The sequence below is a fragment of the Silurus meridionalis genome, chromosome 6 (assembly GCF_014805685.1).
Source record: "Silurus meridionalis isolate SWU-2019-XX chromosome 6, ASM1480568v1, whole genome shotgun sequence".
Classification (NCBI taxonomy): Eukaryota; Metazoa; Chordata; class Actinopteri; order Siluriformes; family Siluridae; genus Silurus; species Silurus meridionalis.
Genome location: NC_060889.1, coordinates 9,784,778 through 9,856,286, shown reverse-complemented (window position 1 = coordinate 9,856,286; position 71,509 = coordinate 9,784,778). Strand labels below are relative to the sequence as shown.

The 71,509-nt window shown below is 39.2% G+C and overlaps 3 protein-coding genes and 1 long non-coding RNA gene across 15 annotated transcripts in view; 3 read left to right on the top strand and 1 right to left on the bottom strand.

Moving 5' to 3' along the window:
* Nucleotides 1-9,017, top strand: part of myom1a (myomesin 1a (skelemin)) — a 29,046-nt gene extending 20,029 nt beyond the window's left edge. For all 3 annotated transcript variants that reach the window (XM_046852009.1, XM_046852010.1, XM_046852008.1), the window contains 17 exons: nt 1-8; nt 113-269; nt 775-881; nt 1,172-1,216; nt 1,345-1,481; nt 1,586-1,730; nt 2,577-2,636; nt 2,719-2,786; nt 2,903-3,028; nt 4,946-5,033; nt 5,162-5,200; nt 5,670-5,775; nt 6,673-6,836; nt 6,986-7,022; nt 7,295-7,317; nt 7,618-7,673; nt 8,072-9,017. The exon at nt 1-8 is cut by the window's left edge and continues 107 nt beyond it. In XM_046852009.1, coding sequence (XP_046707965.1) covers nt 1-8; nt 113-269; nt 775-881; nt 1,172-1,216; nt 1,345-1,481; nt 1,586-1,730; nt 2,577-2,636; nt 2,719-2,786; nt 2,903-3,028; nt 4,946-5,033; nt 5,162-5,200; nt 5,670-5,775; nt 6,673-6,836; nt 6,986-7,022; nt 7,295-7,317; nt 7,618-7,673; nt 8,072-8,332 — 1,627 coding nt within the window. In that variant the 3' untranslated portion in view covers nt 8,333-9,017. The remainder of the gene's footprint in view (nt 9-112; nt 270-774; nt 882-1,171; nt 1,217-1,344; nt 1,482-1,585; nt 1,731-2,576; nt 2,637-2,718; nt 2,787-2,902; nt 3,029-4,945; nt 5,034-5,161; nt 5,201-5,669; nt 5,776-6,672; nt 6,837-6,985; nt 7,023-7,294; nt 7,318-7,617; nt 7,674-8,071) is intronic.
* Nucleotides 9,018-11,038: 2,021 nt separating this feature from the next.
* On the top strand, nt 11,039-38,145 carry lpin2 (lipin 2). 5 transcript variants are annotated; one of them, XM_046852839.1, is made up of 20 exons: nt 11,039-11,332; nt 19,662-19,862; nt 23,745-23,840; nt 23,954-24,252; nt 24,375-24,482; nt 25,074-25,200; nt 26,342-26,377; nt 27,021-27,336; nt 27,679-27,778; nt 28,013-28,194; nt 28,290-28,383; nt 28,478-28,640; nt 30,005-30,084; nt 30,496-30,661; nt 32,350-32,498; nt 33,342-33,428; nt 33,521-33,673; nt 34,234-34,348; nt 35,076-35,179; nt 35,850-38,145. In XM_046852839.1, the coding sequence occupies exons 2-20, from the start codon at nt 19,671-19,673 to the stop codon at nt 35,995-35,997; spliced, it is 2,715 nt and encodes a 904-aa protein (XP_046708795.1). In that variant the 5' UTR covers nt 11,039-11,332; nt 19,662-19,670; the 3' UTR covers nt 35,998-38,145. The 5 variants fall into 5 exon arrangements, with proteins under 5 accessions (XP_046708795.1, XP_046708796.1, XP_046708793.1 ...); XM_046852840.1 differs by lacking the exon at nt 11,039-11,332 and adding an exon at nt 11,594-11,740; XM_046852837.1 differs by lacking the exon at nt 11,039-11,332 and adding an exon at nt 13,506-13,767.
* Nucleotides 38,146-38,979: 834 nt separating this feature from the next.
* emilin2a (elastin microfibril interfacer 2a) lies at nt 38,980-51,134 on the bottom strand. 5 transcript variants are annotated; one of them, XM_046852832.1, is made up of 9 exons: nt 50,751-51,134; nt 50,204-50,329; nt 47,392-47,585; nt 45,335-47,218; nt 40,694-41,035; nt 40,543-40,590; nt 40,411-40,458; nt 40,179-40,319; nt 38,980-40,031 (listed from the first exon to the last, which is right to left on the bottom strand). In XM_046852832.1, exons 1-9 carry the CDS (start codon nt 50,849-50,851, stop codon nt 39,703-39,705), a joined length of 3,213 nt encoding a protein of 1,070 aa, XP_046708788.1. In that variant the 5' UTR covers nt 50,852-51,134; the 3' UTR covers nt 38,980-39,702. The 5 variants fall into 5 exon arrangements, with proteins under 5 accessions (XP_046708788.1, XP_046708791.1, XP_046708790.1 ...); XM_046852835.1 differs by having other exon boundaries at nt 40,703-41,035; XM_046852834.1 differs by having other exon boundaries at nt 40,543-40,593; nt 40,703-41,035; nt 50,751-51,133.
* On the top strand, nt 41,050-45,324 carry LOC124388144. Of its 2 annotated transcripts, none has more exons than XR_006926342.1 (3): nt 41,050-43,974; nt 44,194-44,319; nt 44,433-45,324. It is a non-coding gene; the product is annotated as an uncharacterized LOC124388144 (long non-coding RNA). The 2 variants fall into 2 exon arrangements; XR_006926341.1 differs by having other exon boundaries at nt 41,050-44,098.
* Nucleotides 51,135-71,509: the final 20,375 nt, after the last annotated feature.

Here is a 71,509-nt window from a genome sequence, read left to right as displayed (position 1 = left end):
ACGCTCAGGTAAACGAAGCAGATACAGACTCAGTCGAATAAACCAATCGATCTTTTCCATCACTTTTCCCAGAACCGATTAGTTAAATTCTGTTTTCGCGGTCATTCTTCAGGCACTAATGAGATTGTGGTCGATGTGGATGACGATGGCGTGATCTCGCTGATCTTCGAGTGCTCCGAGATGACCGAAAGTTCTCAGTTTGTGTGGTCGAAGAACTACGAGGCTTTCACCGATACCTCCCGTCTCACTATTCAAACAGTCAAGGGAAAGTGAGTCAACGTCTTGCTTATCGATACGCATTTCTTTGTGCAACATGTGTGGTTTATCCTGCTGCTTTTTTTCTTTTTCCAGTAAGATCTATATTCACTTTGTTCTGTGGAGAAAGGTTTGGTCACATGGCAGCGGTAGACATTTAGCAGTTAGTTTCAGGCGTCGGACAATGCCGCGTGGGCGCTAGTGTGAGGATGAATAGTGGCAGGCTGTCTGGAAGCCAGAGGAGATGTGTGTCACCTTTGTTTTGCCAGATGTGCTGCGAAAGCCGAGACAGCATGAAAGTGGGAGGCAAAGTGGTCAAAGAAAAAAGGAAAAGAATGGGGGGGAAACTAAAAAACGAATTGGTGCAACTTAACCTTTAAAGAAAAGAGAAAGACTAATTAGTGTTACTCGAATTGAAAACGATTTCATGCTCTTTGGAAAGAATTGCGCGCAGTTAGAACATTACACGCGCAGTATCGATGTCTTTCCCCGTCCTCATACCAGTTGATGTGTTCTCAGATCCAGAGCCATCTTTAATGATCCTTCACTGGAAGACCTGGGCATCTACTCCTGTGTTGTCACCAACACTGATGGAGTTTCAGCCAGCTACACACTGACAGAGGAGGGTGAGTCACTTTCCCCAACTCTCTGGCTAATGACGGTGATATTCTATCTTCTGTCTTTTGGACAGAAAGACTCGTAATCTTTTCCAGAAGCTGGTGCGTCATGTCTTCTTTTTAAACCTTAACAAGTCAAGGACATGCATGCACATATAGCAGAAGCTTGTATGTAACTGCTCGATGAAGTGTTCCAGTGTCACATAAAAGAAGATTCGTTCCGAGAATTCTTGATCCAACTCAGAGCTACAGTGTGGCGGTTCTACATTAATTGAATGCATTTAAAAAATATTTCATAGGTCTGAGGCGCTTGTTGGATATCAGCCATGACCACAAGTTCCCCAGTAAGTACAGAACAACAACAGTAACATTAAAGTCTACCTCAGTGCATTTCCAGCACGATTTATTTACGACTTTTATAGAAATACATTACTGTTTTACACCGATACTTATCACAGTGTTTCTTTTATAGTTATTCCTTTCAAGTCCGAAATGGCTGTTGAGCTGCAGGAGAAAGGACGTGTGCGTTTCTGGGCACAGGTTGCTAAGTTTACTTCCAAATGTGAAGTGGAATATGTTTTCAACGATAACATCATTACTCAGGGAAAGGTATACCAACTAGTTTATTTATTCCTGCACTAGACCTTTATTCCACACATACTTTCTACTTTTTTTTTCCTCTATCACACTGATAAATCTTCCTAATTCCGCAGAAATACACCATGAATTTTGACAAGAAAACAGGCATCATCGAGCTGTTCATGGACTCTTTGGAAATCACAGATGAAGGAAGTTTCACGTTTGATCTTGTTGATGGCAAAGCTACCGGCCGTACCAGTTTGGTGCTTATTGGAAATGGTAAAATAAAACCCTGTCCCTGTCATTATATAAGTAATATAACCCTTTGTCCATCGCTATGCATTCGGACTGCTGTATTCAGGTCTGTCCTGTAGAGGGCAGGAAAGGGTCATAAAATCGATTCGCTCATACAGGAGCATTATTAGGGCTTTGTACAGGACGTCCATTAGCATACACATCATTCCCTTAACTGCTGATTGGACTTTATCAGGCTTTACTGATTGATCATGTTACTCCATTATTAAACACAATTATTGGGTGCTACTGGATCAGATTTAGCTCCGACTCCATTATTGGCTAAAGAGGCGAACGGTAATGACCGTTCTTACAGCAGCTAACAGGTTCCTTAGTGGTATTTAATGGTTTTATAGTTCAGAAGGAATGCATTTGATCACAAATTGAACTCCAGGACTTTCCTGCAATAAAGTTTAAATTATAACTCTGTGACAGCCTGCGACTGTCAAACTGACATTTTTATATTTTTCAAAAATATAATGTTTCTGAGATATGAAGGGTAGATGCTTTCCTGAGGAGAAATATGCTTTTGGGAGATATTTCAACTACTAGAAATGATATGTCAAATTCTGGTTCCTCCCAAAGAAGAACAAGGGAAAATTTCAAATTCCAAGAGTCCAAGAAAGGAAAACTGGCCATGCTGTTAGGAAGGGAAGAATGGGATGCTCCATGTATGTAGAAGAGGGCAGATAGTGATCTTCCTAAAAGAGAGTAAATCTGCCCTGTGATGCAGCTCACGCCAATTCATGGGTCGAGTTTGACATGACTTTGTAAAATGACCGTGTCAAATCAATAAATTCACATCATTTCTTTTTTTTTTTTACACAACAGAGTTTGCTGAGCTTCAGAAGAAGTCTGAATTTGAGAGAGCAGAGTGGGTCAGGAGACAAGGTATGCCACACAGCGTTTCAATGCTAAATATGTTTCTGTACATTTTGAAACATTTTTTAACACGTCACATTCTCACATCCAGGTCCTCACTTTGTGGAATACCTCAGTTTCGAGGTTACAAAAGAATGTAACGTGTACCTGAAATGCAAGGTAAGGTCATGCAAGACATAACGAATTTTCCTCACTTCCCCCCACCCAAGACGGTCGGATTAATATTTTATCCGTTCCCCTTCCACACGGCCTCCCTCTTACTCTTCTCTCTTCAGGTAGGAAATATCAAAGCTGACACCGAGATAACCTGGTTTAAGGACGGAATTGAGATCGCGGAGGATGACGAAGATGGCAAGAAAATTGGCATTGCAGTCGACGTGCTGTCCTTCAATATTGGCAAGGTCAGGCAGCTACAGGGCATTATGGGGGGAAACTATGGGGTGAGCTTTGCTAGCAGCTATGCTACAGGCTTCAGATTGCAAAAGCATATTCTCTTGACCACATAAACAGTGGAAATTCTTTTACATATACTGTATATTCAACACTTTGCAACGTATTTTTGTTTAAATTTAGGACTGTATCGTAGAAATATACAGTACTGTACAAATGGTTTAGGCATTTGTAAAATAAAATGCTGTAAAATAATGTTTTCAAAAATTGAAGTGTTAATAGTCTTATTGTATCATATAATAAAATGGAAATTTCAAATCAAATCAATATTTTGTGTAACTACCCTTCCCATACAAAACACCAATTGGACAATTGGACTCCTAGGTACAGTTTTGAAGGAACTCAACAGGTAGTTCCAGACATTTTGAGTGACTAATCACAGATTTTCTGTGGATGAAGGCTGCTTCAAATCCTCCTGACGTTTCATCTAATCCCAGACAGAATCGATGATGCTGAGATCAGGGCTCTGTGGGGGCCAAAACTATTATTTCCAGGACTCCTTCTTCTTCTCTACCCTGAAGAAAAACCCTGTTTTTAATAACATTGGGTGTATATTTGGGCTCGTTGTCTTGCTGCAGAATAAATTTGAGGCCAATCAGACGCCTCCCTGATGATCTGCCTGTATTTCTCAGCATTGATGACAGAATTAATCTCCAACGTCATTTGTAGAAATGCAGCCCCATCTTGCAGGAAACCTCCACTATGCTTCACTCTCAATATTATGTCCCTCTCCAACCCTTCAGCAAACCAACTGCATCCTGCTACAGCCAAATATTTCAGATTTTGACAGTCCAGAGCACCTGCTGCTTTTATTCCATGAAGACCACCTCTGGGAGTTCTTTACTGATGGCACTGCTGGACATTTTCTTTCAAAGGGATGTAAGCATGATATGTCTTTCATCTGCTGCATTAAGTGTACTTGACCGACCACCGCATCTACAGTTCACAACATTGCCTGTTTCTTTGTGCTTTTTTAAAATAGCTTGAACAGCACCTCTGGAAACTCCAGTCTGCTTTAAAGTCTTTCCCTGGAAGAGACATTGCTGATGCAGTATAACTTTCTTGTGTCTCCTTACTGTGCTCAATCTTGCCATGGTGTATGTCCTAGGAAATTTCTTCCATAACCTCAGCTCAGTAGCAGAGTTTGGCTGTTCCTCACCCAGGTTTTTGACTCCTACACAGCTGTTTCTGTTTCAGTTAATGACTGTGTTTCAAGTGTATTGATTTGATTTATTTGGACTTCTCCTCTGCTCATTTATTTTTCATTCTGTTAATCAATAAAAAAAATTAATACTTTTAGTTTTTTGAAAGCATTCTCACTTTACAGCATTTTCTTACACCTACAGTACCGTGTGACAAATTGATAAAATGTCCCCCATGTCACATCACAATACTGTAGTCTATAAAGACCGATTTCTCAGTTTTTATCTTGTAAACAGTAAACAATGCTTGCATGCAGATCCGTGGGGGTGCGCCCCCTGACGCCACTCTCGCAGGCTGCTATTGGCATTAACTACAATATCTGTCTAATTTTCAGCTGGTTAAAAAGAATGAACGAGAAGTGAAAAAGAAACCTGCCGCTGAAGAAACTCCAAAGAAACCCAAAGTCTGCACCTTTTCCCTTTATAAGTTATTGCCGAGTCTCATGTGCTGTTCTGTGGTTTATATCTCTGTTGCTGTCGTCTCCTATTTTTATGGTGTCCCTGTTTGCCTGCAGCATCCATCGCAGGAGAAAAGCTTGGCTTTTCGGATTTTTGTGCCTGTTTATTTTTGTTGTTATTAGTCAAAATGATTTCAAATCCGCTCTGTGAAAGCGGCTCAAGCAAGGCACTTTCTTCCTCTCACTTCTTTTGTAACTCTCCAAACAGCTTTCCAAGAAAGATGCAGGTGTTTATGAGGTGAAACTGTGGGACGAGAGAGGAAAGGATAAGACTATGCTGGATCTGACAGAAGCTGGTAGGAGTCTTTTATATATTTGTACTGTATATATATATATATATATATATATATATATATATATATGTATGTATGTATGTGTATATACAAGTATTAATCTAAAATATGCTGCTTTGACTGTTCCTTAGGTTATAAAGCCTTGTTGAATGAAATGTTCCGAGTTATAGGTGAGTTATTTTCTTTATTGCACTCCTTCCACACCATTCTTGAAATGGTTCACTAATGATACAAGAAAAGCAGTTAATGTCTCATCATGCTTTGCAGCATTGTATTAAAATGCTGAGCATGTCCAGATGATGTCGATTTTGGATCATGGTGGCAAAAAGAAAGGATCGAATTGACTTTGAAGCATTCTTGTGGCTCAATAATTGGACTCAAAGTCTGCTCAATTGGCTTGCATTTCAATAAGAGCAGAGGCTAATTTGATCTCTACATTGAAGTCTGTGGGAAAGGCATCAGTAAACAGGGTTGGAAATTGTGTTCGAAAGTGCACATTAAAATGACTGCGATGTTCATGACATTTAAGGACAAACACAAGCAACTATTCTTCACATGGCTGAACACTTCATATTGTTTGCTTGTTTTTTCTCCTTCAATTTGTCACTCATTTGTGTGATCTTTTCTTTTTCGTCACAGCCCACTCTTCTAGTGAATTGAAGGTTCAGAGCACCGAGCATGGAATCATCCTCTACACAAATGTTGTGTATCACACAGAGGAGCTCCCTGTCGGATGGTTTCACAAGTAGGTTATTTTATTTTTACTCTCACACCCCTCCCACCTCCCCCGTGTCTTGTATATATGCTAAACACTGAAATGCTGCTGCAGGGGGGGATGACATTTAAATAATCCCAGAATCATGTGCTTACAGATGCACTGTGCATTTTTCCTGATGTTCCATACAAAACGTAGCTTGAGATGGGGCCAGTAAATGAGATACCGGTCTATCACAGAGCACTACACACACAAACACACTCACACCTAAGAGGTGCATTAGCATCCTCTCCTAACATGCTTTTGGGAGATGGGAGGAAACCAGAGAACCCCAAGGAAACCCAGGTGAATGTACACAAAAGAATGAACAGAAAGTCCATGCAGCTCAGGGACTCTGCTCTGCCCTACCACACTTCCATGCCACCCATAAAATGAAAATATAAAAAAAAACAACCTAGAATATGAAATACCTTTGTCTTTTGGGTCATACAAAATATTTTATAAGATGTAATGGAGTCATGAACCAACCAACAAAAGAAATGTTTTAAAATGTTTGCCTTTAGACAGCTTTTTCTTTACCACATCACATCCACCAATGTGCAGTCAAGAGTGTCTTATGAGAGCACAGCACTCTGAAAGAACAAAAGGCCAGGGAGCGTCTGGCTCTCTGAGAGGAGATTTGCTAATGCGTTTTGTGCCGTGCATTACAATCCACTACATAAAACGTGAAGCACGTGGTCGTTTTCGCAATGCAGTTTACATGCCTAACAGCACCACTAATGCTGGCATCGGCAAAATGTTTTTTATTTGTTTTTATTTTTTTGTGAGTTTGTAGCGTGAAGCTGTAGCATTTCTTTTTTCATTGTACACGTTTTATTGAGAGCTCTGACGGTGCCCTTTGACTGGTACTCATTTGTGTCCATTTAGAGAAGGCAAGATTTCATACTCGGACAGAGTTCAGTGTGGAGTCACAGGGGAGCAGCTGTGGCTGAAAATCAAGGAGCCTGCAGACAAGGACAAGGGCAAGTATGCCATCGACATCTTCGCCGGCGAAGGCAGCGTCAGGCGAGTTCTTGACCTCACCGGCCAAGGTAAAAGCCCTCATGTGTTTCAAGCATTCTGTAACTACATTGCCTTTCTATCAGTGTGACTAAACTGTCATATGAGTTTATTTTTGTCACACTTTTTTGACCACAAAATATTCCCTTGAATGATTTTCTTTTTTTCTATTTTATATAAGTATGGGAAGAGGCCTATTCTGAATTCCAGAGGTTAAAGTGAGTACTTATGCTTACTATTATATAGAAAATAATATGAATCCTGCTTTAACATTGGATTAAAGATATCATTCACAAAATTTGTATGCTTGTGCAAACTGCTGTATGCAAACAAACTTTTCCTAGAATAGAAAATCACATCCGAGTACATCCTTATGACGATATTGGCTTGTTCTGACACCATTGTGTGGAAGTAGACCATATCACCTTAACAGGATCTGATGCTATTTAAAGCCTTCACTAACAGTGTGCTTATCCATTTCCTTCCTCAGGGCTGCAGCTATTGCAGAGAGAAGTAAGTGATTGTCTCTGCTGTCATTGTTATGGTTCTTTCTTGAAGACAGCTTGCTCTCAGAGCATGTGGATGCTATTTCTAGCCATCTTCCTTACTTACCTGCGTAGGATGCGTATATAGTAGTGATGCAGGAAAGGCTCATCTCCTGTCTAAATGTCTTGGGAATGTTTAGACCCCATACTATGAGCTGTAACCTTAGTCCTTGTTCTTGGAAATAAAATGATGTGTAGGGTCAGGAGACAAAAATTCATTCACACTGATTTACCAAGAGGCTCACTGACTTCTTCTCTATTCTCGTAGACCGAGCACGTGTGATCGGAGGCCTGCCAGATGTGGTCACTATCCAGGAGGGCAAGGTAATGCATCTCTAATTACACGAGACACCAGAAAACCCCCTGTGATCAAATTAGATCTCATTATCACATTGTAGCTCATCTATAATTGGTGTACCAGTATCTTTTTTTTCAGACTATTACAGAAGCAAAGTAGATTTCTGAAAGATAATGTGATTTATACCACAGCGGTGGCGAAATCTGATTGGTTAAAGAGTGTTGATTAGTTTTCTAGGAAAGCCGTTCTGGCGATAATGCCAGCTCAAATTTAAATCACGGGTTTATATTAAAACTCTTGCACTAATACATTACAGTTTCTATGGTAACAGGTATTTGCGGGGAGTTCTGTAGTAAGAAAGATAATTATCTGGGCATTGGCATTTTGGAGCCTCAAATTCTTTTCCTCCGTTATTCCTGTTCAGTCTTTGAACCTCACCGGAAACGTATGGGGCGACCCTGTGCCTGAGGTCAGCTGGCTGAAGAACGACAAAGAGCTGGTACGCGACGATCACATCACGCTCAAGTTTGAGCACGGCAAGTTCGCCAGCATCACCATAGCGGCAGTCAATTCATGTGACTCCGGCAAGTACGCACTGGTGGTGAAGAACAAGTACGGCACAGAGGCTGGGGAGTTCACCGTCAGCGTCTACATACCAGAGGACGAGGCCGAGAAGAAAGAGTAGAGTAATACAGAAGCTGCAGAAAAGACAAGGGCCGTGATATGTCCAGTTTGCATCCTATAGCATTTTATTTCAAAACATGCGCAACCTCAATACATTGCAAGTGCATAGACAGAATAGTAATAATTAACACTTTTGGGAAAGACACATCAGTGACACATTTGGGAACATGTAGACCTAATCTACACAAACAAAACAGCCAATCATTTATGTGATTACATTCAATACTCAGCTTTAATTACCCATTTATCCTAGTCTTCTGACAATCATTAGTCAAAGGCGAACATGTTTTAAAATAAAATGCTGTTCAATACATAGAACTAGTATGTGCCTCGAGTGTTTTAATATTTTATTTCTGTTTGTATTATCTGTGTTCATATTTCCTGTTTTAACAAGAAATGTTACCTGCAGGTCCTCCTTCTATGATTGACAGAACAGTAAGTCGAGAAACAGCTAAGCTCAAAGGGAAACTTTTAAATTTATAAAGTCAACAGACTGTAGGAGGGAAATGTCATGTAACTGTAGCTGTATTTTAGGTTATGGATGTGCTTGAATTCAAAGAAGGCTTTCAGGGTAATAGGCTGTCTGTTTTGCAATATCGATGGTCCGATATCACCCTGCATATGTCTTCACGACAGAAACTAAAAGTGACGACCGTAAAATAAAGCCTCGCATTGCAAAAGGAAAATGTCTTTTGTTGTTTAGAAAACCCGTTTGGCCGGATGTCAACGGCTCACTAACGCTTTAAGCATTTTATGCAGAATGTACACGTCACTCACTCTTCCATGTCATCCTTTATGTTAGTAGACAATTTGAGAAAGCGATGTGCAGGTAAATGTATTGGTGTTGTGATGAACATAACTACATTTAACATGTAAATCATTCTTACTCCTGTGAGTTCATTTTAGTATTTAGTGTTTAGATGCAATAACGGTTCTCAAGTTTAAATTGCGCAAAACTGATATTCAGGCTACAGTCAACATGTATAAATGAACTAAAAGCTTCACTGTTAATAAATAATATAAAACAAAACGATGTCGAAAATAATTTAGAAATTATGTAATGAAATGAAACTCTGATGTAACACAAATACACAATTGTGTTTTAACACTATAGAACACTCTCTTGTAATACTGCTGAAACATAATAACACACTCTGTTGTAACAGAGTAACACTAAAAGAGTGGTTCAGAATAATATACTCCTGTAACACAATAACATTGCTGAGATGGAATAACACACTCTCGTGACACAATCACACTGTCGGAACAGAATAAAACACTAACAAATTAACACTAGTGGAACAGAATAACACACTCTCGTAACACAATAACACTGTTTGGACCGAATAACACTATTGTATCACAGTAATATGGGACAGAATAACACATTTGTACCACAATAACACGGCAGAACAACACAATCTCATAACAGAATAGCACACTGTGATAAGAGAAACACTCGCATAATATAATAAGACACTTTACAAGAGTAGCATAATAGAATAACAGAATAATTTTCTCATAATTTAATAACACATTCGTGTGACAAAATAACAAACTGTAACCAAATGACACACAGCTGAGTAAAAGTAAACGTAGTCATGAAAAGCATTACACTCACGTCAGAGTAAATATGTTGTCCACTTAATCATTACCTGAGTAAGCACTTTTTTTTGCAAACAAACATTTATTTGATTTTGGTTTTAAGCCAAGTAAAATGTATAATCACAACAGAACAATGTACTGTAAAGAAAATATACTTAGTGTCAGTTCCTGTCTTTTGCAAATGATATACAGTTCTCACATCATTCTTTTTTTTCTGGATGATTAGATGATTATGCATGCACTTCTTACAGCATTCTGTTTTCTGGGTTCCTCATTATGATCAGATGATCATGCATGCACTTCTTACAGCATTCTGTTTTCTGGGTTCTTCATTAGTCAAGTCAAGTCAAGTTTATTTCTATAGCGCTTTTCACAACAGACATTGTCTCAAAGCAGCTTTACAGAAATCAACAGTCAAGGTGAATGGTGTGCATTTATCCCTGATGAGCAGCCGTGACTGTGGCAAGGAAAAACTCCCTTAGATGTTATGAGGAAGAAACCTTGAGAGGAACCAGACTCAAAAGGGGAACCCATTCTCATTTGGGTGACATCAAGAGTTGGATCATAAATCTTGAAACAATACAGAACACTGGAGAGTGAGAACTAACATGAGCACTGGAGTGTGTGATTAGAAGTAATGTTCCTATAATGTTCTTATAATGTTCATTATTGCACTTCTCACAGCATTCTGTCTTTTGGGTTTTGCATTATGATTAGATGATCATGCATGCACTGCTCACCGCATTCTGTCTTCAGGGGTCTTTATTATGATCAGATGATCATGCATGCACTTCTCACAGCATTGTTTTCTGGGTTCTTTATTATAATTAGATGATCATGCATGCACTTCTCACAGCATTCTTTTTCTCTGGGTTCTGCATTACGCTTTGGGTTGTGATATTGTCGCAAAAAAAAAAAAAAACAACACTTTCAGCCCCTTGATTTTTTTTTTCTGTTTTATTTATTTGTTATAGAGGTACAATTCGCCTTTTTTCCCCGCATTCACGACAAATTTCTGAACGCGGCCATGCAGCAGAAGCGGCAGCATCCCGGTACACAAGTTAGCATGCGGGAATGGGATGCCGCGAGGAATCATGGGAAGGGTCTTTTCCGGCGGCCACGGTCGCGCGCCGCACACCACCACCACCACCGCTCCTCCTCCTCCTCAATCCGAGCTCAGGCTCACAGCGCACACAGCGTTCAAATTAAGGCACAAAAATAAATAACCATATCAATAATAATAATAAAAAACCACAACGCGTTTTTTGACGAACGGCAGCTTGACGTCTGAGCTCCAGAAAATGAACTGGTAACAATAACCGTCGGCGAGGAAAAAGCTAATCCGAAAGCGGAACATCACCGTGAACTGCAGCTCATCTCACCGTCTACAGACCAGGTGATGTGGACGTTATATTCGGATTTACGCCTTGTGCTCTTTGACATTGTATATAATGTATATTTGTAATATTCACTCATTTCGACCGTTAAGCTTGAGGCGGGAGGGGGGAGGGTGGGGGGGTGATGTAGCTAGTCGGCTAACAGAGTCATATGATGAGCGACTGTCGCCTGCTAACGTCAGTGGTTTCGGATTCAAAATGGCCAGCTAGCAGCTAACGTCTAATAAGAACAGGGGGGGAAATGGGTTATATGGTTTATTTACGAACATTATTCTGCAACACAGTGGTAGACACAACACCGAGGTTCAGTTTGGAGGTTTGTTTAGGAGCATACAAGTCAAAGAATCAGACTATAAACCCCGGTGTGTAAACCTGAGGTGAACGGATGCCGGTGGTTTGTTTGCCAGGTAACAACACACGACGCTTTGACAAGCCGAGGAAGTTTTCGAAGGGGAAAGAAAAAAAAGTAATAACAGTTAAAGTTCTCATCCTGTTTCTGGGGTGATCATATGAAGCTTTTACGTAAAAAAAAAAGGTTAAGCTCCAGAAGTTTTTTTCTTTCCCCCAGTTCCTCTGCCAACTCATCATTCAGTACGTTACACTGAGCCACTGAGAATGGCGGCGGCTGTAGAAGTTTCTCTTTCCACTCTTTCTTCTTTCTCTCTGTCTCTCTATCATCTATCTGTCTTCTCCTCATTCAGGACTGTTTTTTTTTTTTTTACCTCCAAGCTGTCATTTTCTTCAAATCTAGCTCCAAATGACCGTGTCAACTTGAACTTGATGGTTTTTCCAGAATCCAGAATAAGCCAAGAGCAGTGTTTTGTAGTTTGTATTCTGTAGTTTGTTATAGTAATTTTCTATTTCATATCATTTACACTTTTCCCCTCATCAAAAGAACATGTCATATGATCTAAAATGACCCTTCAAAGTTCATGTTTGTGATCTGGGTTATATACATGGACGTTATATAAACCTCCAATCTTCCCTCTAATTGGAAAGCGTTTTTTTTTTTTTGCCGTAGTTTGACATTTTTACAAAAGGAAATCCTCTCGAGAAATCAGATTTCCTCTTTTTTTTTGTACAGCTGTAAAAACAAACGTTTTGGTTCGAGGTACTAGAAGTAAAACCGTACCGTTCGTAGAGAAATATTGTTTTCCATGAGCCATCACTATAATCTTGGCCTGGTTTGGACGAGAATCGAGTAATACCCATACATGAGCCAGTGCCTGTCCTGTGTTTCCTGTGGTGTTATGTTTGTTTTTGTATGCGTTTCTAATCAAATCTGAATGCCATATAAACAATAGCTTTAAACAATAAGATTCAAATATACTGATTTGAATGTTTACTATAGTACATCCAGACATGCATCTAAACACATCTAAAAGTTTTGCCTCTGCTTCATTACACACATTAATTCCTGGTTTCACAATGCGTTCACATTCTGCTGCATCGGAAAACGTTCAGGGCCGTGCGTAAGTCGACTATACGTTCAGCTTGGACTATACGAGACAAAACAAGGCAAAAACAGACTATACGAGACAATGTGTGATATATTTTATTCATAACGCCATAACGGATCGTGTTAAACGGTTATTGTAGCTGGAATGGCTAAATCTGATGGCTCTTCACTATAATACAGTGATTTTAATGTGGTTATAGTTATAACATTTCAATGGTGACAGAGTGCCGTACAATTTCCATCAGCCTAATCTAAAACTTATTCAGTGCTGGACGGGAAAAAAAAGGATGTCGGACGTTGACCCGGAGAATTGATTATGAGAACTGAGAGATGGTTTGTGTAGCCCTGTTTTCCTTCGGTGACGTTCTGAACTGTCGTGCCATACATTGGGTTGAGTTAGGATAAGGGTAAAACTCCACTCTGTCCTCTCTGCTTTCACAGAAGCCCGGGTTCCTTGTGGTAAAATCATTAACTGGACTGTGCTGTTTTTGAGTCGGGTTGATACGGCCCCCATCGGCGGTGGTTAAGTTCATTCCTCCGCCTCACCCTCATGCACACAAACCCTTATCAGCAGCCGCCATACCAAGAATCATGTCTTCTTATCTGTCTATAAAAGTGCTGACTTTGTGTCCATGTCCTAATGGGTCACACAGTGGGCGTGCTTTTACCTCATTGGATGAGTCGACTCTGAATTAGAAAAACATTTTAGGAAAATAGCATTACGCAAAATGTATCGAATAATGCCAGTCAGCGTATGTTCGTACCTGCAAGCCCCAGTGCACACCGTCTATGAGGTAGTGGAATGACAGGAAAACATGAGCACTTGGAGTTTGAAAGGTCCATTATGCTCTTGAGGTGTTCGGTGAGATGAAGCGATTGCATTCTCGAGCAGAATTAGACACCCCCTGCAGCGGGACTGAGGAGGATGACCGAGAGCAAGATGACCCTTCAACTCTTAAACCATCCTGGTCTTTTGTAAGTAAACCTATGTAGGGGTCTGTCATGGGGCCTGGACCTGGCATATGACTACTTATCAATCACCTAATACGCACATGTTACTGTTCTGCAAATCGTCACGTACTGATAAAACAGCATAGTATATTAGGCTCATTTTTAGGTTTTAGTTCGGATAGATGGTCATTTTGGTCAGCTTAGAGGATTTCTCATGCAAACGAAAGTCTATAAAACATTTACTTTTACTTTCATTACCTGTTTACTGCTCTTGGAGGTTTATCAAATCACCATGATAAGAACTTTTATCCTTATCACAGGTTTAAGGTATTGTTAATCAGCACTACATAAAATATTGGCATGGACACTGATTAGACTAATAAGTGGAGCAGTGTAATGAATAATTATTAGTAATTATCCCGTTGTGGATAAAACTGCCCGTTTTGATGTTTAAAGTACAAAGGAGCAAAACGTTTTTGTGATTTTTATTACGGCATATTGTAATTGTGGCATGGCTTTAAACAAACCCAAAAAAAAAAAAAAAATTGGCTTTTCTCAAAGTAACCAGATATTATTTGGATTGGCATCAACAAAATCAACTAAAAACCTGTAACAAGATCAGAAAGTTTAGACGAGTGCTCATTTGCATATTGCAGGCTTTCAGAAAATCAGTATTGCAATATATATTGTACAGCGAAGCCCTATTTGCATATAGTTACGCGTACATCTGTTATTACGGGTGTAACAATGCGCTCCAGTCACGCTCAGGTTCAGTTCATAACACTAGCGTCACGATATCAAATCAATTCAAGACTCATTTTGAATAAAATCAAAAGAAACCCAAAACAATGACTGGGGTTGTTGGAAAGCTGCTTACAATGCAGTCATGTGACTATGTAATGTAAAAGCAAACAGCACATTCCCGCGGTGCACGTATTCAAATCTCTGCCTCACAGTGTGTTAGTATGTATTACCCAGGTGTGTAAAGTTTTCGACCTCCTACAAGAATTTTAAGTTGCTGAAAAAAAGTGCCTGCAGTCACCAGCAGCATGCTTTATATTAAATGCAAACTTTGCTTTCGCGTTATTTTGACCTTCGCAGAAGGTGTTTGCTTCACCTCTATCCTGCAAGTGATATTGTGCTTAGAATCTCGGTCTCCATGGCAGCACGATAGAGAAAGTTTTTTTTTTTTTTACGTTTTGAAATCAGTTGCCGTCGAGGGATTTCTCCTTGTGTGAAATGTGATGCCTGTGTGGACTGTCAGACTGCAGGTTGACCTTTTTTTAGTACTATAATTGTTTTATAAAAAAGTTGTACTGGATTTGAGGCAATGAAGCACAGTTCAACTGATTATAATTTGCATGTATGTACATTTCTAGTATTAAACTATTAAAATTGCCTTAATTATTGATGTTAGGTAGGTGCCACAGCATGCACATTTTTAATGGATTTATTTATTTTGGTTGATTAAAAAAAAAAAGTTTCCCTTTAAATCTTGATCAAAACTATTTACAGCCACATCGAACTATGATATGTGCATAGACATGGATGCGCAAGCTCTCAGAAGACCATGATTGGATGAAGTCGGTGTGATTGATAGCGAGGAGTGAGAGTAATATCAGTCCACCCAGAGAGCACCGGGAATGTTTTCTCTCTTGGACATGTGGACATGATTCAAACCTGTGCATCGAACGCCTTTCTTTTGGGAACTTGTATAAGATGTAAAAAGGGAATACACTGTTGCTCTCTAAGCTTTATCTATATTGCCATTAATGCAGTGCACAGAAGAAGGAGTTTAACTTGGGTTGGTCCAAATTTTATTTTTAATGAGTGCACAATTATGAGATAGAATACAGATATTACAGGGTATTTATGTATAAAAGTGTACTTAAAAAAACATTCTGAAGCAAGACATTTAGTTTAACTATCTATATTTTTGATATTTTAAGGGTTGTAGTGGCTGCTTGTTGAGGAGCGCATGGGGCATTTCTCCCTGAACAAATTCACTCATGATGGGTTGTTTCTTAAAAAAAAAAGAATTTGAGGAAAGTGTAAATTGTGTAAATCATCGTTTGGTTTTTAATGATAATTGCAGATGCCAATTTGACAAGCATGCAAAAAAGTACACAGACATTTTGTTCAGTTGTGAAGATATTACATTTCGAAAATAATTAAATGATATACGCAGAAATTAAATATACAAACATTGAGAACAAGCATTTGAATGTTTTAAGGCAGAAGTAGAAAATGTTTGAAAACATAAGTGTAGACAAATGCTATAAAAAAAAAAAAGGGAATGGAACAGAGAAACGCAGCGAGCTGACAGGCTTAAAAAAAGGAAAAGCATTGGTGTACAAATCGCAAAACAGTGACTAAAAATGTTGTTTGTTTGCACCGTTTTAATTGAATCCATCATCACATCGTGAGCCAGCTGATTGCGCAACCTGATGCTCGCGAGTCCCGACAGAACAGACCCAGTGCGCAGAACAGTTTACACAGTAACACTTCATTAAACTACACCATTTGCACACGATGAGGATTATACAGGTTCTGCTCAACATCTAACCCGTAACTTTTCGTTGACAACGAATTTTAATTATCGATTATCTTAGCTTATTATTATTATTTGAGTATTCTAACAATTATGTCATCGATTAATCGGATAAGAAGTACTTTTCTTTTAATAATGAGCAATATTAAATAAAATAAAAAATAAGACTGTTTCTTCAACTGAGCAGCCAATTAGTTTTTCTTTTTGGAATAATCTTGATTTTTATTGCTGAAATTGCGTACAATAATATCGATGAAACTAAACCCGTCTGGTGCATTGAATTGGCATATTAGATCAAAATACAAATACTGTGCTTTCAAAAGTCCCCTCAGTGGTCACGTAGAGTAGGTTTTTTTTAGGAAATGTCCGTTTAGTGAAACTTGTAATTGTTCTCACTCGTTTGTTTGTTTATTTATTTATTTATTAAATCTCGCACATTATCGCGATGGGGTTTTCTTGTCTCCGGAAAATCTGTTAGAAATTTCCTAGCACCGAATCCGTGTATTTTACCGCCAGATATTAAAAAACGTGCTCCACTACCTGCTCTACACGACCACTGTGGAGGGACCTTTTGAACTCACTTATAAATGAAAATATAAAAATTCAATTTCAAATTATTAAAAAAAATGGTTTTCTTTGTTAGAGTTTTTAGCGGACGGTGTGTCAGTAATAATGGTCCATGGGAAACACAATGCTCCCTGTTTAGTCACATGGACTGAACGAAGCATTGAGGCAAATAATTTGTAATCGAATTGCTCGAGGAATCGTTACAGCCTTAATCCAAACTGTACCAAGCACACTGAACATATGACACCACTGGTACTATGCCATTTAATACACTAGTGTTCAGTTTGGCTGCTCCACCTTCATAGCTGAATATTATAGAAGCGATATGAGAATAAATATCTGTGGTGAATGAGGTTACTGAGTATTAAGTGAAAGAGCAAAAGCTCTCAATGGGAGCGTGTGTTGTACTGCACCTACCAGAGCAATAAGCTCAGAACGGTGTTCATTCTGTGGAATCCAAGACCTTACATATTCTGGAGAACATATTAGTCACCGCTTCAATAAAACATAAAGAAGATTACGTGTAGCTGTAATGGCTGCAAACCCTGTGCATTGCTCTCGGCCCGAACACAAGGGCTTTGAAATATAGTGTGGCGAACAAAAACATAACACCCGGTAGCTTCCAAGTGTTTACTCTGTGTAGTTTCCGATCAGTGTTCTGGGTGTGTTATCTACTCTGTACACAGTAAAAACAGGGAACGAAGCACTTTCACCAGTTTGACATTTGACATGGGCTCAGGCAGATCATGAAACATATTCAATAATGCTGTTCTTCAACGCAAAATTCGATGAATTGTACCTGAAATGAAAGACCCATTCAATTACATTCTGATCGATAATGATCAGAAGTCTCTCTACAAATAGATTTGGGGGCATTACCTTCTCATAGATCTTCTATAAAAGAAGTAGCTCTTTAACCTCTTGGAATCCTGACAGTCTGCTGGAGTTTTAATTCATGGGTTAAACATTTATCTATGTAGGTGAGAATACACATGACACATTTGCCCTTAAAGTCTAAAGTGAAGGTATTGTGTTTCATACAATCATATTCATGTTTATTCAGAAACACAGCGATAGACTATCCTTAGGTACAAAGTCTTCACTGAGTGAAGTTGTCTAAATAAAGAATGACCTAGATCTACTTATTTAGACTGGTGGCTTGCCTTTTAAAAAAGGAACCAGGACCAGATAATTCTAATTGCGCTGTCATTATATATTCGTTCTAGTATTCGGTATTAAATCCTATTATTCTGAAGTCAATTTATGCTTAAAAAGTGTTATATAATGCATTATATTAGTTTACTGTCAGGCTGTTACACGACGCATAAAGAACCAAAATCGGGCTTTTTCATGTGCTGTGAAGAATAAGTAACTACACTATCTGTATCTGTTTATTCAATCTGAATCTTTCGGGTTTAAACCTAAAGCGGTCATGACATGAACCACTTTTTGAAAATTCTGGGTCAGGCTGTGAATTCTTGCTCTGACAGTTTCGAGGACTGTTTGGGGAGGTGGTAAGGCTCTGGGTTACTGATCTAAAGGTTGGGGGTTCAAGCCCCAGGATAGTCACTCTGTCGCTCTTGGGGCCCCTGAGCAAGGCTCTTAACCCTCTGTACTTTAAGGACGCTGTATCATGACTGACCCTGCGCTCTGACCACAGCTTCCTAACATCGCTGGGATATGTGAAGAAAGAATTTCACTGTGCTGTAAAGTACATGTGACAAGTATAAAGCACCTTTCTTTTTTTTTTTTTTACTTTCTTTCCTAACCTCTGATTTGTCATTTTAGTTCATAGAGACGGGAAAGATGTGCTTGGGAGTTTTCGATTTTTATTTTATTTTTTTTATTTTTTTTTGTTTTGTACCTGCCTGCTGTATTTTCTAACAAATATAGTTGGTACTATTTCTTCAAATACAAGGCTGAGTCAAATACATTAATGAGAGAAACAGGCCACCTTAGTCCCTCCCATTGGCAAAAAACTCTCTGACTACAAACTACTATATTTTTACACCACTCTGACCCTGACTAGGGAAGTTCTCAAGGTCCACCAGGATGTTAGCATGTTCTTTATTTGTCTCTCAAGCTTCATATCTGACCACTTCTTTATGCTTGTTTAGAGGGTCCCGATCCGTGTGTACACATCTCTAGTTTTAACCTAATGCTCTGTCAATGTAAAAAAAAAATATATAGATATTATTTCACCTTCTATTCATATCTGTAATTTTTCTCTTCAATACGAATAACATTCATACGATTGCAGATTCAAGTTTATTGTGTCTTTTGATGATGCTCACTGCCGAGCAAAACCCCGTCTTTAATTAACACAGGAGTTGTGGTTCGGGTTCTGCTTAGCCTTGAGGTACAATCATTTTTTTCTTCATCGCTGTTGCTTGTTGTGAATCATGAATTAAACTTGCATTGCCAAAAGAAACAGCCTGAGGGATGAATAATTTGCAACTGCTCTACTGCGAGTCTGTATTGGTCATGTACTAACAGAGAGCGACTAACGGAGCCAAACACCTGCTTAAGTACGATCTACGGAGGCCATAATTCAGCGATGGTGTTCTGCCGATTTTTCTTTTGTGAAATATGTGAGCGCTGCATCTAATTAGCCTTGTAAGGGAATTGCTGATTGTCTCTGAGAGGTTTATGGCAGCGACTCGTGTCATCTGAATCTGATGTACAGTACATTTGTTCATTGTAATAGGACTAATGATGCCATTAATATAGAGGCAGAAAGCGCTGATCTGCACTGACCGAGTCCACTTTTTGTTTTTATTTCCATTGTGTCCCTGAGCAGGCAGACACCATGAACTATGTGGGGCAGCTGGCAGGTCAGGTGCTGGTGACGGTGAAGGAGCTGTATAAGGGAATCAACCAGGCCACGCTGTCGGGCTGCATCGACGTGGTGGTGGTGCGGCAGAAGGACGGGACCTACCAGTGCTCTCCTTTCCACGTGCGCTTCGGGAAACTTGGAGTGCTGCGCTCCAAAGAGAAAGTGGTGAGTGAGACCATGGGGCACGTGTTATAATGGGAGATGTGGAACAATACTGTAAAGGAGGTCTGAAGGGTGATCTCTCTTTCATATTGGGTTCCATATTCAGTTTTTTTTTTTTTCTTCCAAATAGCATTTTACCAGTTTTTTTCCCCAAAATATGTAATCATTTGTCATGGGTTATGTGATATCTTTTTCCTGGCAGTGTTTCTCTAAGGAAATATACAATAGGTTCAAATGGTTGGATCAAGTTTCAGTCAGTTGTACAGAGCCAGTCTGTGGCCTTATTCTCCTCGCTGTCCTGAGCTGCACTCGTTCGTTCTCGACAAAATCGGTTCAGTGTAAAGGTTTTATCATCAGTAGGCCTGCGGTTTGACATTTTTTACTAATATCAAATATGTCGTGAGTTTACTGGAAATGTATAGTCACAGGAGTCTGAAACACTACCCCTTATAGTAAAGAAAAAAAATAACATGAGACTTTCACTGCATCCTGTGTCCTTTTTTTTATTTTATAATAATAGATAGATAGAGCGTAAAATTCTTATATAATTTCCTTGGTGCAGAGACTCGAGGCAGTAACCCGCTTTGCATCATAGTAAAATTAAGCAATAGACTCTGTCTGCTTTAACACTGACTTAGGAACACCTGTAGCTGTTTCTTCATGCATTTATTTTGTGGCATGCTGCTGAAAATGTCAATCTTTATCTTTCCAGTTTGGGTAAAACTGTATCCACTGTAACTTTAGACTGACAGGAGTTGATCCCAGACCTCCACAAGAGGTTTCATTTGATAGATCTATCACTTAATGTTTATATTTGAGTGTTAACTTTAGAAACTGTGTAAAAGTCATAGGAGATCAGCAGTTTTCAATCCACTACTCAATCCAGCCCATCTGGCACCAACAAGCACGCCATGTTCTTTAAAGTTCACGAGTATCAGAGATCAGATCTTCTCATTTTTATGTTTGATGTGAACCGAAGCTCTGGACTATAGTGCGTATTAGTGTCTACTTATCCAACAAAAAAAAAACGTGCTGATTTTCAGATATTCCTAATGAAAGTGGTCAGAGAGTGCATTCATGTTGAAATACTAAAAATGCACAGACAAATAAGTTGGTTGGAATATTTTGATGCCTTTTTATAGAACTTTTTATAGAACTCAACTTGTCCTGTTTTCTTTTTCTCTTATAAGATCAATTACCGTAGTTAAACATTAGGAAATGTAGGCGGTTTTTGCATGTAGCTGACATGCAAAAAAAATAATAAATAAATAAAAACAAAAATAGGAGGAAACACAAAATGGTGGGGGATGAAGAAGCACTGTCAACCCACCCAAAGTGTGGAGATGCTGAGAGGGAGGTTGCTATGGCAACAGGTTTCTCGGAATAAGTAGTGCCTGCCAAAGGAGGAGTGGGAATCGTACCATCAAGGTTGCTTATATAATAGGAAGACAACAAAATGTGACTTTTTTTTTTTTGGTTTATCCTTTCCTGTGCTTATTTCGAGACATAAATGGTCCGACATTCTGGTCTTTTTTCCTTCCTCCATATTTCTGCCTGACCTTTCGTTATCACAGTCTCACAGAGAGAGTTGGGTTTCAAAGTAACAGTCGCTGATATTTCTTTCAGAACAAGTCTAGTTCTGTTTTGGTCTCGCTTTAAATATTTTATATTGGGTTGGCATGAGGGATAGCTCTGGTTCAGATTCACCCCAGAACGCCGTCAGTGGCATCGTTAACATTCTGGCCCTTATTCCTGCGCCGAATGCCCAGATTGCCTAGCAACCTTGTAACCGAAGACAAGAGGCTTTTCCCCTAAGTGGCAGTAGAAAGGCAGAGATTGAGTAAAGCAGAGACTGGGCGGATTCTGCGTATGAGGTCGAAATAAATCAGTATGCACCAGAGGTTTCGGATCAGCGCTAACGTTTCCTGCAGCCTGGCCGTTGGTTGAATGCCGAGCAATCTGCGTCCCTGACTCTGTTATTGCGCAGTGTCAGGTGTGTGAAATGATCTCGCTATCCGTGACCAAATGCCAGCACCCTGGTCCCCGTTGGTATTTGTGTGAAGTCTTTAGCTGAACAGGTCATTAAAAATGCATTGGTTTCGCAGGAAAACACGAGTTTCATTTACACAAGGCTTCACGCTTAGAAAACTGATGGGCTGTAAAAAAGTGTAAGAAGGAATGTTTTTCATTGTGCATTAAACAGTTGTATACATTTGCACCTGAATACCCTTTAGGAATAAGGAGTCAAACTCTGAGGTGTATTTATTGTTTTGTATCAAAAAAATTTTTTTCCAGCTATTTTTAGACCAAATATTCGATTAGATATGTGATAAACGCAGAGTGTCAGCTCCAGGCTTCCTATTTTGATTCTGAGCACATATTACTGTGCTACTGTTCTTATAGTGTGCACGTGAGTGTCCTTTGGGCTTCCTCCGGGCTTCCTTCAGGCTTTTGCATGGACTTCTTCATATTGTTTATACTGACAGGTGGAATGATGACTGAGAATTGCCCCTGGGGGTGTGGGTGTGGGTGTGTGTGGGTGTGGGTGTGTGCGTGCGCAAGGAGATTTACTAGGCTCTGGCTCCACTGTGACCCTGACTATACACGAGTAACTGAGATATAATCAATGATTTAGATACTCGTGTATGCTTATTTTATTTATTTATTTTTTAATTATACACACACATTAAGGCCACATGTCACAGTCTCCTCCGAAAAAAGTATTGCAATTGCTAGATTTTCTAGATTTCTCAGATCCAGATGTGTTAAACAGCTTGGAACACTGGCAGCTTTTGTTTGGACCAACCAACATGTACATGTGATTTTTTTTTCACGTTCTCATTATGGGATATTGTATTGTTCTTTTAGAAAGATAATGAATTTAATCAATTTTGGAATAAGGCTGTAACATTATAAAATGTGGAAATTATTTACTGTAGAAATAGTCTAACACCATGGAGACGGACGGCTCTTTACCGCAGGATGACGTGTAGTAACGTTTTTTCTGTGGTTTTGAAATAGTTCGAATTTGAGAGGTCGGACATTGAGGCATATTTTTGCATTCCTCCGGTGCAAGCGGTAGTGGCAGCACCTCTTTAATAATAATAATACTGGTTTGAACTTGCTTGCTTTTTTTTTCCTTTTTCTTTCTAGTTGACTGCTAAAATGGGTATTTTTTTACTCTGTGTTCAGAAATGTTTGTTTCATTTAACTTGCACAACATTTGCTTTCATATTTCATTCAAATCTGCTGCAAAGATATTTAACTACAGAGCTTGTTTTACATTTATTTACACCATGTTGAGATGGTTTTTCAAATGACTAATAGTGTTACTTTGTAGCTATGTTTTTTTGAGTTGACTAGTTTGACTAGAAGTCGTGAATCGGTCAAACGGTCCGTGAAATTTTTTTGCCGATTTTCTTTTGATTATTTTGATTATTTTGATTCGCCCAGCCTAATCTTCAGTAAATAGCAGAAACAAAAGAAATGCCTTTGCTGCCACTCCCCTTTTGGAAGAATTCGTTAGGGCTAAACGATTCCACGAGTAATTCGAATACAAAAAATTATTAGTCCATTTAACGTCACAAAGAGCATTGTGTTTCCCCACGGACCATTATTACTGATGCACCACCCGCTAAACTCTGGATAAATTTTTATTTATACTTTTGTATTTGCATTTTGATGTAATATATTGCAATCAAATGCACTAAATGGGTTTAGTTTTTACCGAGTGCAATTTCTGCAATGAAAATGTCCATTTTGCATGTTGCGAAGAAAAAAGGTATTAAAAACATCACAAACCTGATTTAGATTCTAAACATCAGGTAGTTCTGTTGGCTTTTGTGAAGATGATGTGGTGAGATTTTGATCTTGAATTTGCCCCAGATCGACATAGAAATCAACGGCGAGCCGGTGGATCTACACATGAAGCTAGGGGACAATGGAGAAGCTTTTTTCGTCCAGGAAACGGAGGTGCAAGATGTAAGTCATTTCACAGTGTATTAAATTGTATTTTTGTTACTTTGTCAATAGAAGTGTCACTTCTGTTTCAGACCTACAGTATAATTAAAGAGTGTGTGTTTGATTAAATTCAGGAGATAGTCCCAGCTCACTTGGCCACCTCTCCGATCCCCACTGAAAGCCACATGTTCTGGGTTGGAAGCGATAGAGGTACAACTCAGGATCTCGACAATGACCCCCTGGACCATGAGGAGCCACCTGAGCCCCCCATGCCCAGTACAGGGAAGAAGAAGAAGAGGCGGAGAAAGAAGCATAAACTGGATCCTCGGCGTGAAGAGATGACTCCTCCTGCATCTGTCGGTGCCTCCGCCAATACCGACGACATCTTCGAAATGGATCTGAGCACTGATGAAGAGGCCACTCCCAGCACACGGTGACTAGTCACTTTTTCTGCCACTTTTTATCAACTTCCTGTGCAGTTAAAAAAATTTTTAACTCAAGTGTATTTGTAGTGGATTACGTCTAAACATTCCCTTCAAACGGTCACATTTTTAGATCATCTTCAATTAGCACATTAAAAGAGGTCGAACCAAGACTACCAGCAGTTCGTTATTCTCCAGAGAGCTACCCTTATTCTGATGGAGACTGGTCACCTACTGACAGGTAACTGATCATGTAAACCCCAACACAAGAACGCATTCTCATGATCAAAGACATACTCTGTGTTACATACACTGTATTGCCAAAAGTTTGCGGACACCTGTTCATTAGTATGGTATGTGCATTTTGAGCATCACATTTAGTCCCAATTTGCTCTTATAATTCCCTCCACTCTTCTGGGAAGATGTTGCACCAGATTTTGGAGAGTGGTTGTGGAGATTTGTGTTCATTCAGACATAAGGGTGTTAGTAAAATAAGGTGCATGATGTCGATAAGGTGAGGATGCCTGTGGGTACAGTCAAATTATTATTAGTCCAATTCATCCCAAAGGTGTTCTAGTAAGGTTAAGGACAGAGCTCTAGTGCAGGCCATTCAAGATCTTCCTCTTCAAGCCATGCAAAGCATATCTCGATGGAGTTTGCTTTGTGCACAAGGGCGTAGTCATGCTGAAACAGGTTTGGGTGTGCTAGTTCAAGTTGAATAGCAGTTGGGGAAAGAACCACAAATGGCTGGGGAATGTCAGGTGTCCAAAAACTTTTGTGCATATAGTGTATAAGGAATTCACTTATCTCTGTTTCGCATTTACTCGAGTAGTCACGCCATGTCTGAAGTCTTCTCCCCCAAGAGCGACTCCGAGCTGGTGATCAGGCCTTCAGAAAGCATGCTGAAACTGGAGTCTCACATGCAGTGGACATGGGGAGAATTCCCAGAGCCCACCAGGGTACGTGCGATACCACATCCGAGTCACTCCTGCACAAATTAGCGATCACCTTTTTAAATCAAACGGTTCACCATATTGACTGGGATAATGATGGGGACGTTTTGGCTGGTGCCACATTTGGGAAAGAGTCCACTGTTTAATGTGAATTTCCTGTCAGTCATGATTCATATTTCACACCACCACTGACAGAGGGGCAAGCTGAAAGACAACAGGTTTCTGTGTGCTCCTTGTGATATATGATCGTTTCTATAGCAACAGCTAATTCGCTAAAGTAAAAGTGTCTATGCAGTGATTTGGTTCACTAGATGTATTAGGGAGATTATTACTTTACATTTAATGTTTTGAAGGATGTCAGCGAAATGAATAAATCTGAATAAATCGATTCAATATGTATCACACATTTATGTCTGTTATGGTAACACATTCCGAGCAACTAAGTTTACTGTATGATCTGGTTCATGTGACAGTGTTTACAACTTATCTTTCACCTTACGTACATTCGATCGCTTCACTTATCTTATGTCACGACAGAGCAGGTCAGAACACGCCGGCACAGAGTGTACAGCACACTCGCAAAATCCTTAATACAAATCCACATAAAGAGATTAAAGCAGATTTGAAGCACAAGAGAAACTAATGGAGCATCTAAAAATAATTCAGCTTCACTGTTTGTGATAACAGTAGGAGGTGCAGCTGTACTTGTAAGTTCGCCCGTGTGAGGAAAATCTTCAGAACAGAGGTCTTTGCACTTTGTGATTTCTGTGCACAAAGATGCCATTTATGTCCTATTAATTTCATTAAAGAGGAAAAATATGAAGTTGGGAAGGCTATTTATGGTTCTATGCCACATGCTATACACCAACTTTGTTTTACTGTCGTTCTGCAACTGAAGAGCCATAAAAGGAATTCTTTAATTAGTGAAAATTGTTTGTTGGCAAGTAAAAAAAAAAAAAAAAAGCACCCCAACATTGATCATTTCTTTTTATAACAGCAGCGAGGAAAATAATACACTCGATATAGCGTCCTAAAAAACATCTATCAAATATATTTCTTTCTTAAATCTGAATGAGAAAATTGCTTTAAAATGAAGTTCTGTTTCCTAAACAAAATGTCCCTGTCTCTGTTCCTAACCATTTCATAGGAATCAACTTCAACTTATTGGCACTATAGGAAAAAGTTAAGTACTTTATGACTCTTGATGAACGTTAAATTTCTAGCATAGATGTTATTAAAACACTGTTTTTCAAAATATACTTTACTCTTTACTAGCTAGTCTATTTAAAAGGTCCAATAGACTTGGAATGGAAAATGCAGTTAGTCTAATGAAGTTACTGAAAGAAAAGTGAAAGAATGGAACCCGAGAAGAGTCATGTTCCTCCCCTATTCTTTCAGTTTCTTTCTGATTCTTTCTTTCATTTCATCTTTCCCCCCCCCCACTTTGTTCTTTTCTTTACTTACATTTTCATTTAGTATTTCCTCTCTTGAATTTTTAATTATTTTAATTCATTATCATTAATCCCCCAGTACTTGTTATTGGGACCAGACTTTGACTGCTTATCAGTGGAAACCTGTAGTTGTCCTAAGATAGCTCTTTTATTTATTCTTTTTTTTTTATTATTATTATTATTATTTTTCCTGTTCTTCCTAAGCATATACTGAATCATATGCTTTAGTTTAAAGAGTTAAACTTGCCTTTGAATTCAGTTTATTTTAAACAGTCCGAGTTGATAGCTGGAAAAATTAGCTTAATTTTTTAATTGTATACAATTTACCAGATATATTTGAAACTTATGTCCTGCTCTTCGAAATCTTTCCACTAGATGGCCAAAAAAGACAAAATTGAGCTGCCCAAGACTGTGACCATAACCCCATCAGAGAACACTCACTTCAGAGTGATCCTGAGCTCTGAGGCCATGGAGCCTGAGGCTGACGTGAAAGACATACTGGAACCTACGCCCATATGCACTATTGTAAAGCCTGAGCCTCGTACTCCACCTACCCCCATCACTCCTCTAATATCTTCTGACAGCGTGACCACCTCCACGCCCACAGATTCCCACACTGCTGCACCCAACCCTCAAGGTGGAGCCATGATGGATGTCGGATCAAAGACAGACTCTCCTTCTAAGAAAAAGGGTGAACTGATTTGTAATCTTACTGCTGGGTTTTAGAGGCCACTGTAATCATTGTCTCTTTTATCTTTTGTAAAGCATTTACAATAGGCAGTAATGTTTTCAAAAGGAAAACAAGAAAGGGGCAAAAAGAGAAAGCAGTTAATGGTTAATTTGCAGTTCCTGATAAGAGCTGAATGTGTGAACCGTGTGTGACTGTAAATGTATGGTTCATGTTCTTTTGATTGTCGCTCCTGTTTTCTATTAAGCTCAAAGCCGATGCGATGCACTAAATGCATTGATTGGAGCCTGCTGAACTGTGAGTGTTACTGTTTAAGAGCATTGCTTATGCTATTTGTTTGTTCAGGTGTACCAAAGAGAAGTCAGCACCAGGGGCCTGAGGACATCTACCTAGATGATTTGAACGTGCTTGAGCCTGATGTGGCTGCACGATACTTTCCCAAGAGGTACACCGAAGCTAATGACTTTCTAGCCTGTGGCTTGTTAAAATGCCATGTCATGTCTTTTATTTTTCTTTTGCAGTGATATTTAAGTAAAAGCTCTGCAGCTTTTTTTTTATTGAGGGAAATCCTGGATCATCCATTTACACTTGTTAGTGCTAGTTGGCCTGTGAACATAGCTGACCATGCTTATCCTGGATCTATTTTAGAACTCACAACTGTGTGTGTGTGTGTTTACAGTGACTCAGACTCCAAGCACTGGATGGACTCTGGGATGTGTTCAGGCTCTCAGTCCCCTCAGTCAGTGGGCAGCGCTGCAGCCGACAGCGGGACAGAATGTCTGTCTGACTCGGCCTCTGACCTGCCCGACGTCACACTCTCTCTGTGCGGGGGGGTAAGCGAGAATGCGGAGATTTCCAAAGGTACCCACACTACATTTCGTTGCAATATCGCTTACATTCTTGACATTTTGAGAAAGCAGCTAACCTCGTATGTTGCTTTATATCCTTCTTTATAGAGAAGTTTATGGAACACATCATCACTTACAATGAATTTGCTGAGAATCCAGCCATTATAGACAATCCTAATTTAGTTGTGAAAATAGGGAACAGGTAAAAAGCATATATTTATCCATAAATAAGATATATTCTTATAATAGCACTTATTTATGTTTGCTAAATATTGAAAATGCATCCCTCCTCACAGATACTACAACTGGCCATTAGCTGCACCGTTAATTTTAAGCTTACAGGCTTTCCAGAAGAATTTACCCAAAGCGACAGAAGAGGCCTGGGTTAAAGAGAGGATGCCAAAGAAGTCTGGTCGCTGGTGGTTCTGGAGAAAAAGAGCAGACAGCACTATCAAACAGGTAATGTGTAGTCAGGCTATAATGTATAGAATATGGGAATGACATAGGCATTATATTATGAACACCGATTATCTGTTCATCGTGGAACCTGTTTGTGATATATTAGGCAGCAAGTGAACATTTCGTCCTCAAAGTTGACGTGTTGGTGGGTTAAAAAATGGGCAATCATAAGGATCAGAGCGAGTTTGAGAAGAGCCAAATTGTGTTAGGATTGTGGTCAGAGATTTAGAGCAGGAGATCTTCCACTTCAACCCATTAAATGCATATCTTCATGGCGTTTGCTTTGTGCACAGGTGCACAGGTTTGGCTCTCCTAGTTGTGGTGAATGGAAAATTTCATGCTAGCATATCTAAAGACAATCCTATTCAATTGTGTGCCTTCATCTTTGAAGTAACAGTTTGGGAAATAACCACATATGGCTGGAAAAGTCAGGTGTCTCAGTATCAAAATTGGTCCAAAGAAGGAACAGTGGTGAACCAGCGAAAGTGTAATGGGCAGCCAAGGCTCATTGATGCACGTAGGGGGGAGTCTCGCCCATGTAGTCCGATCCGACAGACGAGCTCCTGTAGCTCAAATCGCTGAAAAAGTTCATGCTGTTCATGCTCGACGAGTCAGAACTGTTTTGGCAGGAAAAGGGGGACCAACACAATATTAGGCAGGTGGTGATAATGTTATTCCTGCTCAGTGTATAATGAATATGTAGCTATATGTAGAAAGAAACTGCTTTCTTCTGGCATGCATTTCAAATTGATTGATGCAATGGAAGGGGTCTCATTATAGATTGTTGGGAGATTGTTGATGCCATCATCAAATTTCCAGCTATGAATCTTGGAGAAATTGTTTCCTGTCCATCCACTTCTCTGTATGCAGTGAAAAATATTTCTTCATATCACAAACCTCTTTTTTTGCTATTAAATGCTCTTTAATCTCCTAGCGTGCAGGTGACATTTTGCCTCTACTGGGCTTGTTGTTTCCCTCCTAGCAGCGGACTTGTTTTTGTAATCCCTGGCTCAAAGCGACGAGTGATGTTTGTTAGCATCTAAAAAGCCTTTATTTGCTCTGAAGCGTCTTCTGTTGCTCGCGCATCACAGTGTCTATTTCCGTCCCGCAGTTTGGGTAATTAGGACTTTATGGAGTGTGGAGTTTTACAGGCTCAGTGATGATGGATAATAAGCAGCACAGGCAGCTTATTACTCTCAAGGTTTATCATCGGGAACAAATCGGAGGGCTGTCGGTTTGCAAAATTCAAAGCGCGAAGGCTTTTGTTGTTCCGCATGGGTCTTTTGTGGTGGGTGATTCTGCAAGAACAAATAACAGAGAAAATGAAGTAAGCAGCAGCCAAGTCTGATTTATCTCTCTTTCAGTCTGAGAATGCAGGAAAACTAGAGATGAAGGAAGAGCGACTGAAAGAAGGAGACGCCTGCCTGGAAAATGATCCCTGCAAGTAAGACACAAGATTGCTTCCTTTCACTTCGCACATTGTCTATGTGGGTCAGAGGGCAGAATTTCGTTAGACGCACCCAAACAGAAATGAAAGTGTAAGCAGTGGTGAGGACCGAATCTGATATATCACACGGTGTTAATTGTTAAACAGTGGTATGCTGTTTGCAGATCTGATGGAAAGTTTATGAAATCAAATTGCAGCACCACCGAGGGCCGTTGCTGCCTCAACCTGCAGCTGCTTGGTTGTAAAAAAAAAAAAAAAATTGGTTGAATGGAAGATTCTCTGAATCTGCCAAATGCCATAAATTTAAATTCCTTTATTTTACCCAAGTTGCTGACTTAAACTTTTCCAGACTTGCCTCTTTAAATGGGGAACTAGTGAGCGTTGTGTAATTGATTACTGTTTGTTCAGAGTGGAGTCCCGAGAATCGTCCAGTGATGAAGAAGGGAAGGAGGTGAGCGCAGCTGCGGCCTCTCTGGAGCGCTCGGCTCAGACTGAGTCTCAGTCTCCACCTCAACCTCAGCCGCCAAGCACGCATTCCTACAGGAAGTCCTTGCGCCTCTCTTCTGACCAGATTGTGAGTCTCCTCTACCTATTTCTTCTCTCGTAATGTGAATGAGGCTCGGTTTCAGATAACTACTAAGTATTAGTCAATATTCCCCAAAACTTTCAATATGCACCAGATTCTGGCTTTTTTCTGATTCGATATACAGTGGAACCCCGGTGTACGAGTGCCTTGTAGTACGAGGATATCGGATATATCGATAATCTTTATAGGAGTAAGAGCATATTTCAGGAAGACAAGCATTTCTTTTTACACCTTTGGTTCCAGTCACGCTTCATAGACATTGTCTTGAGTGCCTTCTCACCATTCTCTTGTGTGAATATTGTGCTTTTCGTCTGGTTTTATAGTGTTTTTGTTTTATTTCACTATAAATTTTGCATCATGGGTCCCAAGAAGTGTAGTGATAGCGCTGGAAAGAAGGTTGTAAAAACAATAACCATTGAAATAAAGAAATAGTAGAAAAGCATGAAGGTGGCATACACTTTGTCTGCAATATGGCACGCCTTGTTCAACAGTAAGTACAATCATAAAGAACAAAAAGTTATTTATTTCTTTGTTTACAATTTATTACTCTTTATGTTTATACTTTGTTACAAGTATATCTGTGTGTTAAAATAGGCTGAAATAAGGGGTCGACTAAAGTCTGGGAACGGGATAATTGCTTTTACATTCGTTCATATAGGAAAATTAACATGCGAGTACGAGCATATGGGAACACGAGCGGTTTTCAGGAACATCAGGGTTCCACTGTACAAGCACATTGTACATGTGCATTTGCATATTATTCAAGCATTTTTTTAAAATATTTATTTATTATTATTCATTTTGGTCACTCAGTTCATTAATGCTCTTAAGGTTAAACCCACTGATTGGTAAAGTGTATGTAACCATGGAAACAATGATGGCAGGAATTATTACAGTAACTGATAGCAATCTGTTTGACTATCCTTATGTCTGTGTATATGCCGATCATTTCTGAATAGTTTGACACTACATAACTACTTTGTAGACTTTGTAGATCAGTTTTACATTAATCCTCTAAATCAGGACCTCCCCAGGTAAAACTAAGCTTAAATAGAGTTATAGATAAGAGCAGGAAAATCCATTTGCTCTTATCTCTTTGCTTCTGCACAAGTGGTGTTAAAAAGCTCCAGCCTTTTAGCCTTCGCTAATCAATATGTTCAATGGTTCTTTAAAGTCCAGAAAGGAACAAGATCTTGTCTAATGCCCTATTAAAGGCTTTTCTGTGAAAATAGGTTGTTATAATCTATCTCCTAAAGCAGCACAGTGAATCATTTTGAAAGTATTGTGTTGGCTGTTATTTTTTGATTAGAGCTCCCTCTCCTGGCTTCAAATCATCGCAAACAATTAGCATTTAAAAGAGCTTAGATTAGTAATACATAGCTCAAATGAGTAGATACATTTTTATTTAGCAGTATTCAATTTAATGTTTAAACCCATACATTTCAACACCGAAAAAGCAATTATTACTACAATTTTAACATAACACACTCATGTTGTTGTATGTCTGGTGATTATGCCGGACATAATTAAATGGCATGTGTGGCCCAGATGAAATATCTCTGCTTTTAACTTTTTAACGCACATCGGACGTTTTTTTCCCTGCCCCCATAGAGTAGTAAATAGTAATGCAAGAGATACATTTGTAACGTGATATAATCAATATTTTTGTCTCACAGGCCAAACTTAAGCTAAAGGAGGGGCCCAATGATGTCACCTTCAGCATAACCACCCAGTATCAGGGCACATGCCGCTGTGACGGCACTATTTACTTGTGGCAGTGGGATGATAAGGTCATCATTTCTGACATCGATGGCACAATTACAAAGTAGGTATTTTAGTGTTTGGTTTTTTTTGTTTTTTGTTTTTTTTCCCCCCCTTAAGCCTGCTCTGTTGTTGTTGTTGTTGTTTTTTTTTTTTTTATAATGGAGAGCTTGAAAAAGTGTTGTGTTGCATTCTGTCTTCTAGTTGCAGTTATAAACGATTCTGTGCTTGTGCAACTTTCTCAAAACCAATCAGTCGGTCAACACATTGAGCTAGAAGGGTTCGAAAATTAAAAAAGCCTTCCATTCGATCAATTGGAAACTAAAAGCCGAATGAGCGAATGAATTGCAATTTACTCGAGTGCAGCCTTAAAATTCACAAAGTGACCCTGTTTGCACAGTCTAAGGGATACTGCCTGACTGAATAGTGCTGAGTTTGAAAGCTCTATTATTAGCTCAAAGACAGTCTAGGGTTTTAAAGTTTTAATTGCAGCAAAGGCAGATATAATGTGCATCCATAATAAAAAAACCCAGACAGTTATCTGCCTCTGTTTTCACAGAACGGTGGGTGGGCAATGTAAAAAAGGGGAAAAAACAGTGGCGCTTATTATTTCTGCGGCAAGAGAAAGGCCACAGATTCGGCCCATGCGGAGGATGTCACTATAAGGAGCCAATTTAAATCTAGCTTTTCTGCTCCGCCACCTGGGCTGTGCAGCAGATAATATTTTTAAATCAGGAAGAGGTTCCTCGTTAGCAGAATGCATGGTTTAAGCTTTATTCAAATAGTGAAAGCTGTCTTTTTTTTTTTTTTTTAAACTTCGTTCATTTGCAGAAGAAAAGAGAGTGCGACTGGCTATATTTAGATTGTATGGTCTGGCTCCTTGCTGACTGTGTGTGTGTGTCTACAGATCTGACGTGTTTGGGCAGATTCTGCCTCAGTTGGGGAAGGACTGGACTCACCAAGGCATCGCCAAACTTTACCATTCTGTAGCTGAGTGAGTTCCTTTGTCTTATTATGCTTTCATTTGAACAATTTCACATTGCTTTGTACATCATGTATTAAATCCTGTTCGTGTTTGTCATGCAGGAACGGATACAAGTTCCTGTACTGTTCAGCAAGAGCTATTGGCATGGCCGATATGACTCGTGGCTATCTGCAGTGGGTGAATGATGGTGGCACCATTCTTCCCCGTGGACCCCTTATGCTTTCTCCCAGCAGCCTCTTCTCTGCATTTCACAGGTACCACACCTACTCAGAACAACAAAAAATGGTGCACCTGTGTGGTGTTACAGGACGTTTTTACTATAATATCATGTATACAATATTTTACCTATCCTGCCAGAGTTCGTTCTTTCTTTCTTGCTTGCTTTCTCTTTTTTTTTTTCTCTTACTTTTTGGCAGTCATAGCAGGACTAAACAATCATGGGCACCTGGGAGCTCATTTGTGTAAAACAGGGCAGTTAGCACTTCCTTGCTCAGCTGTGGAACAATGTAGCACGAGCAGCAATTCAGAAGGATGTGTTTCTCAGCAAAAAAACAACAACGAGAACTGATGTTCAAGAATTATTCACTACAGCGAGCTTGTGGGTCGGAATTAGCAAATAACCAAATTGAGATCAAATAATTTGACATGATCTGTACACTGTCAATCAAACGTTCCCATCAAGCCTTTTAAAACTTGGGAGTTTACTAGTCCAGCTTATATAGCGTTGTACATTTACATGCAAACATGTTTGTGAATCGGATGCAATGTGCTGTCCTCAGAGGACTGAGATTTTGTCGTCTTCTCCTTTCTACAGGGAAGTGATTGAGAAAAAGCCAGAGATTTTCAAGATTGAATGCCTTACTGACATTAAGAACCTGTTCCAGTCCAACAAGCATCCCTTTTATGCTGCATTTGGAAACAGGACCAATGTGAGTTGAATTGTAGTAAGCCCTGTTTGCATTTTTACCCCAATTCTATTTATTTTTTGCTGCTTGTGCCAAGTGTGATGTGTGGATTCGGGATTTGAGGTGCGCCGTGTGCAACACAACTTGCGTCAGCCAGATGACGTGAGGTCAAAAAAAACAATACGGCAGTGCATCATAATTAACTTCATTGACAGTTCAAATATTGCTTAAGGAAAAGGTTGTATTTGGGGCTGTCAAACAAAACGGATATATTTATAACTCAGGGAGAGTTAAGGGGAAACTATTTGGAATTGCCTGCAGAGGGCAGAATGCTCAGCACAAATACAGCAGCCCTTCCAATAAGCATATAATAGAGTGGAATATCTGTGTCATTTAAACATCAAGTCCTGGCGTGAATTCGCCGTTTCCCTTTTTTTTTTAATCCTTCACTAAAATGAAAGTTTAAATTCAGTTAAGAATACTATACGTTAGGACAATTTGGGCAAAATAAGATGAGTTTATTAGGGTTAAGAAGCGGATCTTATGAATACAAGCCTAAGTAATAAAATATACCAATAATTTATTTTATTGGTTGTATTTTGGCTGCATTAACAGACATGATTGCATCTATTTATTCTGCCTGAAATAAATCTTGTTTATGTGCTTGCTGGAAAGATGTGCTGTTATTTTTCCTTATGACTGTAATGTTCCATAGCCTGTCATGTAAGTCTGTTTCGCTTTCTCTCCGCAGGATGTTTTCGCCTATAAGGAGGTCGGAGTTCCTGTTTGCAGGATCTTCACTGTTAACCCTAAAGGAGAGCTCATTCAGGAGCAGACTAAAGGGAACAAAACTTCGTAAGCATGTCCATTTTTTTCCACCTTCACTAATCCTGTTAAGAACTTAAGGTTTATTCTGGACTTTTGTCATTCTGATTTTACAGCCATTTGCCTATAGTGCTTTCTACTCACTATGGTGGTCTGTGATAAAATGTAACCTCAGACAGTTTCAGGATAAGGATTTGGACCTTTATTATGTTGCCGAATCAAAAAGTTGGTCTATACCTTTATATAAGTACTACTTTATTTCTTTGGCTGGTTTAATCGAGCAGTGTTCATTGCACGCAATGCTTCATCTTCAAGCTGTTCAGCTTCACTTCGCGAGATCTTTTTTCAGACCACGCCGTAATAAGGTTTAAAACGCTTTTTCACTGCCAATCTGACACAAGCAAGCATGCAATGAATACTCAAGGTCCTTTTTTTTTTTTTAAAGCATTTCCCCCCCCCATTCCTTTCATTCCGTTTATTTCTAATATTTTGCTAATTACAATTATTAGTACAAAAGAACTAGCAGTGGCATAAGGTAAAAAGCACATTATTAGTAGTATAAAGCAGATTACTGAATAATAAGCTTAATTTTTTTTGCATCGTTTACTGAAGGCTGAATTATCTTTGTAATTTTCCAGCAGTTAGAAGTTATGTTTCGTATGTATTTATCCGCATATCACGTGTTGCCATTCATGTGCAGGTACAGCAGGCTGAGTGAGCTGGTGGAGCACGTGTTTCCTCTGCTGAGTAAAGAACAGAGCTCGGCGTTCAGCTTCCCGGAGTTCAGCTCGTTTTGTTTCTGGCGGCAGCCCATCCCTGAGATCAACCCGGAGGACTTACTCTCATAGACTCGCCATGCTCTCGGTCTCTGTGCGTTTGTCATCGCATGGGCTGAAGTAACGTTCCTCGAAGATAACGAGCGTAACTCCGGCGAACGTTTTTACTACCTGTAGCTGCACTAGAACCAGCCGAGACGTGTTCCGTTGTAAAGGATTTGATCAAATCCATCTGCACATCCAAAACTGAACAATGCCTCGCTGTCTCCTTTAATCTAACGTCCACGCTGAACTCTGGGGGGGGTGATGGTGCAGTTTTCCTTTATTGTCACATACATCAGGGATATTTGAAGCTTGCCTGGGTGCTAAGGGCCCTAAAAAGATACTCTTATTTCAAAGTTTCCCGTTTGTGTGTGTGTGTGTGTGTGTGTGTGTGTGTGTGTGTGTGTGTGTAAAATAGGGGTTTAGCATTAGTGCTGGTCTGTCTGATACTGGTGGACACTTTAACAAAGATTTTTGCCCCTCCAGCTCTAGTATAGGCGTTTACCCCTGCTGCGGTGGTCCAGCGTTGGCTGGTGTTTACAGTTCTATGGTTTAAGCACTTACCGGTCACCGTGTGGGTACAACCACAATGTATGTTTAGTAGGAAACAGAAAATGAGTCATGTGGGAGACCATGTAGGATCACAGAACTAATTAACAGACATATTTATTTACGAATGCTAATTTATTTTGTTCTGTGATTATTAACAATTTAGCGGTAAGTTAACGACTAACACGCACTGCCTCTAATATTTGGTGGAAGAATTGCCGTCTGACGAGGTTCGATCGGAGGCTCTCTCGAATGCCGATGCTGCTATCGAAGTAAGACATGACGGTGAGCCGTTTTTATCGTTCCGCAGCGTCTTCGGTCTGATGGTGCATTCAGGCTTTTTAGTCCTGGCGGAAAAGCCCCGAGCCCCGAGCAAGGCTTCCATCTGTATTCCAGGTGTTTTCCACTCGTTAACAATTTCATTGTCTGGCTGCTATATAATGCCTTACTGATCGCACTTTCAGCAGCAGCCAAGAGATCAGCTTGCAGTTAATGAAGGGATGGCCTTATTGTTGGAACCTTTTCTTTCCGTAAAGATAATATAAGACTTAAGTGTTTTTGAACTGCATTCGCAGGTAAATAAACCTAATTCATTAGTGTAATAGAAGAAATAGACCTAAAAATGCGAATGGATTTTGATTTCTCGAGACGAATAGTTCTAATATGTACTGATTTGTACCTATAGCCTATAGTTCATTCTTTTACTGGTATGATATAGTCGTAGAATTAAGAGTTTTAGTTCTGGGTGTTGAGATATTTTCAGTTCTTCAGGTCTATAGGCTAAGTGACGTTTTTGTGCTGAGGAAGTCTGCTAAAGTAGTTATAGCACTGTAATGAGCCGATTTCAGTGTTTTTGAAGAAACCGATCGCAGCTGTTTTGCAAGAGGAGTGTCTCTTATTATTTTCCTGGACATTTTTCAAGTGATGATTCTCAATGGCCAAGGGAAATGAGCACATCACTGTCATTAATAGTTAATTTCCAATGGCTGGTCTTTGCCTCTGTGTAACAGAAACAGTGTATTTACATGTATTTTGTTTCTATGTTCTTTTAGGCGTAGGGTACCATGTGTTAGGTAGGCATGCACACCAACTCGGAGCACAATAAAAAGCAATTTATTTACAATAGGGTAGATGTATGAGGTAACATTTTGGGTGGGGGTGGGAGGGATTTGTGTGGTACGGGGCTACCCTGGTTGATTTGATTTGTTTATGCACAAATGTATTATGACATTTGTTTGTTGTCTTTTTGAAATGTAGAAGTGAAATCTGTCTGTTAATGATTAACAAAGTGATCCCATTCTTTCTATGAAAGTAATACATCTTGTGTGGGATGGACACACTCATCTATGGTAAAGAAAAATGTTAGGAAAAAAATAATTATTACTTTGGAATGATCATTTATTGTTCATTACTCTTTTTTGCTTTCATGCCTTTCATTTTATATGCTTTTATTTGCCGACGTACGCAAACCTGTCTCTTAGGTTGTATTGGTTTCAGTGTAAAAATGGAAAATTACTGCATCTGACCAGTCTAGATACCTTAAAGTGTATACTTACTGTATGAATTTATTGTTTTGACATGAAAATAAATGACATGGAAAATCTATTAAAATGCATTTATTACAAATGATTCACCGTTTCTCTTTTCCTTTTCTATTTCATTCAGGAAGATGTTTAGATTCAGTCAAAGGACTGGAAGACAAGTGTAGACAGTGGAGAGAAAAAGAGGTACAGGCAAGTGAGTGATGGAATGGAATGAATGCTGGAGCTTGTGTGGCGTAATCAGATTTGGGAGATGATCACCTCAGGTTAAACATTACCCTCATTTACGTAGCGGATAAAAAAATGAACATTTTCATGGTTTTTTTTCCTCATTACCGTGTCCAGCGCTGTAATATATAAGATGGAATGTCCAAGCCAAAGGCTGTGGAGTTTGTATAAAGGGAAATAACTTGAATGGGAATGTTTTTTTTTTTTTTAAATCATGCATCACATCAACAAGCTAATTTAGGATTCCTGAAAACGCAAAATGTATAAACCCAGCTGTTCTGCTCAGTGTTGGTTGAATCAGTAGAGCTCGTTATCTCGGTATTGTTTACAATACAAATATACACAAACCCTTTTGTTTTTCGTGGGGCTGTTTGTCGGGGGCTTTATCTATTCTAAGTCAGTTGTACCATAAACCCTGCCCTCAGTAACTGAAAGAGCTTCATGCCGTTGCTTCATCTTGAAATTCTTGAGTTTTGGTTTGTCCTGCAAATTTATAATGTGCTTTTGTATCACAACGATGTTGAATTGTGGTCAGAAGCTTATTGATTCATTTTCTAAAAGGCACAGCCCGGACAGTTCTGGCTTCAGGTTTACATTAATGCACTCATTCAATCTGAGCGTTTCTATAGTAACGACTTACACAGGGACTCGCATAAAAGGATTTAAAAAAACACAAACAAAAAAACCCATGGAATTGTTGATCTAGTGAGGAGATGTTTATTTAACATTTATAAAAAGGCGTCTCCAGACTCTAGAGGTAAATCCGTTACTTTCTGTTTTGAAATGGGAACATGTTTATGGTTTCTCAAAAAAATTGCATCATTGTCTTCAAGAAATAAAGAAAAATGTTGGGGTTTGGGAAGCAAAGTGATAATCATATTGTGATAACAGTTTGACACTGATTGAATGCACAATGTGTTCAATAATAAATAAAAATCATGGTCTTTGATTAGACTCTGTATTATAAAAGAATAACACAATGTGGGATTTGTGGTTTTCATCTATTATTACTCTGTAACTCTGCCCTGTTTTATTCCCCACACATAGCAAAATAAAGACATTTATAATACTTCTTACTAATTTGGACTAAAAACGATTCCATACAATTTGGTCTGTTGAGTAAAGATGCTCACGAAAAGCCATTTTCTTTTTTATATCAAAAGGTGCAGTCGAAGTAAATACATTAATACAATGAAAATATATGGAGTACGACTAAATATCTCAGTGCACTGCTTTCCATGGTACAACCACGTGTAATTTTTCTAGTTTCTCAATTCAAGCCAAAGCCAAGCTGTGATTTCCCTTGCAGTGTCGTCTGGCTCGCCACAGGCTGCCATGTAAATGTGGAGAGCTGCACAGCCCGGCAGTCTTCAGCAGTGTGTGCGTTTCTTTTCTTTTTATTTATTTACGTTGGATGTTATCTGTGAACCTGGGTCGAGTAGAGGAAGACGCAGCTGAACGTGGAGAGGATCTCTTTGGCCTCGGAGAGGGCGAGTGTGCCGGCTGTGCGCACCAGTGCGACTCGATCTCCTGCACGCAGCGAGAGGACGAGGCTGAATGAGACCGAGCTACCACACTGGCAAGGCCTTGATGTGTGCTGCCCATTGTGTCCTCCGTAACCTGCCGAATCTAGCTTCTGCACGCTGCGCTCAGACACGGAAAGTACAGCCTCGATCCGCTCGTGCCGAGGAGCTGTGAGCACAGCCGAAACCAGATAACGACCGTTCACGGGTACTGTGAAGATTCCTGCAGGGTGAGCAAGGAAGAGATTAGTTTGCTGCTGACTAAAACATACACTGGTGGTTTTGTTCAAAGTAAGTGTATCCTTTTATCAAAGCAATACACTTTTTGTTTTTCAATTGTAGCTGTGAATAAAAACTTTTTATTTTTTACCAGTTTGGGGATTGTAGTGCCCTCCATCATTAACAAGAACTTTGTTGAAATGAATGATGCCGAAGTCTCCCATAAACGCCTGCTGTGTGAGACCAGCTGAAAAGGAGAAAGGCTCCACAGCCATGTTTCTCTCGGACAACGCTGTAAAAGAGGCAGTGGAAGGTGGTGCTTAGATTTCAAATAGTGTGTGAAATAAATAGATATGCATACAGTAATGCATTTTTGAATTCACCTGGTTTTGCAACGAGCCTCTGTGCAGGATTCCATAATGTTTGGTAAACTAATGAAAATATATAAAAAAAAAGTCATAATCAAGGACTAAGTAAAGCCAAAGAGCTCATCTTTAGAGGCAAAAGGTTTTTACCTGGCACTGGATGGGGTTTATATGCTACTGGGTTTACATGAGGATTGCCTGCTGTGAAGGTGCAAGACAAGGATGTAAGCATTTTCTTTTTTTTTTTTTTTAGGTTTAACATAATACATAGTAGAGATTGATGATCTGTTTAATCTCTAACCTGGCACACCTGCGTATCCAATAATGGGTTTGCCTGAGTGATGGGATCCACGCTCTCGTCGAGAGGAGGCTCTTTGCGCATACCCGGGAGGTCCGGCCACTCCGGTCAACACGACCGGTTGATTAGGCTGTTGGTGTGGGATTGAAGGCTGCAGGGGGGCGTAAGGTTGGCGTGGGGTTGAGGGTTTGGCATGTGGCTGGCGTACAAATGGACGGGAAGTAACAGGCACCTCCCTTTGGGGTATCCACACAGGAATGTGGATCTCCGGAATATATGTCCTCCTCAGTGGGTATGAATTCCGAGAATCATGGAAAGTATTGGGTTTCTCTGGTTTCAGTGGCACTGGAAAAACAAAAACAAATATGAAAGCCAAATGGATAAATGAATCACCGCAAATAAACAATAGGAAGGAAGTAGCCGATATGAAAACTCTGCATTAGGGATGTAATTGAATATGGACGCATTATTCGGATTGCACAAATAACATAGCGAATATATACAAATGCAGGAAGTAAAAGCGTGCACAATTCTTTCTTTGTTTTTTTTGTTTTTTTTTTTGAGAAAGGGGTGCTTCAGGACTGGGATCCCACAGGATGCAACCAAAAAAAAAAAAGTTGAGGCAGTAGAAGGTTTTTACTTTCATGCAGGCAATCAGATATGAAGCTGAAGTAGAAAAAAACGAATACAGATAGGAGTGTAATGCAATACATTTACTGCTTTCCTTCATTTTCAACTGCCTGGTCAATTTTTACATTATGTTTCTGGGAAGTATAGCTCAGTTCATCGCTTAGAATATATTGTGGGTGGGATTAAAAAAAGAATGATTAAGAAAACAAAACAAAAACAATGCATGTCGGATTAGGCTAATTAAAAGTTAGGACCGCAGTGATGCAGTTGAGGTTGAGAAACTGTCGGCTAGAATTCACCATTTTTCCAGGGTGACCAGGGACATGGTGGTAGGGTTCAAAAATACAAAACAAAAAACATTGACCAGTTTTGGTCCCATAGTTTGTAACACTAGAAAGATATGTTGAAATGTTAAAATGTCTGATAAAACGTAGGTATTTAGGACAATATTAGAATTCTCTACAGGCTGTCTAGAACTTTGCGCTGTTCAGTAATAACGTTATTCGTTTTTTATTGGGACACTGAAAATGAACCACTACTAGAATGCCTATTAAAGGTGAAAATCCTTTGCCTGAGTATTTAGCCAAATGGAAACTAAATTTAAACTGTCAGCAGGGTTCAGGGTTTAGCCAACATTGTAATTGCATCTTTTTTCTTCCTGCTTGCAAGCGGCATGATTAAAACAAAGCAACAGCCAAAATCCCACGAGTGCTCTTCAAGCACACACTACAACCTCCCGATTTCCTGCGTCACCACTGTTCGTAATACCAGGTATCTCAGATACGCACACGTAAAGCTCATTTCCCATGAGATAATTGCTATCTAAAGGTTTCCCATGGGGGGGCTGTGCTTGGATGCAGAGGAAATCGCAGGCTACTTTGGGCAATGGCTCAGCATGGCATCTTAAACAACAGTGACTCACTAAGATAATATAAAGCCAACATTAGTCCTGCCTCTGGAAATCTTACCTTCCTGGCTGACTCAGGTTCAATAATCCAGCACGCTCTGATAAATATGATTATATATTCGATTAGGATCTTGGTTCTTTTGAAAGATCTCTGGCAACAGGATTGATGATTGCTGAGGTTAAAGTATGCTTTGGAGAATAGTGTTGGCTCGGATGTTGTGCTTGTTTATGAAGGGCGTGCAGTTGCTTGGTCTGGCGAGACTTTGTTTACAAGCGACCAAGATGGGTAGACTGGTTTCGAAATGAGATCATTGAAATGATCAGAAGTTGCTGAGTCCCATTTCAGTCATTGGTTTAGAAAACAAAATGGAAGGAAGGTACCAGCAGTTTTACACACACACACACACACACACACACACACACACACACACACACACACACACTGTTATTAATGTCCACAGTTCTGCACCTTGCTCTAATGGCCAGACCTCGCTGTAGTAATCGCACTCTTGGCTTGATCCAATCTGAAAACACCCAGATGGGTCTCTGGACCTTGACTCAGAACTTTGACCCAGCTTTCATTCTCCACTTATTGATTTCTTCACAGAAAAAAAGCAGTTATATTAATACTAAAAATAGTCTCCCATCCTAAAGCTGGCCAGTAGAATGTGCACACAACAGGAGAGGAGGTGAGATACTCGAATCCAATACTAGTAAGATATCAATCAGCAGAAAGAGAAGGACAGGAAAGCAGATGAGAGTAGATAAGCTGACATATACTCTATGGGACACCATTTCGGGTGATATTTTTATGGTTCTCTATTCCAGAATTCTATAACTATCAAGCGATGGGCTCCAGATTGAGCCGTGAGCCTGTTATCCAGTCACATTAACCGAACAGAATCTTCTCATGGGTTGAAACAGAAATGCCATAAACATTGCAGAAATCAGTGAAGAGCTTCGGATTTTCGCACACTTCCCGGCACATTCTGTTGTCGCTGACAGAGCAACTGTATAAATTAGTTCCAGAATTGCACAATGGCGTACCCCTGCCCCAGACAGCTTGCCAGAAAGGATGAGTAATGCTTAAGAATTTGCAAAAGCAGGCCCAGTTGTCTTGTTGGCTGTGGTTCTTCATTCCTTCTACCTTTTTTTGAGCCATTTTCGAACGACAAAATGGTTTAAGTGTTTTTCACTCTGTTTCTAAAAAGCTTACCTTCACTGTAGGCTAATAATTCTATTATCTTAGCAATGCCCATAAGATTTTTGTAATTATACTGATACTAAATGTTCAATTCTGGCATTATAGTAGTGTAGAAGATTGTAGAACACCACTCTGTTCTTCAGTATAATTCTGGTGGGGGGGTTGCCATTGCTTTAAAAAAGTACAGTCCAATATAGACTTTGAGTTGAGCTTACTCAGAATGAACTGATCATGTCTAACATATATAGACTTGAATAGGAGGTGCACTATTCTCTTGGTTGTCTTGTTTGTCAAAAGGGTTCACAGGGCATCTGGTTGAGATTAGAGGTACGCATTAGTGCTGAGATCACATGAAAGACAACAAACAAGTTGTGAGACAGAATGGCACACAACATGTTTACAGCACTCCTCAGAGAGTGCTTCTCTCAGGGTTATAGCGGTTTAATCTAGCCTGCTGGCTCGGATATATTTTAGGAAACAAAATACAAAATTTCATGACCATATACAAAAAAAAAGAAAAAGGAAAACTGGGTGGGATGCATGGTAACAATGCATTTCTTTTGTTTTTTCCCTAGTGTTTTGAAATGTTTCCTTGGCAACCGTAATAGATTTAATGATTAATCAGAAATAAAATCCCCCTACTGATTTAGACCACCCCTACTAACCGGTTAGAAGTTCAGAGAGTATACTTGCATTGCACCCCTGATATTATCATGTGTCTGAATAAATTGGACCCAAAACGTGATGTTTATGCATGTGCAGGAATTAAGAGTACATGATATCCACCCTGGAATGATGACATCAGATTTTACAGGGAGGCTCCCAGGAATCAGCATGCAGGCGTTACATCACAGAGGACTCATAGTCCAACATCTGTACTTGGGTGGGGTAAGTGAGTCTGGTTTACAGCACTGCACATCCAGAGGCCCAGTCCCAGGCTCTGCTGGTTAATGAAGACCAGACCCAAGCTAATACTGAACTCATTTTTTTATCCTGTGCAGGAAAATAAAGCAGCGCACGACCGGCAAAGGACAGTCGGAGGACCGGACAACTCATGAGCTCACAAAGCTCAGGAAAGGAGGAGGAGGAAGAAGAAGAGGAGGGTGGATGGCAGTTAATCATTCATCATCTTGTACACCAGAGATTAGCTTTGCCTCAGGAAGCTTAAATACTAACATTTTACCAAGTTAATCCTACACCAGGTTTTTTTTTTTTTTTTTTTTTTTAGAACAACGCAGATCCAACCCTGTAGTAGTGTTTTCTCTTTAAACGTTACATAAAGCTGAATCTTTTAGTCAAATAACCAAAATATAACACGCTTAGCATAACGAGATCACGCAGCGATTACGCGATGAAAAAAGGTGTGATAGTATTTAGCTCCATGCTAATGATCAAAGTACCTCTTGCCTTCCTGCAGCCCCAGGGGATTAAGACTTAAGAGCATTGCCTGTATCTCATAGCACATGCATTAATGACACTCTACTTTAAGAATTAACTTTAGGATTTGAAAGAAAAAAAAAACCGAATACCAGGTTTGGTTTGGTTGGCAAACCCTTTGAATGGATATGAGTCATAGAGATACGGCTCTACAAGTGAAAAAGAGACCATTTTTGTGAGTGTGTGGCAGCAATCCAATTTCCATTTAGGGTCTTTTTCCAAGTATACAAATCATGCAGTGTTTTCGATCCATATCTCATAAACCAAACGAAATATTTACACTTGTAGAATTCAGTATGCCTGGTGAAGAAAGGAACAGTACCCAGAAGTAAATTTTGATGTATATGTATTTAATATAAGGCGTATAATCTGACGTCTATTCGCGTTAACGTTATACTGTTTTCAAATCACAAAAGGTTGGGTTTTTTTGCATCACTTGTAAACCGGTGGTTTGTGCATGACTTACCTTGCTGTTTTGTTGTTTGGTTCTTAATGCTCGCAAGCTGAGTGTGAACATTGTGCAGGGTGATCTGGAGGTTGCTGATCCCCCTGGCATGTGTCTGCAGTGTGGAGTTTATTTGAGCCAAGTTTTTCTCCAGATTCTCATTCGTAGCCTGAACTTGATTTCTCTCATCATTTACCCTTGCGCATGATTCTTCCAGTGTAGCAACCCTGCTGCTTATTGCAGAGATGTCCTCAGCTGCCTTCTCCTTACAAAGGGTGAACTCTGCAGTCACCTGGGATCTTAGCCTGTCTAGTCTGTTGCTGAGCTCCTTCGTCTGACTTAGGCTTGGTTTGCTTGCCTCATGGGACAGAGATGGGCCCACTAATGGTGTCTGAATCTGTTTGACCTGGGCGTCTAGGCAACAACTAGAGTTCAGGGTCTGAAGATCTTGATTAAATCGGCTCACGGCATCTCCTAATCCCGTCACAGTATCAGTCAGACCACTCATATTATCTATTAGAGGTGCCAGCTGATTTTGTGCATTCTGTACCCTATGACTGTTCTGTTGGTTTTCAAGCTTTAACTGACCAACTTCAGTCCCTAATTTCACAAGCTTCGCTTCACTGTTCTCAACATTGGTGCTCAGGACAGCCAGTTGATTTCTACAGTGCCTCACGTCCTCCACGATTGTCTCCAGACTGCCTAGGCGTTGAGGGCTTGAGTTGCATTTAGTGGAGCAAATGTGCTCAACTGTATTCAATTTGTCCTCCAGCCCCTGAATCGCATACTTGTTTGCATTGACCTGAGTTTGCAGAGCATTAGCAGACTCATTAAGCATATCTGGGAAGGAGGTGTTAGTCATTACGATCAGCATGGCTGTAAACTGGTCCTCCACATAATTCAATCTCTTGTCCAAGAGTGCGCGGATCTTTGCCGTCTCTTCAGCAAGAGCCGTCGTTAACTTCTCATCCACGTAGAAGCAATAGGTTTCCGCGTTCCTTTCCGTCACATTCATCCTGGCTTCGAGCTCATCGATGCGAGGACCAAATAAATCTTCCAACTGTAGCATAGACAGATGTACCAGTTCGTTGTCCACACGGGCGTTTAAGATTTGTTGAGCATCGACCAGGCGCTGAAGCATATTTTGAAGATCGCCGTCATGCCCTTTAAACGGAGCTGTTTGCCTGTGTGTGCGCACCAGCCCATCAGACATAACCATATCCATACGTACCTCGCTTATCTCCTTCCTCAGCTCATCCTTCTGGCTGCGTAGTTGTTTTGACAGGTTGTCGTTACTTTCCTTCCATCCTTCTTTACAGGTCTTTTGAACAGACAATATGCTGTCATTACATGCACTCTTCAGGTTTGCTATCTCGTCCTTCATTTCCACCAACAGCTCCTTCTTTAATTTATCGAACTTAGTATCAATGTAGGACTGAAGGATATCAATGTCTGAGGAGGCACCAGCAGTAACTGTCAGTCCCTGAGAAGCATCCATTAGCATTCGGATCTGGCCACTGTGTCCAGTCACAGCTTCCCGCAGCTCCTCAATTGCCTCGTCCTTGCTTTTCAGAGCATCCGTCACTTCATTAAGCCTTGCCATTACTTCTTCCATGCCTTTGTCATCAAGGCCCCTTGTGGCCTGATGTCCATCCAGATGCACCAAGCTTTCCTCCAGGCTTCCTGTTTTGGCACTATCTTGCACATGCATGTTGCCGAGAAGAGTGATGAGCATTTTGCTGGTGTCCTCCTGTAAATCTGTACGTAGGTTCGCAGTCATGCTAGTCATGGCTGCCTGGAGATCCAACACTGTCTGAGATAAGCGCTGCACTTCTTCTTCCAGTTGACGAGTTTTCTCAACCTCATGATGGGAGTCGTACCTCTCTGTCTCCGGTATCGATGGTCCTATGAAAGGACAAAAGATAGCAAATAGATCCTTCTAATAAAAAATATATTGTGCATGCAGTATGTTAGATATTGGGTAAAAGATACCCTTGGTGTTCAAATCTGGACTAGATTATTAGTATAAACATCAATTAGATTATTAATTAGATTACAAAAGTTTTTGACTATCTTACTTTGTGAGTTTCGCATGTATCCAGTATTGGACAGAGGATATGGCTTTGGTTGAGGTTTAAGTAACATCTGTCGATTCGGGGAGCCTTTTAGTTCTCTGCAGTCTGGACCTTGATACCCTGGACAGCACCTCCATTCCAGTTCGGTAACAGTCTTATATGAAATCCTGTAACTGGGTTGAAAATGGGTCTGAAATCTGCAAAAACAAAATGTAATGCATCGAAGTAGACAATAATGTATCTCAGTGCACATACATTCTCCCTGGCAAAAATATATGAAATCAGAGAGCCCTTTCAGGCTTTTAAATCTTAATTAATTAACATGATTACCAATTAAGCTCGCAATTCACAACGTAACCATATTAACAATTCCGTGGAGTATTGAATTTCCCTAAAACCAGATGATTAAACATGCTTAGAAAGAAAGGATTTCCTCCAGCTGTGTTTTTTTTTTTTGCTTTATCCCTGGCAAACATTCTATGTAGTAAACTTTCCAAAAAAAGAAAAAACCCTTCTAAGACTCACAATCCTTGAGTGTGATTAATACTTATATGAAACCTGCTAATACTTTTAATAATCTGCATAAATGCACTTGGTTCTCCACATATACAATTAACTGGAGAGTAACACAATAATACATTGGATTCCCATCAGTGATAAAAAAAATAGAAAGAAATGGCATCATTTTCTGCGAAGAGGATGGGACTGGGCCACATCTGTGAGTGCAATTATGGATGAAAATAATGCATGTTCCCACAGAAATCTCTCGGATAACAAGCCATATTCTCTTCATGGTAACTCTTCATTGCAACTTATTTTTTGTAAGAAACTGTGGAAGAAAGCTCATTATGAAATCTGACATGGAACATAAGGTCAAACCTGCATGAACCTTTGTGGTATTTTTCGCCTTCGTAAAGGATAACAACTGAAGCGTCTTTACAATTTGTACACAAATTACACTGCCTGTCAAAACTGCGCCATTTTAGTTGGAATTAAATTGTTTTCTATATACTGGAATGTAAAAATGAAACCAAGCAATAGATATAAATGGGGGAAAAAAAACATCATTCAAAAATATGAGACTGCACACTTACATGAGCTAAAAAGTCAAATTGCATTTAATGAGTCAGTTTTACCTCCCAACATGCATCACACTTTCATGATGGCTGCCATGTTTAGGTGATGTTACCATTTACCAAAGAACAGGAGTCTTTAGTCTTGTGCACAATATCCCATTGTGGCTGCAGGCTTTCATTCCAGCCAAATAGGAGGTACTCTTGATAGTTAATTGGAGCCCAAGATGAGCTGATTGAACAAGTGGAAACAGGAATGACTCTGGTCTGGTTGGAATGAAGCCTACAGCCACACTGGTCCTTGTTGAACAAGACTGAAGACCCCTGGCATAGAAGAAAGAGATTTGTGCAGGTAATGACTTCTAAGCTTCTGCATTTGGCCATGTCCCAAATATGTGAGATAGTCTTTGTGCTCTCTGTACTATATTTTAAAGCATTATCTGAATAGTGAGTCGTGTAATGGGAAATTACTGTATATAGAAAATAAAATCAAGAACCTCTGTACACTTAATGTTTACATTTGAACTTGTACATGTACACATTTAAAAGTTCATGTCTTCTTTTTCACTTTGCTTTTTCATCTCCAATGATAGCACAAGGATAAATGTATCATCTCCATACATTGGAGTACATGGAGTTTATTCAGTCACATTAGTTTATTTATTTATTTATTTATTCATTCATTCATTTTTAAATACGTGACCTACACAAACCAGAAAACAGCAAAACTGCTGCCGGTACCAAACTCTCGTATCTACTTTTCCGTTACTTGAAAAGAACTTCAAGGCCTCTACGCTGGTATGACTTGAAGATTAGTGTTAAGAACCCCTCAAATCTTATCTCAGACAAGGCTCCATGAATATGAATATTAAACATGCAGGTTGTGACAGTAATCCCTTCATCGGTGAGTTTTTCTTTTCATATAACAGAGCAGGAAGACCATGTTCTCGGATCAGCTAAAGAGTTCATGTGGGTGAAATAAGTGCTGTTCTCTGCTTTTAAGACTAAAGAACTGACATCCCTTCTCTTCAAGTGGAGGACAGTGATGTGTTTAAGCATCAAATATAGCATCAAATAAGTAGCTTTTTCATGTATCTAAAGTATTTCCATTAGGGTTGACGTTTACTTTAACTTCACTCTATTTTAAAGTCAAATATCTTTCTTTTTTTACTCAACTACATTTTGCAATTGGTAAAGACGTAACACATCGAGCACCCAGCGAACCACCAATCAGGGTAGAGCGAGTGCTCTGTTTTCAACTTGTTTTAATTGCTCCTTGGTGGTATCTACTTATCACCAACATACAGTTCAGCATCAGTTCAACAGAAGAATCTCCTGACTCCAAAGTAGTTTTGATGTAATATTCTAGCCATAATAAATCATAGTACTTTGGATACTTGAGTACATTTGAAATGTGCAAATACTTTTGTGCTTTAACTCAAGTGAAAGTTTAAAGGCAGCACTTTTCCTGGAGTCCTATTTTACAGAGTGTATCTCTACTTTAACTAGAGTACATGGTACTTCGTCTACCACTGCTAAATAATCTTACACACCATAAAACGCCCAGAGAATAAAACTACATTCACGGATGGCCAGATCCCTTTCAGTTGGCCGTGCATTCTCAGGCATTTGTAAGCCCCACCCTCTCCCTGTAGTATTTGCGTCATTCGTATCCATGCATAAGCATCAGTCCCCGCCCATTGCCACGCCCATTTCCCCCCGCCCCTCGCGATAGTACTCACATCATTGATGGTTCGCAGTCCGGCTGGTGCGCAGGGCAGGGAGCAGCTTCAGCTTCCACCATCGTGGGAATGTCCGCGCGCACTGCGCAGCTCACGTTCTTCTGCACGATAAACGCGCACCAGTTTCTGCCCAAACATCCAAACACAAAGTTATTCCGATCCGACATATATATTCCAGATCGGATTAATCAAGTGCAATAGTGATCTGAACCGCAAACCAAAAAAAAAAAAAAACAAGCAATGAAAGTTTGCAAAACGCATCTGGAAACATCTGCATCAACAGAGCAACCAATTTAAACGACACTACACGCTGTATGGCATTTTTGGGGTGTGAGATTTTAAAAAGGGACCCAAAACTAGTTATTTATAGATCAGGTTTATAATCCTATATCTCATATAATCTTCATTTCAATTAGTGTATCATGCAAAAAAAAAAAAAAAAAAAAAAAAAGGTCAGCATGCTGGCAAGAATAAACAGCACACACACACATTATCAATAATAAATCGAATGCAACTTTCACTATGTTCAGTATCTAGATATACTTACTTGTTCCTTAATCTGTGCGGGTTGTACTGGATACTCAGAGACACACTTCCCAAAAACAGCAAAGCGAAACCCAGACTATTCAAATGAACTTTAACACTCATGGTAAATCCTGACAATCAAAAAAAAGAAAGAAAGAAAACAACAAATAACCCAAGAATGAGTAGAGTCTGTCTGAATTCACACTTAATTCACACTTTCCAAACTCTCTAGAAGGAGGAAAGGAGGGTCCGAGTGACTCCACAAGTTTGAGTGAAAAAAGTTACTTAACTCTACAGGGGTCCGAAAAACCAAGGTTGCCAGATTGAATCGAGTATCCTTCCCGATTCCAGGCAAAAAAACTATTTAAATCCTTCTCTATTCATTGCACATCATTGTTAGCTTTAAAATAATCTGAAATAATAGTAATCTGTGTCAGACACTACAGAAAGCTACTTTGTAAACAATCCCAATTCTCTGTTTAGACCCATCCTTGTTTGATGTAACTGGCAACACGGCACACAAGAATTAGTGGAGGCGGGACAAGTGGCCTAAAAACACAATAGAGGACTTAAATGGCCCACAGCGCTTTTCAAGGACCACCAGAGGTTTGCTGAGTCTCAGGTTATGTGTTTGACTTGTGTTATGCTGTGTGTTATGTTGTGTTACAGTTATATTCGTTATTATGGCTGGGGGTCTATCAGTGCTATTCCCCTGAAGGATTATGGACTTCCCTACACATACTGCCAGACTGCTGAAGACCAAACACCCTCATTATGTTCCTGGAATGTTGTGAAAAATGTCTAATAAACATCCTGTTTCACATTTTCACACGGTCCATATTCAGACTGCAGGGAACGTAAAGGTCAGCTACAGATAGACACTGGTGCTGTAGAGACATGTAGAGACAAGTGTGTAGTGTCCCCCAGGCCTGCTCCCCCTCTTTCTTTTATTCTCTATCTATCTATCTATCTATCTATCTATCTATCTATCTATCTATCTATCTATCTATCTATCTATCTATCTATCTATCTATCTATCTTTCTTTCTTTCTGCCCATCTCTATCGTTCTTTCTCTCTCTCTCTCTCTCTCTCTCTCTCTCTATCTATCTATCTATCTATCTATCTATCTATCTATCTATCTATCTATCTATCTATCTTTCTTTCTTTCTTTCTGCCCATCTCTATCGTTCTTTCTCTCTCTCTCTCTCTCTCTCTCTCTCTCTCTATCTATCTATCTATCTATCTATCTATCTATCTATCTATCTTTCTTTCTTTCTGCCCATCTCTATCGTTCTTTCTCTCTCTCTCTCTCTCTCTCTCTCTCTTTCTCTCTCTCTCTCTATCTATCTATCTATCTATCTATCTATCTATCTATCTATCTATCTATCTATCTATCTATCTATCTGTCTATCTATCTGTCTATCTGTCTATCTCCTCTGTCCTCTGTCTTTGTCTGTCTCTTTTCTCTTTCAATCTACCTATTTATCTGTGTCTTCAGCTCTCTCTCCCTGTCTTTTCTCTCTTTTCACTTTCTCTCTGTTTCTTTCTCTCTCTGTCTCTCTTTACTCTTTCTCTCTCTCTCCCCTTTTTTGTTTCTGTCTCTCTTTCTATCTATCTATCTATCTATCTATCTATCTATCTATCTATCTATCTATCTATCTATCTATCTATCTATCTGTCTATCTGTCTATCTATCTATCTATCTATCTATCTATCTATCTATCTATCTATCTATCTATCTATCTATCTATCTATCATCTATCTATCTATCTATCTATCTATCTATCTATCTATCTATCTATCTATCTATCTATCTATCTATCTATCTGTCTTTGTCCCTTTTTCTCTTTTAAATCTACCTATTTATCTGTGTCTTCCTCGTCCCCTTTCTCTTCCTCTGTTTGTCTGTCTTTTCTCTCTTTTCACTTTCTCTCTGTTTCTTTCTCTGTCTCTCTTTACAACTTTAAAATCTCTCTCTCTCTCTCTCTCTCTCTCTCTCTCTCTCTCTCTCACACACTGACACTTTTGTTTAACTATCATTGTGATGACCATCTGTTGACTTGGCATAATTATTTCAGCAGCTAATTCTAATGTCATTCCTACATGTAGTTCTAACAGAACACAAAAATCCTCGCAAGGTCAAATGTGTCAGATATTCCCATCCTCCTGGTATCCCCTACCCCTAACTCTACAGCTACATCCCCCTCCGGTTCCTGTAACGGTTCCTGATAAGGAGATACTCCATTGTGCAGAGAACCTACTATAACTGTACCTGAAAACCCTCTGGAGTGTTTTCAGCAATATAGGAATCAGCAGGTTAGAGTTTGACTGTAGACACATATTTAATATTGAAATCCTTATTGCATTGCTCCAAGATAAAGAAATCACTGGTAAACCAAAGATATACTGAACATCTGGTTAAGGCTGTGGAAATAGACCTTTTGGGCCACATGCAAAGAAACCTGTTTTTATTGCAACAGAAGATGCAAATTAGAATAGAAATGTTTTTTTGTCATTCTAAACAAAGATGACAAAGATTTAGTCATTCTAAACAGATCTACAAAAGACATTAAAAAAGCACAGTACAGGACGTTCAGTCATATCCAGTCCTGAACACTCCGGACTCGGGATCTAAAGCGTCGACGGAGTATGCGCGACCGGCGTGACGTCACAAAACCAGACACGCCCCTTGCACCAGGGTCCCGCGCGGTTGTCAGTCACCGCGTCGCGCGCGTGAGTGTTACACTGCAGTGCATGAGATTGAGAATCTCTGAGAGTAGAGAGATGTATAGCGAACACGCATCTGTTTGCGTCATGCGCGTGGCGAGGAGACAATCAGATGAGGTCTCACTTGTAATGCCAAGAAAGTTCTAGCTTGGTTAATTGTTGGTTGAAATGCATTACGTCAAAGTCCAATTCTTTGAGCAACAGGTCTTTCTATCTGGTCTCTGCAGTGCAAAATTGAGTCAAATGTTTTTGTTTTTTCGTTTGAAGTGCTTCTTATTTCGACGACACAAACCAGGAAAAGCGTAAATCACTCTAAATGCGTTTTGATGATGATGATGATGATGATGGTGTGTTAATAGCTGTTTTGCGCCAGCAGAGGGCAGTAATGTAATACGAATTTCAATGCGCGCACTCGCTAATTGCCGTCGTTTACGAGCCGCGACGTGTCTCTGACACCACTGCAACATCCACAGCTCCTGATGCTCCTGTTTCCACTGTGCAAATCTGGTGAGTGAGACAGATGTGGTGCTTTACCCTTCTATGCATTGGTAATTACCTTTATGCAAAATCCCATTAATCGCAATAAATAGAAATATAAGGCAGTCTGAGCTTTTCTTGAGGTTCATAGAAACACACACTGTCAAGACACTACATATAAAAAAATGTTTACATTTCATAAGCATTGATTTCTGATGGGAATTCCTAGAGATTTTTCTTACCGGTGTTGTTGATTTAGCTTTTTGCATTCGTTTTTATAGGAGTAATGAGAGTTTCAATTCTCTAAGAAACCAATGGAAAGTAATTGGGACTGACTTCAACTTCAACCTGATCAAGCAAAAAGATTTACTGCTTAAACTCTAGTCTACATTTGGTCGATGATCACGGTCCTACAATGGCGCATGATCTATAGGCCTTGTTTACATTATGAAGTCTAAACACTGAGACTAATGAAGAGTAAAGAGACAGGTCATTTTGTTGGTCTCCAGCAGAGGTTCCCAAACTAAGTCCTGATGTGCTTAATGTCTTTAACACTGTAATGTTGTCCCTGCTTTAGTCCCAACACATCCGACACAACAAATGAGCCAATAAACAGTCCTTCCTGTTTCAAAGAGACACAAATTGTGGATTGCAGGGGGGGTTTCCAAGTCCAGAGCTGGGAATCTGTAATCTTGAGAAGGTGGGTTTTTGGTGTGAAGCAGATATTTGATTCCATTTATAATTTAGCATTTGGTTCGACATGTGGTGCATTTCAAATCGAGCTGAAATACACAGCAAAGTGATGTATAAGTAGAAGGGTGGAGAAAAATGTCAGAATAATGACTTAATAATTGTTATTTAGCTAAAAGTATCTGAACACTTCACCATCAGATCAGGTTTTGTCCACCCTCGATCTTATTAATAAGCTCCACTTTTCTGGAAAGGCCTTCTATTCAATTCCGTAATGTGGCTGTAGGGGATTGGAAGATCAGGGCATAACTGACATTCCAGTTAATCCAAAAGGACAGGGCTCGGGGCAGAACACTTCAATTCTTCGTCAGCGTGGAAAACTGTGTCTTCATAGAGTTTGTCTTGTGTTCAGGGACATTGCCAGCATCCTAGTATCATTTAAGATATTCTATTGCACTGGGTGATTTCAAGGTTGTGGCACCAATGGGAAGTGGCAGCTCAGTGGATATGATGTTGGATTTCTGATCCGAAGATCATGGGTTCAAGTTTTAGCACCACCACGCTGCCACTGCTGGGTCCTTGAGCAAGACCCTTTACCCTCACGATTAGCTGTAAAACTGAGATAGTTGTAAGTCTGCCAAATGTTGTAAATGTAATCAAAAGAAAGCCCAGTGTGATAGCCAGGTGTATACAAGTGTTTGGCTGTATAGTGTATATCACATGCTGCCTCATTATACAAATTACATTTGTACATACACGTTCATACAGAGTATGACATGTAGTGAAATGCTTTTCTCTAAACATGAAAATAGATATAAAATTAATTCAAAATAAAATGAAGTATAAAAAGTATATTAAAAGTATAAATGTATATATATATATATATATATATATATATATATATATATATATATATACACACACACACACACACACACACACACACACACACACACACACACACACAAGAAGTAGACAGTAAGGGAGATGGATATGTGTATGACAGATATTGACAGAAGTCCAGATTTGTGTCCCAGTGTGATTGTCACTAAAGTGTCCATGTGCTGGTATTAAAGTGACACTGTGCTATGCAGGTCCAGTCTTAAGTGACCGTGTGCAATTGTGCAAATCGTGCAACAAAGGAAAAGTGACACATAACATTACAACATTATGACTGGTGAAGTGAATACCACTGATTATCTCTTCATCATGGCACCTGTTAGTGGGTGGTATATATTAGGCAGCAAGTAAACATTTTGAGTTTGACAAAAAATGATGGCAAGACGACTGGGTCAGAGCATCTCCAAAACTGCAGCTCTTGTGGTCAGTATCTATCAGAGGTGGTCCAAGGAAGGAACAGCGACAGGGTCATGGGCGGTCAGAACACATTGATGCACGTGGGGAGCGAAGGCTGGACCGTGTGGTCCGATCCAACACACGAGCTCCTGTAGCTCAAATTGCTGAAGAAGTTAATGCTGTTAATGAGGGTCAGAACTGTTTTGGCAGCAAAAGGGGGACCAACAGAACACTGGCTAAAAAGTTATGCCGCTCTGTGAATAATACTGTGGCATACTATTTTTGCACATTCCCATGCATTGTGCATTTTATACCATAATATAAATAGAATACTAGGCTTATAATAGCTGCCTCAAAGTAGAAGAATACTAGGTTATAAATACAATATGCTGTCTAATACCATATCGACTACGTCATCATAACGTCGTGCTGAATCGTATGGAAATCGGAAGGGACAACTGGGTGTGACAGCGAGGAACCGGAGGGCAGGTGCACGTGTGTGAGCTCGCAGCTCCCCAGGCGCGCGCTCTGGCTGTGGCACATCGCCGGCGTGCTGACGCGCTTCTGAGTCACCGTCATCTCAGCGTGTGTGCTGCTGCTCGCTCCCTGCCGTCAGCGTGTCGCCTCTTGGCCGCCACTCGGCGCCACAGATCGGCCCGCAGACCGAAAAGCGCTCACGTGCTCCTGCGGCACCACCGGCGCAAACGTGTCTCATTGTTCTGTTGTTTGTGTGAAATCCTCCTCCTCCTCCTCCTCCTCCTCATCTTCCTCCTCCTCCTCCTAGCGGCGCCTCGCCCCCACTTCACCGGACGCTTTGTGCTTTTCACAGAGAACTGGTGGACACTGCTACTCCCTCCCAATGGACACACTATACTGTATCACTGGGTTTTTAGAGAGGTTTCAGGGCTAAAATTAAATATAACTGCAAAAAAAAAAAAAAGACTGCAAAAACATGACAATGTTGTTTTTATCATGCATGCTAAAGTGGTCCAACTCTTACTTCCCAAAACCTTCAAGATGAAGAATATGCTTTCATTTTCCAGCTGGAAACTTGTCTAATAATATCTGTGTGGCGTTCTCATCATGTGCTCAGGGTTCTCCAGTTTCCTCCCATCTAACCAAACAAAATATGACAGTAGATGGATAACTGACCCCAACATTGAATCAGGGTGTGAATGACTATGTGTGCCTGGTATCCAGTTCATTTAGGATGTGTCCTTGTTCCCAACACTGGTGTACACTGATCAGGCATAACATTATGACCACCTGCCTAATATTGTGTTGGTCCCCTTTTTGCCACCAAAACATCCTGACTTGTTAACCAATAAAAGCATCAACTTCTTCAGCAATTTAAGCTACAGAATCGGACCTGGATCGGACCACATGAGCCAGCCTTTGCTCCCCACATGCATAAATGAGCATTGCCCACCCATGGCCCTGTCGCTGGTTCACCACTGTTTCTTTCTTGGACCACTTTTGATAGATACTGACCACTGCAGACCGGAAATACCCGAAAAGAGTTGCAGTTTTGGAGATGCTTTGACCCAGTTTGGCTCTTGTCAAACTCGCTCAAATTCTTACACTTGCCCATTTTTCCTACTTCTAACACATCAACTTTGTGGATAAAATGTTTACTTGCTGCTTGATATTTTCACTCACAAACAGGTGTCTTGAAGAAGAGATAATCAGTGTTATTTACTTCACCGATCATAATGTTATGATGTCATAATATTCTGCCTGATCAGGGTATTTTGCTCAATAAGTTGTGCTATATGGGGGAGTGGTGGTTCAGTGGTGGAGGCTCTGGGTTACTGATTATAATGTCAGGGGTTCCATTACTGCCAAACTGCCACTCTTGGGCCCTTGAGCAAAGCACTTAACCCAATCCGCTCCAGGGGCGTTGTACCATGGCTGACCCTGCGCTCTGACCCCAGCTTCCTGACAAGCTGGGATATGTAAAAACTAGGGTGGTGGTAGCTCCCTGGTTAAGACTCTGGGATACTAATCGGGAGGGCGGGGGTTCTAACCTTTAAAGTCTCCATCAATGAATACATCAACACTGGTTCGCTAGGTTTCAGAGTTAGGATACCATCAGCCCTAAACTCTGCTGGGAGGAATTATAGCAAAAACCCAATAAAAACCATAAATACATAAAATAAACATGAAAAAAAAGTTTGTGTTTCAGGAAAAGGAAGGTGTTTACACCTATTAGCATGATAACTAATACTCGGGCAGCAATTTTGTTCTTAGGCCACAGAGGCATGATTTCGGAGTTGATCATGAAAAAGAAAGCATTGAAAACAATGCACATGCCTACTAATGAAACGTTTAACATTGCATTATCATCGCATGGCATCCTAGAAGGTCTGAAAAGATGAACGTAGTCTATTTGGTTTTTTTTCACAAAATCGAAATTCAGAGCAAGCAAAGTTCTTTCAACACTGTGAACTATCCATAAAATATATATATTTTTAGAGGCAAAAAATGCAATTATTCTTTAATTGGTCTAAAATGCAACATTTCTAAGCAGTCTTAATGCCAATTTGAACTGGACCTAATTAGTGGTGTGCTTTATATAAAATCAAATTTTGTGGTCAGTTAAATGTAATAATGAATTGCTTTTTTTTCTAACAACACATGGTCTAGCTTTCCACTCAGATAAATAACACATTCACCTACACATGAAAGTAGAGTGTAGATGCTGTCTTGTCCTGATACTGTTGTTTTGAACGAGCTGAGAAACACAGACAGACACACACACACACACACACACACACACACACACACACACACACACACACAGACACAAAGCTAGCAGTCATTCGGGTTACTGCAGTTTAATGACTCTAAAATGTTAATATGGTCATAAGCCTTACTCCAGAATATTTGATTAGGGTCATGACAGACGCATCACCTAAAATGTTAATGAGCTGAAATCGTGCACAGGAGGGATGCTCCCTGTCACATACTGGACAAATAGTATGGATCAGCTGAATCTATAAGATCCCTCAACTATAACAAGACCAGCAAAGGGCACAGACTTCTACCGGGGTTGTGCCACACTGCCGGACAAAAGAGATAATGAGTTGTACTAAGCAGATTAGCAACTAGATGAAGCATTAATCAATCTCTTGATTGGTGTGCTATGTGGGGTTTTTTTGTCTTTTGCCCCACCCATGTATCATAGATGATTACAGTTCATTAATATCTCAGTGTAACATTCGGCTGGGATGTCGGATCTCTAAATTTTATTCAGGGAAACTTATTAAATCAGTGTTGTTGTTTTTTACACAGATTATTTGTGCTGCTGGAGTCAGCAAAATGCGTTCTTTACAAAATGTTTTATTGCTCCAAGGTGGTAAGACGGCAGAAGTTATCAACAGAAGGTCTTCCTGGGATTCTGATTGTAGTCACTGAAAGATTTATAGCAGTTTCGGAGTAATATGCTTCAACATGAATAAATGAATACTAAGCTGTAGAAGGGTCAGGGGTTACATTGGAAATTTCATAGACAATGCTATTATGCTGCTACAAGAGTTTTTTTTTTACTACTCTTCTTGCTTAAACACTTTTTGTCCATGTGCTCCATACTGCATAATAGTGTAGAGGCTACATTTTACAAATGGTTATTCTGGTTTCTTGCATTTAATAGTCTTGTTGTCTCGTCTAATTAGTTCTGTGAATGTATTTTTTATTTAGTTGTATTTATTGTCAAATTATAAAAAAAAGGATTTTTTTATTGCAAAGGATTTGCAATAAAACCCAGTCTTGACTTAAATGGAGTAGATAAGATGCATTCGGAGAGACTGACATTATTTGGACGTTCTTACTGTTAGTATTATTTTCTGTTTGAAAACTTTTTAACAACTGTCAAGCTGTATTATAGTAATGCATTGATATTGAATCCTAATTTCATTTTCCCCAATGACTTGGCTGTCTTCACCCATCGTGTATTTTCTGCCTTCCCCACTTTACTGACTTGCTGTTTGCCCCTTCAGTTGACCCACCACATCTCATACACTACAGCACTTTTAAAACTCATTATGCCCTGTCAAACATGCCAAGACTTCGCTCCGCTTTCAAACGTCACATGAAAGGATAACCTTGAGCGTTGGCATTATGTGACTGTGAAAGCCTCCGTTGGTTTAATTAAGTGGTTGTGTTCGCAAGAGACTGCAATTCCTTATACTTAAATCCTACCTAAATATCTGTTTAATGCGTATGTGGATGATTCACACTTTGAGAGAGAGAGAACGAGAGAGAGAGAGAATGAGAGAGAGAAATGTCACTTGAAAAAAGAGAAAGTGCTAGAAGAAAGTCGCAACATCCCAGATGTATGTATTGCCCGTACCATCTAGAGACGTACCAGTGCCAATTGGTTCCCACTACATGTGTGGAGTTTTGACATTGGACCTCCTGGAGTGTTTAAAGGCTCTGGCATGGAGAAGCTGGTGCTGGATCTGTGATGATCACAAATGTTGAGCTCAGTAGCTCCTGGTTTTATAACCATAAAGACTGTATAAGACTGTAGAAAGATCATTACTTATAATCTTATACTCCAGTGCTCATGTTAGTTCTCATTCTTCAGTGTTCTGTATTGTTGAAAGATTTATGATCAATCTCTTGATGTCACCCAAATGAGGATGGGTTCCCCTTTTGAGTCTGGTTCCTCCCAAGGGTTCTTCCTTATAACATCTAAGGGAGTTTTTCCTCATCAGTAATAAATACACACCATTCACCTTGACTGTTAATTTCTGTAAAAAAAGCGCTATAGAAATAGACTTGACTTGACTTGCTTGAAGTTTCTATTTCTATTACTAATCTTTTTTTTTACTTAAGTGTAATTTTAGTTTATTTTTATGATTAGATTTTAAAATTGTACTTTCCATTAAGTTGCCTCTGTATCGCAGTGAAAGTTGTTTAGAAATGCTCTAGATTAAAAAAAAAAAATAGATTTAGTATTAACTGGACTAGTATTTAGTAAAAAGTAGGAATTTAGTAGACCACTGTAGGAGACTTTAAGAGAATTCTGATCTCTGTATCTCTGCTCTGTTTAGTTTAATATCTCTGAGCTCATTATTTTAACAGTTCGTGCTAACTTTTCTATCAATTATTATAAGTAAATTAGAGTTTATGAGATATATATACACATCAGACTATTTGTGAGTCAACCGTTCCACAACCAAACTGCCATAACGGGAAAGAGCCATAAATGTTTGTTCTATCAACATACATTCATCCATCCCATTTTAGACTCAGCTGCAATGCCATCTAGCAGTTGATCTTTTGTCCCCATGACTCAACTACATGAGGTGATGAAGGGATCTACATGTCCAAACAGATTGCGGAGGTGATGTCATAAGTTCTTACATCACTAGGGAGCATATGGCCCCTTGGAGCGTCATCCTAATACTGGTACTGAAATCACTTGCAATAATGTCATTATTCTTTGTTACATTTGCAAAACAAATTTTTTTTCTTTTAACTGTAAACCAAAGAAAGCGCAGACAACCCAAGAAACATTTATACCTCTCTGCTTCAAGCACAAAGGGCAAGTGTCAAGTTGAGTAATAAATGAAACGTTGCTAAGAGCTTCGCACAAATAGTCCAGCCTGTAAAGCTGTCGTACAGTGAAAAGGTACAAAAATGTTATCTTTGGATTAATAGTGCAAAAGAGATAATGGCAAAGTTTTACAACCTCTTCCTTCGCAGCCAGGCTGTTGTTTGAAAGCTCAAATAAGCACTTTGCCCATAGTGCTATGAGGCCATGAGCTGTGGACTTGGTGATCAGTAAAGTCAAATCAATAATTCATGTTAAAGACCAGCTAATGCACATGGAGACAGAGAGCTCTCGCTGTGTGTCTGCCACATAAAAGTAGCACTGGAACAAAAATAAAAGGAAATAAATATCCCTGAAATGAATGAACACATGAATGAGTGACCTCAGGCTTGAACCTGTCCGCACTTTGCCAGGATCCGAGATGCACGGAATTGGGGGCTCTGATTGAAATGAGATCACCTTTATTTGATTAATGTTCTATTCCCCCTATCTAAGTCTGAAGAGGATGCTGCGTGACAAGGCAATATTTCAGAGACACTCACGGAGGAATTTATTTTTATCGACCAGAGGAACACTAAGTCAACAAAGCCACAAGAAGTGGGAAGAAGGGACAAAACAAGCTTATTGGAGCCTTCACTCAGAAAAGTCTCCCACCTCATCCTAATATTGCTGTAATGCTTCAAAATCAATAGTGGGCCAAAAAACAGGTCAAGTGAGCAATCTGTCCAGGAAATAACGCAAGCCGAGAGCATCGGAGTCATCCTGCGGGAATGAATTCGTGCTCGACCAGAGAACACAGGGTTAATGCGTTCTCCCCCTCCCCACACCCCCCAGCTCCATCCTCTTGCCCATTTGTAGTAGCACTTCCTCTACCCATCTCAAATGCCAGAAAAAGACAATGAGCTAATTATCTAATTAAAAGTGACTGGACCAAGTGTCAGTTTCTTCTCCTCAGTTCGCGCCTCCCTAATCCTCCCTCATGTCTAGGACAAATCAGAGAAGTACAGCGCTACACTGGCCATTACCCAATAATGACTATTGAGTGACAGAAGCAGTGTGTGCCCATGTCTCAGGAGGACACAAGCCTAAACTACAAGCAAGTACCACTTACAAGTACACCAACTGCCTGAAATCACACTTACATAACGCAGTGTCAACTGATCGCACTGAGAAACTTTTTAAGGTGTAAATTTTCTACTTTTCAGAATTCTTTCATACTCAAATTTATATAATCTTCATCCTAATTTGAACTGACAGCTGTACACTCTGAGAATAAGATGCCATGAATGACAAGGCTATAAGCTTCCTAGCCCCGTTCGACGCTATCCAATAACCTGAATACTGACAGATGAGATCTGTTGGCTTGCTTCAGGTTGGTATGATTGTGCAGTCGTGTAAAAAAAGCAATCAGAGATTCAACGCTTAAGCAGAGAGAGGTAGGCATTGTACTTGTTGATTAGGAACGGGAAAAAAAGCGTTCCCAGGGAAACGCAGATGAAACTATTAAAACGGTACTGTTCGAGACCTTGGTCACGGTGAGGGCTGCAATGTAACACAATGCACTTTTTCGCCTCTTTGTAGAGATAAAGACAGCATGATTCGAGTGCCCAGGCAATTTATTTAGTTGAAAAGCTCTCATAAATATGAGGACCGTGACAAGATGATGATCACATCGCAAACGCTATGTGGATGGCATCTCATTTATGACTCGGTAAAGTCAATGAATAGTAGATTAGTCACTGTAGACTGAACTTTGAAAACGTTCACTAAATGACTAAAAGGAATACAAATACTGACTTAGTGAAATTCAACATGAAACCTGTGCTTCATCATAGCCTAAAAAAACAACAAAGTAATTTAACGAGTTACAGTCACATATTTCATTAGAGTTCATATCAAAAGCCATCAGGTGGTGATTTGTTTTTGTAATTGACATTTAAATTGTAGCGTTTGAATATAGCATTAATCACAAACACATATTTCGCACATAAAGAATGATGCTCATAAGGATGTTTTTATAGGCAAATTAAGCTTCATAGATAATTTCAAGTGGGTGGTTAATTTTTCCATATAATATTCTACTATATTAAATGGGAACATTGCAAATTACAAATGCTGTAAAAAAAGGAAACACTGGCCAGAGTGGTGTAAAACCCTGTTGCACACAGAGCAGTGTAAAGGCATTATCTAGGTTCAGGAAACATGGACTCCGTGTTCTATCGCAAGATATATGACCTTTGTGGTGTATTGTCAGAAATATTTCCTGCCTCAATGTGTATCTCGAGCCATATAGTAAAGTGGAGCACTACAGTGCCAGTCAAGCATCACACTCATTCATGTAACAACCCTCAAAATTGTTCGACTGTATGTTTCCTATTTTGTGGCAAAAAAGCCTTGTCATGTGCTGGTCAGTGTTATTTTTATATAATTTTTATTTCTATGACGCTTTTAACATCAGAGACTGTTAGAAAGCAGCTGGACAAAAATAGATATCTGTGATATTTAATGAGCAAAGTTTTGTTGAGAGCAGAATTAACAAGTTTATCTGCTCTGCATTTACACTTGACCTCAGACACATCAATAAGATACATTGGGTTGCCATTTGCAAGACATATCATGCACCATCAGTACTGCCCTTACTAATGCTCTTGGTGCTCAGGGCCTCATGTAAAAATAATATATAGCTGCATATATAAGTTTTTATATAATAATAATAGTAGTACCAACAATAATAATAATATTTTTTTATTTTTTTACTGAAACCTTCCTGAGATGTATATTTTCCATTATACTACAAAAAAAAAGTCAGCAACACTGTTTCTGTGCCATCATAGAATAGCACTGAGGTTAACCTACAAGAATGCATTTCACCTGGCTTCAAGCATTTAGCGTGCTGCCTTGCAGAAATTGGCATGGCATTTTCATTTCACCTCAGGGTGACATCGACGTAATGGGAAACCATCACAGTGCTATCTAGGAAAGGGAATGGGTTTCAATCTTAGATGCGCACATTGATATGCAAAATCTGTGAAATGATCAGCCAGACAGATAGTTCTGTTAAATGAATGACACCATTACCCCAGAATAGCTCAAATTCGACAAGTAAACAAAACAATACAAATAATTCTGAGTGAGGGATCTATATTTGTGCCCCACGGCCTAAACACTACGGGGCGATTGCCGCTCCGCAGCCTACACAATTCTATTCTGTGTATGTATTTATGAAGAAAAAAATGATTATAATCTCAGACAAGTGCTAATTTACTTGCTTTTGACAGATAGGCTTGACATAACAAATCCAAAACGAATGACAGTCATCTGAATACAGGAATTTATCAGTTAATGCCTGTTGCTCATGTCAGTATTTCTCTTACCCAGAACCTGCCAAATTAGTTGCAGCGAAAAAAAAATATGTTGATCTTTTTCATTTTAGGACAATCAATCACATACTGATTGTTTTTAACTATATGAACTTTGTCCTAATTTCCCCCATATGTTTCTCCTAGGACGAGGCAGCGCACGTCAGGTTGACGCGATTGAAAAAGGAGATGCGATTAAAATACGGAGTGTCACCTAGAGGTTTTCATTTTCTCTGCATGCCATGGATAAAAATCACTCTTATTGCTAGTTCCATTCTGCCAACGCGGGCTGTCACGAGAAAAAGATTTCCCTGGAGTGAAAATACAGGCATTTTGGTTAATTGTATAAAACAAATAATATATCTGTCACTAATCAGCTGGTGCTCTTATGTTTTAGGGTGGAACAATAAAACCAAATAACAGCAATTGTGGGAAATCAAAGCAATCATTATTAAGCTGAATGCTCTTTTTTTTTTCTTTGGAATATTAAAAATCAGTCTGGAAACTTCCATGATGTTGTGAAAAACTCCAGATGATAGAAGTTAAGATTCACATTGAGCGTTTATTGGATTATGGTATCAGTAGGTAATCGCAGATAGTATAAAGGGAAGGTCTACGTTCTTTATCTTTTGGTTTCAGTGTGGTATTAAATAAGCTTTCATCAAGTATGATAAATGCCTTGTCAGAAGAAGTTATGAGAGAGTCTGGCCACTGGAGATCACATTCGCCTCGGGTTCTTTCACAAGTTGATTAACCACCTTCAGTCATGTTTTATCCACAGGAGGCATGAAGGAGTAACTCATTAGGAAGGAGTGCAGCACGTCTGAATGATTGTCTGTCTGTTGCTTGCAACTAACAAGATTCAACATGAGAACAGGGTTCGCCACAAAACCTGTTGCTGCCACAAAATGAATGCCATTTATAGTTGAGATTATGATGTCATTATTTTTGCCATAGTCCTACATAGACAGGGACGAAATGTGATCTAAGGCTGCTCGTCATTACACAATGTCATGACTTATACTTTTGTGAAATGGCACATGATATAAACTTTTAACTGTTTAGAAGTCAAAAGAACTAAACATAGAGCATAATATAAGGATCAATCTATGGCATCTACTTCACAATGCTGGCAAACAAGTAGATTATACACAGAATGAAGTAAGGCTGGGGATTATTATTTTTTTCTTCCAGCCCAGATTGTTGATTCCGGTAGCCATTTAGGCTGATATTTGCTACTAGCATCCGTTACTTATCATTAGGATTGATAAGTGGGTATAATGCATTGCTTAACCCTAACAGTGTTAGTATCATTTTATTTCATAGCACAACCAGCCATCACTGCCAACAACCGAGAAATACAAAGCTCCACAATATTAGAATTAATCTATTAAAAAACAACAACATATGGGCAGAGATACATGCACATACTGCCTGTTATCAGAAGTCTTCTGCGGTTTGGAAGAAAGCTGCAATGGATACAAATTTAGGCAGCTCATTTTATCATCACAGGAGAAAAATATGTGGTGGTGGTATGACCAGGTGGCCAGGAAAAAGACCTGTAGTGCAGAAAGTGACCACCTTTTCCGTAGGGAATATAAAAGTGCCTCTGAAAGAGAAAGAATACAAAATATAAAGAGTTGCTAGGTTTCAAGCCTGGCACTGCTTGTAATTAACAGAGTGTGAACCGGTCCTTTGGCAAATCTTCAAAGAAACAATTAATAAATCTGCACATTGCAGACAGTATTAAATTAATTATATGAACATTGGCAAGAAGTACTCAACACGACAATGTACTTATAAACGACTGGGCCATATTGCGACTCTCTCCATAGCATAACACAGAGACAGAGAATATTTGAAAATGGATCGAGTGGTATTTATTAAATACATTTCCTTAAGACTTTAAAATCTTTATTAGTGTGCAGCTTCACAACAGTTTCTGCATTTTATATGGCTTTAGGTAACGGTCATTATTCTACTTTATATTCGGTGTCATACTGCAGTATAATATTTGCCAAGGGAATGAGATCCTAATAGTAAAATGTTTCCTTGCTTTTATTTTTCCATAATTATATTTTGAGTAAATTAAAGTAAATGCACCTAAAGTTCACATTTCCCTCCACACATTTTTTTATGAAGCAATGCTTATTGTAAGTTCAAGTTTATTTCTATTGCGCTTTTTACAATTTTTCAAAGCAGCTTTACAGAACTTAAGAATTAAAGTTAATTATGTGTATTTATCCCTTGGAAATGTATTCATAGCAGGTGTGGGTTGCTTACTTTTGGTGTTAATAATGTTTAATGTTATAATTAACATAAGGGGGGGTGGTATAAGGGGGGAGTGGTAGTTCATACAACATAAGCTGCCACTCTCTTGAGCAAGGCCCTTAACCCTCTGTATATATGACAAATAAAGACTAGTCTAATTAATCATTTGTGGTAGCATTAGAATAGTGGTGTTATAATTTAATAAAATTTGTAATAAAAAAAATAAATAGATGGAATAATACAACATAGTGTTTGTCAATGTGCAGCCACTTTACCATGTCTCAACTCCTCATAACTTTCCCCCTTCCGTCATGGTACAGTTGCCAAGGAAACAGAGGGAAACTTCACGACACAGTAATCATCTTGTTGAAACCTGACATTAAGAAAAATAATGCAGAATGTTAAAAATGGGTATTAAAGTATAGATCAGTTCAAATCTTGCCAGGAGGATGATACATGGCGAAGGTTACGGGACCCCAAAAATATCACAGTCGCATTTACACAGTTCATTTGATTGATGTGAAACCTGGCAAGTTTCAGCAAAAAAAAACAAAAACAAACAAAAACAACCCAATGTGACTATATATACACTATAGGTTTATAGATCTGACAAAATATTTCAAAATATGCTGGTGGATCATTTGATTTGAGTTTTGCAGCTGTTTGGTACAGAGGCTGTTTTCATAGGTTTCATAGCTCAAAACTTGTTTACCTCTGCCAGGAGGTTAAGTCTTGGCCATATGATTGAAAAATAACTAAATTAACACTGGAATTACAGGTAGGTAATTAGTTCCAGCAAATTAACACTAAAAGGCTGCAATATTCTAAAATCAATGTGTTGCAAAAGCCACTAAAGTCTCTGGATTTTCAAAACGTTGGAATCGAAGTGGACAGTGCACATTTTCCGACCTTAGAGCAATAATAAAACAAATGTTTGTCTACCTTGTTAGGCATTACAGGAAGAAGTCTATATATACACACACACACACACACACACACACACACAAGGGGGCAACAGGTCATATTAGATGCAGCTGGAAACACATTTATTTCCCAGAGGAGATGGAATTCAAATAAAGGAGCAGTAATTATTTCCTCTAATCTTCCAGTCGGCTTTGTTCCCCACAATACAGTGGCCCATCTGGGACTGGCCGCAGAGATACACTGCGTATGTGTATGTTTCCTGTGGGGTTTTTTGTGCTAGTGGATGGAAATGATTTATTTAAAATAGTCAGGAAAAATCAGCATTTACTTTTACAGCAATTAATGGAACTGACTATAACCACTGTAAATAAGATCTTTGTTTGCCACACAAACCATTACCATTTCATCAGATTCACCTATCATTTGATCCTTGTGTCTGACATAAACAATTCTACATTTAAGTGATTTTGGACAATTTTCATAGTCCTTTGGGACTAGTTCTAGATTAATGTGTGGTCTCTCTTGTTGATTTAATGTTTAGAAGCATTTGTGGTAAACATCTGATCTCTCACTTGCCTTATAGTACTGTAAGAGTGGTGTGTGGGAAGCATCTGACTTCAGATGCTGAACAATATCCTGAGCACATCCTCACCTTTGCCACTGGTAAAGATGATGCAAATGGAAGCTGAACAGTGTGTGAGGTACGACAAAGGAAGAAGAGGGATTGGTCTGTCCATCATGACCGCAGACAGAATGACAATCAGGCAGACACAGCTCTGAGAAGTGCTGTCATGCTTATCATTTTTATTGAGCTGTTCGGAGCTGAGATTTAAGCAGCTTTCTTCCTCCAAATAAGGACAGCTGCAAATAACACAAGCAGGTTTTTAATGGCATCATATTCAACTAACACAAAAAAAGTAAAGCAACTGTCAGCAAAGCATTTTATGTCCGCATTAATTAGCCGTCTATTGACTGGAACACATTTATATGAGGTCTTGAGAATCATCATGTGCTGAGCATTCTCACAGTGATTAAGCAGGAATGGAAGTGATCACATTCTATGCATTTGCCATCAAAATAGTACAGAGTATATGTACACCTCAAGTAATGCTTTTGAGGTTGGAGGTTGAACCTCCATTACATTCACGTTCCATATAATCTCCTGCAAGAAACATATTCATTGAAACATACCAGACTCCTTTGTGTGGAAGGCAGAATATAGGGCAAGGGCTTTGACTGAATTGGAACGTTGACCTCTGTCTTCATAGCAGGCCAGGTGCAATTGCTTGTTCTGCATGCTTTCATTTATTTAGCTTTTTCCCTTGGTTGTTCAGGTTCCAGAAGGAGAAAAACGAGTAAGCAAAATGCTCTATTCAAGAGATTAGCATGAGGAAAGTGCAAAAGAGAACTTAAGATGCCTGCGGATGATTCTGATTTTTATTATTTTTTTTAAGTTACCTCCGAACGATCATAGTTAAATCCAGAAAATTCCACACCCTGACAAATACCAGGTACCTAGAGGAACTAAGGGGTGTTTTGTTAAAGATCAGAACGTCCTCTCTCAGCTTCAGCAGGGCTACTGCAATGTTTGTTCACTCCAGTCTATCAATCGTTACTGCTGAGAACAAATCAGCAGTGGAGTGGAAGACACTGAGGTTTGAATGGTATTCAGCTTTTGTAGGAGAACTGACTTAAAGGTGAAAAGAGATTGTGGCAACCACATGCTGAATTAAAAAAAACATACTGCTTGCTAAAAAACATCTCTTTATTTTATCTTATTTTAACAACTGGCCTTTCGTGCAACGGATAATCATTTATAAAATAGAAAAATAATTTTGTACTATTCTTAAACAAGCTAAATTAAAGCTTTCTGGCAAATAGTTGCATTGAATTCAACATTCATCTTTTCAGAAGTGTTTGCCCAAAAGAGGAGCGTTGCAATAATTGCACTCAAATGTATTTCGATTGAACATAATATGCACTATATTCAATTTCATATATTCCTCATGGATAAGATATCGATTTTAGATTTAATATTTGAGAAGAGAAAAACACGAGGCCTTTTAAATTAAATTTCTTGAAGGTGATCCTTGTGCATGTTATCATCCCTGTGGACAATAAAATGTCAGTCTTGGCATAATCATAAATCAAGGTAATTCAATATACTGAACTCACTAAACATATCTCCTTTCCATTTATTTTTATTTTATTGCAATAAAAAAAAAAAAAGATATTGAAGATGCTTGGCATAATGAATGTAGAACTTTATTAACTCTATAATAAGTCAAAAATATGCCTTTTGAACAAACATAATTAGACATCAATTAAAGAAATGTCTATCTATATGTAATGAAGTATGTATATATATATATATATATATATATATAGATAGATAGATAGATAGATAGATAGATAGATAGATAGATAGATAGATATTCATCTGTTCCTATTGTTCATTCAGATAAAACTTCTTGCAGAAACTTTAAGAAACAAGACAACAGCAACAACAACACTGCAGATTAATGATCTGAAATTCATAGGACAAGTTCTTGTCTTTGGTTATGAAACATGCTGACATTCACAAAATATTATTGCTGCTGGCTGGAATTTTGTCTACTTTGGTAGAAAAATGCTAAGAACATAACAAGCAATTTGCTGCTTGGATTAATTGTTTTGCAGTAATTGTCAAGCCAGTACACATTCAAAGAATTCAAAGCTACATCCCAAACCACATAATGCACAATCCATAGAATGCCTAAAAACTTTACAACTTTAATTGTATGCTGCCATCACATGTGGTCGCTCCTGATGTTCGATTTTTTACTACCAAATCTATGTTAAGCAATTAGCTCTGTATATAGTTAGATTGCTACCACCTATTACTAATAGAAAGACAGATATACTTATTTATTTCCACTAAAGTAAGACTACAGGTGGATTTAGAAATAATATTCAATCTGTAGAGCTGCAAACAATGATTTAAAAATTGTTTACAAAAAAATTAACAAATAAATATTTTGCAGAACTAATTATCTGTATTCAGAAAATATCAAAAAGCTTGTGGACAAGCTTAAATACTTACAAGAAATGTTCAATTTCACTTGATGTTTAATATGTTAATTACACTGAAAGATCTCTTGTAATTAAAATGTTGCCTTTTTTAAAATGAAAAAAAAAATGTAAAAATGTTTTTAAGGCATTTAAGGCATGAATTTTTCTAGCTTTAATGCAAAGAAAACACAGCTTCTTATATGCTCCTAGCCTAAACCTTGTTTACAGCTCAACCTGTCGCCTAGTGATCCATTACATTGCTGGTGAAAAATAGTCTTGCTTTCACCCAAAGGGAATCATTGCTGAGAAGTGCTCACTTTCAATTATTTGAATAATTTCTTTCTAATAGTAGGATGTGGTTTTGAACTGAGCGCATCAGGAATACCACATTAATCTCCCCTCACATTTTCCCAAAACCCATGATT

Bases quoted from the DNA above. Each gene is read 5' to 3' on its own strand.
- emilin2a (XM_046852831.1), bottom strand. From the start codon at position 50,851: ATGAGTGTTAAAGTTCATTTGAATAGTCTGGGTTTCGCTTTGCTGTTT. The intron at 50,330-50,750 runs GTAAGTATATCT...ATGTTTGGGCAG, and splicing joins CCGCACAGATTAAGGAACAA to AAACTGGTGCGCGTTTATCG. The intron at 40,459-40,542 runs GTAAAAACCTTT...TATTTTCATTAG, and splicing joins TAAACCCCATCCAGTGCCAG to TTTACCAAACATTATGGAAT.
- lpin2 (XM_046852837.1), top strand. From the start codon at position 13,660: ATGAAGCGATTGCATTCTCGAGCAGAATTAGACACCCCCTGCAGCGGG. The intron at 25,201-26,341 runs GTACGTGCGATA...ACCATTTCATAG, and splicing joins AATTCCCAGAGCCCACCAGG to GAATCAACTTCAACTTATTG. The intron at 26,378-27,020 runs TTAAGTACTTTA...TCTTTCCACTAG, and splicing joins ATTGGCACTATAGGAAAAAG to ATGGCCAAAAAAGACAAAAT.